This window comes from Triturus cristatus, chromosome 4_2 (assembly GCF_964204655.1).
Source record: "Triturus cristatus chromosome 4_2, aTriCri1.1, whole genome shotgun sequence".
Classification (NCBI taxonomy): Eukaryota; Metazoa; Chordata; class Amphibia; order Caudata; family Salamandridae; genus Triturus; species Triturus cristatus.
In genome coordinates, this window is record NC_140586.1 from 540,745,172 (window position 1) to 540,817,260 (window position 72,089).

Sequence of the window (72,089 nt, forward strand, 5' to 3'; positions counted from 1 at the left end):
CGCTGCCATAGTCATCATTGGTAGTCTGGTGCGCACTGGGCGTCCCAGCATGAGAGTGGCAGGACATTTGCCTGTGGTGGAATGAGGCGTGTTTCGGTACGCTCGCAGTACCTCGTTGAGTGCCATCTGAAGGCTCTTTCCGGTGAGTTCTGCTTGCTGAATGGCTTTCTTGATCGTGGACATGAAGCGTTTGACCATTCCGTTGGCCTGAGGCCATAATGGTGTGATCTTGCGGTGCTTGAAGTTGAGGTGTTGAGCAAAATCAGCAAAGTCATGGCTGTTGAATGGAGGCCCGTTATCTGACTTCACCACTAGGGGAATGCCCCATGCGGCAAAGACCTCCTCTAGTATCGGTATGGTACTCGATGCTTTCGTGGATGAGCACAGTTGTGCGATGGGGAATCTGGAGTACTCGTCCATGATGACCAGGACATATTGGCCCTATTTTATTGGCCCAAAGAAGTCAATGGCAATGTGTTGCCAGACACCCTCCGGTAGTGGAGACATTTGTAGTGGTGCAGGAGGATCCGGACGGCTCACCAGTTGACACTGTGGGCAGTCTTTCAGGGTTGTCTCTACCATCAGGTCTACTGTTGGAAACCAGACTCTTTCACGGAGTGCTCTTTTTGTGGCTACTATGCCCCGGTGCCCTTCATGTGCTAAATTGATGACCCCTTGTCTGAGTTGTCGTGGGATCACTATTCTGGTGTCTCGTAGGACGAGACCATTTGCTGCTATTGACAGTTTGTCGTGGACATGTTTGAATGCCGCCTTTCTTGGTCGTTTTGTTCACTGCTTTGCGTGTGTCTCCAGCTCTTGGTTTGAATTCGACGTTTCACCTCTTGCAGGGTGGCATCTGTTTGCGTCACTTCACAAATGGCTTCCAGTGGAACAGCCGGAGGTCTCGCTTGGTCTACTACGAAGTGAATGTATTCGTCCGCAATTGATTGTTCTGATTTGCTGGATCTGATGGGGTGTTGGGACATGTAGTCTGCGGGGTTTGCAGCTTTTCCTGGCTTGTGAATGATGGTGTAGGTGTATTCCTGGAGCCGGAGGACCCATCGCTCTATTCTTGGTGGCATTTTTGCTCGTGGGTTTCCAAAAATTGTGATCAAGGCTTGATGGTCAGTCGCTAGTGTAAAGTGTTTCCCAAAGATGAAGATGTGGAAGTGTTCACACGCCCAGACAACGGCCAGGCTTTCTTTTTCTGGCTGTGAATACGCTCTCTCCGTGTCTGTTAGACTTCTGCTGGCGTATGCTACTATGTGTCGCTGATCTTCTTCTCTCTCATATTGTGCTAGGATGGCTCCTAGTCCTACGGGGCTGGCGTCCACTGTTATCTCTGTTTTCTTTTTTGGATTGAAGTAAGCTACATTTTTTGCCGTCTCTACAGTTCTTTTGATCTCTCTGAACTCCCCTTCACATTGGGTGGACCACTGAAAAGGTTGTCCTTGCTTGGTGAGCATCCTCAGAGGGTAACTTAACGTGGCGTAGTCAGGTATATATCTGGAACAGTAGCTGACCATGCCTAGGAATGATCGTACATCACCCACGTCATCTGGGCTTGGTGTGTCGTTTAGCGCTGCTACCTTTTCTGGGACTGGTTTCATGCCACTTCCAGAGAATATGTGGCCGAAAAATTTCAGTGTTGGTTTGTGAAATTCACACTTGTCTTGGTTGAGTGTGAGGTTGGCTTCCATGAGTGCATGACAGACCTGATCTAGTGCTTTGTCGTGTTCTTGAGTCGTTTCTCCATATACGAGGATGTCATCGCTTTAGTTTAGGACATGTGGAATGTGATGTATTGTTCTCCTGATTGCCTCTTGGAATATTTCCGCTGCTGATGACACTCCGAAACTTAGTCTTTTATATCTGAATAGCCCGAGGTGTGTCGAGAATGTCGTGATATATCTTGACCTTTCATGCAATTCTAGCTGGTGGTATCCTTTGTTGAGATCTAGTTTTGAAAATATCTTGGCTCCGTTGAGTGAAGTGATCATGTCACTGATGTGAGGGCCTGGATGTCTCTCTCTCTCTATCGCCATAGGCGCCCTCATGTCCACACATAGGCGGACTCGGCTGGTTTCCCCTTTCTTCGGGACTACCACCACCGGGGAGACCCATGGGGTTGGTCCATCTGTTCTTTCTATGATATCTGCTTCCAGTAGATCTTGGAGCTCCTTCTCCACGGCTTCTTGCAGGTGAAACGGGATTTTCCGGTGATGCTGTGCTACCGGTGTGATTTGTTCGTTTATGTGCAGTATTATTTGGCAGTCCTTCATTTTTCCCAGGCCTTGAAAGAGCTTGGGGAACTTTTGGATGATTGCTGGTTTGTCATCCACTCGGTATAAGATGTCAACCAGTTTCAGTCGTTCTGCGGTGGCCAGGCTCAGGAGGCAGTCGGCCTCAGGCCCCTCGATGACATGGATGTAGGCTGATATTGTGCGATTTTGGTACGACAGTTCGGTTGCAGATTTCCCAAGACACGTTAGTGGCTTTTTGGACATCCACGTGTATACTCGTACATGTGTGTTATCCAGCTTGGGAGGTGATTTCATTTGTTGGTATTCCGTTACGGGCAGGTAGTTTAGTGATGCCCCACTGTCTTGCACGAACTTGGTGGGGTGAGCACCAATTCTGATGTACAATCGCGGGTATTCTTTCAGCCGATCAGGGTCGGCTACACAATAAATATATTCCTTTCGGTCTTGAGAGATGGGTGATGTGGATCGGGATTCTCTTGATGATGACCGTCGAGATTGATAGGTCCTGCAAGAGTGGCAGCTGGATTGTGACGACCCAGTGGATGAGTCTCGTCTATCCTGGACTGCTCTGACATGGTGACGACTGCTTGAAGGCTGATGTTGCCGGTACCTTCCCTTTTGATCACCTTTGGGTATCACCCCGCACATGCTTTCAAAGTGGTTGTCTCTACCACACTTCCGCCATTGTTGTCCTAGTGCTGGGCATGCGTCGGCATGTGGGAAGTCGTAGCCGCATCTGTAACATTTGAGTTGTCTGTCTGATCGTTCCTTGGTGTGGGTTCTGCCTTTGTGTCCTTTGCTTGACTGGTGGTGATGTTTCTTGGATCTGGAGGAACGCACCTGTGGTGGGGATCTTCCATGCATTTGCCGAGACTGCATCCTGAATGCTTGTTCCCGTCTCTCACCTTTCCCTGCTTCTATTTTCTTCGCATGTTCATCGGCTTGTTCATCTACTCTCGTCATCTCTTCAATCTCTTCCAGCGAGTAGCTTCTCTTGAGCAATTTCCGTCTCAGTGGTTCAGAGAGGCAACCTTCTATGACTCTCAGCCGAAGGGCGTCTTCAGTGGAAAACTTGTCAAAATCACAGTATCTCGCCAGTCGTCTCAGGCGTGTGACGAACACCCCCACTTGCTCACCTTTCTCTTGCGCGGCCAGATTGAATGTGTACCGCTCGTAGTCAACGTTCCTTTTGTGTAGGAACTTGCGATTTAGTGCTTCGCAGACTTTGTCATAGGCACCAGAGGACTCAGCAGGCAGTTCTTTTATGATTCGTCCAACTTCCTTGCCAATCAGGTTCTTGAGAGCAAACAGTTGTTCTTCAAGGTCCGTCACCTTGGACGCTTTCATGAAGTCCTCGAAATCTTCTATCCATTCTTGCCATCGCGGACCCATGCCCCCACCAGATTCAAGAACGAGGGGCTCGGGGCGGCGCAGGAATGAGGCTCCAAACATGCTTGTGGGAGCTGGGTCGGGCATTGTTCAACTGCTATTGCTGATTGCTTTTACAGACTTTGTTTGCTCTTCGTTACGCTCTGTTGCACTTGCCAATGCTTGTTTGCTACTTCTGTTTCCTTTGCCAATGCTTGTTTGTTACTTCCGTTTCATTTACCAATGTTTGTTTGCTGTTTGGCTCATCTGCCTGACTTAAAGATGGCTGCCGATGGTCCCTGACAGGGGGATTGGGCAAATCTTGCGCCTGACCTCAAAAATGCCCACCGCGAGAATCTCGTGTGCAACGAGATTTTGTCTTTTGAATTACCGGAGACACCGCGATCATCAGCGCTTGATTTCACTCACCGGGGCTCCGCCTTTGGGCACCGCTACCACGCCAGGTGAGGTTATTTTCTTCTTTCTTGAGCACTTTTCACCATTGCCGCCGGGGTGGGCTCCCGGTAGGCTCTTTGGACTTCACGCTCTAGCCTCCACACATGGGGCGAGCTCCGGATTTGTTGCCGCCGGGTTGGACTCCCGGTGGGCACTTCTGTCATCGCGCTCCCAGCCCCACACGCAGGGCGAGCAGCTCCGGGCCAGTCGCCGCCAGGGTGGACTCCCGGTTGGCTCTTTGGACTCCCCGCTCTAGCCTCCACACGCGGGGCGAGCTCCGGATTTGTTGCCGCCGGGTGGACTCCCGGTGGGCACTTCTGTCGTCGCGCAAGCTCGAAGCCCTTCGTCGCCAGTTGTCGATCCCCGTGGAAAGAAGATACACGGACACAGGATTGTTACTGCTCAGCTCCTTTATTCGTTCCTTCCTCGTCCCCGGGCTAACGGCTAACTGCCGTTCCTAGCCCTCCGCTCCTCCCTTTCCGCCCGCCCTGGTCCCCACTCAGGCCGGTCCTAGTGCCTGACCTGTTTGGTCATTGTGCACTGTTACATCGGCACCATTACAACCACGTTGATCACAGTAGAAAAACTGCACATCTTTTAAAGTAGGAACCCCATTATATTTCCTCCATTTATCTGTGCTCGACCTCATCAGGTATCAGCAATCAATCTTTTTTCAAATGGCTAAAGCACGGAAGGGTTAATCACAAGGGGCCCTATTGCACATAAGGCGCACTTTCCGCTGGTGTTATGGTGCACTTTTAAATAGGTGCCCAGGGTGCAAACAGGGAAAGTGCACCCTATTATGGTGAATGCGCATAGCCACAAACTTGTGCTGCCCTGAGTGCAGGCATTCAAGGGAAATATGGAGAGACTCCTTCAAAGACGCTTTGTGTTTCACTGTGCAGGCGGCAAACCACCTATGCCTTCAAGGAGAGAGAGATCCCTTGCAGGCAGGTGCAGTGAGTGACGGCACCAGCCTGCGAAGGATTGTCTGGGGGGTCCATGGGGCCCCCTTTCTCCCCTCCAGAGGGCTGCCTTTAGGAGGCCCACTGAAAGCGCATCACCTTTTTGAGGCGCATTTTCAGTGCACCTCCTAAAGGCATGTTTGTCTCTGTGCCTACATTCATAGTACGACATGGGTACAGAGGCAAAGTGATTTCCGCATTTGCATGAGACTATGCCCCCATGCAAATGAGGGAAAACCTTCCAATGATAGCGCTGGCACTACAGATGCACCAGCGCTAACTGTATTACAAAAGGGGCCGCACAAGTGTCCGCGGCCCCTTCTGAAATTCTCAAGTTCCAGGGGGCACACAAAGCAGGCGCATTAACCCATTGCACCACTGGGGTACTCTCTGTAATATGGTCTCAGGAGTTCAGGGTGTCGAACAGTACAACAGCCTTCACCCTGGCTTGAGAACAGAAGCAAAGTGGCAATAATTTAGACTGAGGGCTGGGTTTTAATGTTTTGATCAGTGAGTTTGTACAAGTCACCTGAACTTTGTGGCAATCCTTATGCCAATGGCTGGCCCTTGATGACTGGACCGGGTCCACTTTTTCTTCTGTGCTAGTGAACAGATCTTCGCACAAGTCAAAGGTGATCTCAAGAAATGGCAGAAGGCTATAGTAGAGATTCAAAAGTTGTGATGGCTGGTAAAAGAAATTGACTAGCCAACAGAGATCTGCAGAAATTTCACTTTAGGACAAAAATTGACTGACTCATTTTGCCGTGTTTGTCCCGTGGTGATTGCTGTTTTTTTGCGTGTTTTTTTTGAGAGGGTGCCCCTGCAACCCTTCCTACCCTGCCCACGGTCATTTTGCCACCTCCCACTGCAGCAATGTTTAATTAGGTGCTGCAGTGCAGGTGGCGAAATGTCAGTCAGCATAAAACGTGCGGCACAAAGTCTGCGTGCCACCCAATGGTAAACTATCCTCAAAAATACAGAGAACATGGATCAAATTCAAATGCATCTTCTTAGAGCTGATGGTTAGCTCAATGGTGATGAGACGTTCCATTGCTCTCAGCAGGTCCTGTTGGTGTCTCAGAATCGATGGTGATTGGACACATTGCATAATGCTGACTGCAGGTTATGTATTCATTGTAAACTGCCCTCAAACAATCAGAGGCGGCGGTTGCATCTGTTCTACCTCAGCTGAGCACAGGCATTGAGTAATGTAAACAGAGCACATCCTAATGGGGCCCTTAGTCTTTAACCCCTTCAGTGCCACGCCCTTTCCCCGCCCTGTGCCGGGCGTTACATTAGCGGGCGGGGTTCATGACGAGATAGTCTCGTCATGGGCACAGCGCAACCGTGCTCCATGACGAGACTATCTCGTCATGGGCACTGAAGAGGTTAAACGTTCAATGAAAGTTGTAGTGAGAGGTACCTGCACTTGGATAGTGGCGAAAGCATGACACAATACTTTCCACATACAAACAAAACTCATAGGTGCATGGTGTCCTATGTTTGATACCTTCAGCTAATCTGGGCTTTTTTCCCAACTGAACCTTATTCGTGGGGGGTTGAGCCCATTGTTACAATTTTAACAGCAAAATGTCAAGTCCCAGAATACATTCTTTTAAAAGGTCAGGACTGACTTAAAGTGAGACATTTGCCGTGGGGACATTGGCAGCTATGAATAGCCACACAATAGCAACTTCACCTTAGTGTAGTCAGGAAAGGAGTGCATAAAAACAGTAGTATGCATGGTTAAAGCATCGAATGTAAGGTGCCATAGAAGGCTGTGCTACAAATGAGTCTGGTGTAAGTCAAAACTGCAAAGGTTTCACAAGGTACTCTGCTGTTGTCAGGGTCACCACCCCGACAATGTCATGTTATTCAGTAAAAAAATAGATGAATTACCCCAAACTGTTCTAGGAATTTGTTTATAAAAAATTTGATAGTAAAACTTTTTATTTTTAAATACATTAACAGTCCAGTAAACCCGGGAGAGTCCCCAGAGAGTGAGTCTGAGAGACAATGGGAAGTGAGAGAGGGTAATGAGCTGTGACTGTGAGTGAGAGTTAGAGTGCAACACACAGACTGTATGTCCTTAAAACCATATGCCTATGGGGCACACTGCCAAGGTAGGAGAGGGAGCAAGTGAGAAAAAAGTAAGATGGGATAGACAAGGACAAAACAATGAGAAAAAGTAAATAAACAAAGAAGATTATGGAGAGAACAGTGTATAACAAAACAAAGGAAAGAACAATTGAGAGAAAGCATGAGAGAGACATAAAACAACGTGAGAGAGACAAGGAAAGATCAAAAAGAAATAGGAGGCAGACAGAGTGAAGCGCAAGAGAAGAAATGGAAAATGAAAGAATATATACAGAAATCCGTTCCGGTCAGTCATCCTCCATACAGTAGGTTTTTCAATGCTTAATAAAATTTAATCCTGACCGAATTAAATATATGGGAAATGTAAAAACAGATTATGTAGGGAAAAGATGTTGGAAAATGTTTCACATTCATATGTTTAAGACTTTTTGTTTTCTTGCTAAAACAACTAAAATACCCCAAGAAAGAATACATTATTTTTCATGATTTTATAATACACTTCTCGCAATAAATTATTAAATGACTTAATGGACAATGCATTAGAAAGAAAACAGACAAATTACAGAGTAATTTCACCGCTGGAAAAAAGCAGTGCAACTCATAGGAAGTAAAACACTCTATTTTGACACACAATGCCTGGAGCAAAAGCAATTAAGGCTGCAAAATATTGCCGGCTGACATGATGTATATGTAAATTTGTCATTCATTGGTAAGAGTTTGTAACAATCACGAGTAATGCTCACAGTAAACCAAACCATGTGGCACAAAATGATTTTCTGCAAAGAGTACCCTAAAAAGGATGGTTATGTATCATTTAGGGATATTATCATAATACATGTGGCATCCACTTAGAGCAAAGGGATACCTCAGCGATATGAGCGGCATGAGCACAGCCCGTTGTTTCGAAACCTTAGCTGTCTTCATAAACACACCACAAAATGCTGGAAGGAACATTTTGTTTTTCTACCGCACATGCATTTATGCAAATTCTACCTGTTTGGTAAATGCTATATTTAATACATGAGGAAGTCATTGCCACTTAAGCATTTTTGTGGCCTTCGGCAAGACATATTTTCAGGTACCCTGTTCAGAAATATTTTGAATTTATTACCAATTTTCAGGTAAATCAAGCTCTCATGATGCCAAACAATACTGAATTACACCTTAATCTTTCAGTACGGAGCCCACAGAAACATTCAACTGCTTAATGTGCCCAATATTTACTAGCCAAATATTTCCTAAGAAAGTTTGAATAATGATGGATAAAGCTGATTGTTTTGGTGCCTGGATTGCATTTTTTGTTGTGTAAACGTACTATTTTACATAGCATTCAGGGGCAGATTTACAAGAAAGTGACACATCTATAGAGATGCGTCACTTTCCCTGCGCCAACATGCCAAATCCTTGCGTCACCATGGATGCGCCGTATTTACAATCTGGCGCACCATGGCGCAAGGATTGACAGATGCGTCAGAAATTCTGATGCATCTGTTCACGGAAAAGTCACGCATTGCTGGAGCCGTGTCGCAGGCACAATACAACTCCAGCAATGCTCAGGGGCGCCCTATGCCTAACATGCTGCGTCACGGGGTTTTGACGCAGCATGGACGTAAAAGTGACTCAGTGAAATCTTGTAGATTTCACTGCGTCACTTTTACGGGGCTTCCTGCGACGGAACGCCCACCCTGCATACATTAAACCTGACGCAGGTTTAATGTGGCGCAGGGCTTCACAACGTGACGCATCTCCCTAGATGCGTCACGTTGTAAATGGTCCGCAACTTTAAGCTGCCGCTCCTTCACAAAAGTGATGCAACAACGGTGCAAAAGTGACGCAGGGGGCTTGTAAATCTGCCCCTTAGTGTCTACCCAGTCTGGTCCTGCCATTGTATGAAAACCCAGGGGCAGATTTACAATAACTGGCGCATCCCTGCATATCAGCAGGGATGCGCAAGTTATTGTGCGTCAGGGTTCCGCCACCATGGATGCGCCGCATTTACAATGCGTTACAACAAACAATTGATGGACGGAATGCTGACAATGCAAACATTCTCCCCCAGTCAAGAGATCTGGGTTAAATCCATCGTTCTTTTGCCCACTACACCACCCCAGTTTAGACATGGCCATATGCAAATCAGTCTTGACCCTGTGCCTCATGGGAACAGTCCAGCCCGAACTGCCAAGCCATGTCTTCCCTGGACCGGAATCAAGCATCCTAGGACCAGTTTCTGGCTATCAGCCGTCATCAGCCAGGATAGCTTGACTCCAGTGGCGTAGTGAGCACGGGTCCCACGTCTGGGAATACCCATCCCACTTAGGGCGAAAAGCGTTACAACAAACAATTGATGGACGGAATGCTGACAATGCAAGCATTCTCCCCCAGTCAAGAGATCTGGGTTAAATCCATCGTTCTTTTGCCCACTACACCACCCCAGTTTAGACATGACCATATGCAAATCAGTCTTGACCCTGTGCCTCATGGGAACAGTCCAGCCCGAACTGCCAAGCCATGTCTTCCCTGGACCGGAATCAAGCATCCTAGGACCGGTTTCTGGCTATCAGCCGTCATCAGCCAGGATAGCTTGACTCCAGTGGCGTAGTGAGCACGGGTCCCACGTCTGGGAATACCCATCCCACTTAGGGCGAAAAGCGTTACAACAAACAATTGATGGACGGAATGCTGACAATGCAAACATTCTCCCCCAGTCAAGAGATCTGGGTTAAATCCATCGTTCTTTTGCCCACTACACCACCCCAGTTTAGACATGGCCATATGCAAATCAGTCTTGACCCTGTGCCTCATGGGAACAGTCCAGCCCGAACTGCCAAGCCATGTCTTCCCTGGACCGGAATCAAGCATCCTAGGACCGGGTTCTGGCTATCAGCCGTCATCAGCCAGGATAGCTTGACTCCAGTGGCGTAGTGAGCACGGGTCCCACGTCTGGGAATACCCATCCCACTTAGGGCGAAAAGCGTTACAACAAACAATTGATGGACGGAATGCTGACAATGCAAACATTCTCCCCCAGTCAAGAGATCTGGGTTAAATCCATCGTTCTTTTGCCCACTACACCACCCCAGTTTAGACATGGCCATATGCAAATCAGTCTTGACCCTGTGCCTCATGGGAACAGTCCAGCCCGAACTGCCAAGCCATGTCTTCCCTGGACCGGAATCAAGCATCCTAGGACCGGTTTCTGGCTATCAGCCGTCATCAGCCAGGATAGCTTCACTCCAGTGGCGTAGTGAGCACGGGTCCCACGTCTGGGAATACCCATCCCACTTAGGGCGAAAAGCGTTACAACAAACAATTGATGGACGGAATGCTGACAATGCAAACATTCTCCCCCAGTCAAGAGATCTGGGTTAAATCCATCGTTCTTTTGCCCACTACACCACCCCAGTTTAGACATGGCCATATGCAAATCAGTCTTGACCCTGTGCCTCATGGGAACAGTCCAGCCCGAACTGCCAAGCCATGTCTTCCCTGGACCGGAATCAAGCATCCTAGGACCGGTTTCTGGCTATCAGCCGTCATCAGCCAGGATAGCTTGACTCCAGTGGCGTAGTGAGCACGGGTCCCACGTCTGGGAATACCCATCCCACTTAGGGCGAAAAGCGTTACAACAAACAATTGATGGACGGAATGCTGACAATGCAAACATTCTCCCCCAGTCAAGAGATCTGGGTTAAATCCATCGTTCTTTTGCCCACTACACCACCCCAGTTTAGACATGGCCATATGCAAATCAGTCTTGACCCTGTGCCTCATGGGAACAGTCCAGCCCGAACTGCCAAGCCATGTCTTCCCTGGACCGGAATCAAGCATCCTAGGACCAGTTTCTGGCTATCAGCCGTCATCAGCCAGGATAGCTTGACTCCAGTGGCGTAGTGAGCACGGGTCCCACGTCTGGGAATACCCATCCCACTTAGGGCGAAAAGCGTTACAACAAACAATTGATGGACGGAATGCTGACAATGCAAACATTCTCCCCCAGTCAAGAGATCTGGGTTAAATCCATCGTTCTTTTGCCCACTACACCACCCCAGTTTAGACATGGCCATATGCAAATCAGTCTTGACCCTGTGCCTCATGGGAACAGTCCAGCCCGAACTGCCAAGCCATGTCTTCCCCGGACCGGAATCAAGCATCCTAGGACCGGTTTCTGGCTATCAGCCGTCATCAGCCAGGATAGCTTGACTCCAGTGGCGTAGTGAGCACGGGTCCCACGTCTGGGAATACCCATCCCACTTAGGGCGAAAAGCGTTACAACAAACAATTGATGGACGGAATGCTGACAATGCAAACATTCTCCCCCAGTCAAGAGATCTGGGTTAAATCCATCGTTCTTTTGCCCACTACACCACCCCAGTTTAGACATGGCCATATGCAAATCAGTCTTGACCCTGTGCCTCATGGGAACAGTCCAGCCCGAACTGCCAAGCCATGTCTTCCCTGGACCGGAATCAAGCATCCTAGGACCGGGTTCTGGCTATCAGCCGTCATCAGCCAGGATAGCTTGACTCCAGTGGCGTAGTGAGCACGGGTCCCACGTCTGGGAATACCCATCCCACTTAGGGCGAAAAGCGTTACAACAAACAATTGATGGACGGAATGCTGACAATGCAAACATTCTCCCCCAGTCAAGAGATCTGGGTTAAATCCATCGTTCTTTTGCCCACTACACCACCCCAGTTTAGACATGGCCATATGCAAATCAGTCTTGACCCTGTGCCTCATGGGAACAGTCCAGCCCGAACTGCCAAGCCATGTCTTCCCTGGACCGGAATCAAGCATCCTAGGACCGGTTTCTGGCTATCAGCCGTCATCAGCCAGGATAGCTTGACTCCAGTGGCGTAGTGAGCACGGGTCCCACGTCTGGGAATACCCATCCCACTTAGGGCGAAAAGCGTTACAACAAACAATTGATGGACGGAATGCTGACAATGCAAACATTCTCCCTCAGTCAAGAGAGCTGGGTTAAATCCATCGTTCTTTTGCCCACTACACCACCCCAGTTTAGACATGGCCATATGCAAATCAGTCTTGACCCTGTGCCTCATGGGAACAGTCCAGCCCGAACTGCCAAGCCATGTCTTCCCTGGACCGGAATCAAGCATCCTAGGACCGGTTTCTGGCTATCAGCCGTCATCAGCCAGGATAGCTTGACTCCAGTGGCGTAGTGAGCACGGGTCCCACGTCTGGGAATACCCATCCACTTAGGGCGAAAAGCGTTACAACAAACAATTGATGGACGGAATGCTGACAATGCAAACATTCTCCCCCAGTCAAGAGATCTGGGTTAAATCCATCGTTCTTTTGCCCACTACACCACCCCAGTTTAGACATGGCCATATGCAAATCAGTCTTGACCCTGTGCCTCATGGGAACAGTCCAGCCCGAACTGCCAAGCCATGTCTTCCCTGGACCGGAATCAAGCATCCTAGGACCAGTTTCTGGCTATCAGCCGTCATCAGCCAGGATAGCTTGACTCCAGTGGCGTAGTGAGCACGGGTCCCACGTCTGGGAATACCCATCCCACTTAGGGCGAAAAGCGTTACAACAAACAATTGATGGACGGAATGCTGACAATGCAAACATTCTCCCCCAGTCAAGAGATCTGGGTTAAATCCATCGTTCTTTTGCCCACTACACCACCCCAGTTTAGACATGGCCATATGCAAATCAGTCTTGACCCTGTGCCTCATGGGAACAGTCCAGCCCGAACTGCCAAGCCATGTCTTCCCTGGACCGGAATCAAGCATCCTAGGACCGGTTTCTGGCTATCAGCCGTCATCAGCCAGGATAGCTTGACTCCAGTGGCGTAGTGAGCACGGGTCCCACGTCTGGGAATACCCATCCCACTTAGGGCGAAAAGCGTTACAACAAACAATTGATGGACGGAATGCTGACAATGCAAACATTCTCCCCCAGTCAAGAGATCTGGGTTAAATCCATCGTTCTTTTGCCCACTACACCACCCCAGTTTAGACATGGCCATATGCAAATCAGTCTTGACCCTGTGCCTCATGGGAACAGTCCAGCCCGAACTGCCAAGCCATGTCTTCCCTGGACCGGAATCAAGCATCCTAGGACCGGTTTCTGGCTATCAGCCGTCATCAGCCAGGATAGCTTGACTCCAGTGGCGTAGTGAGCACGGGTCCCACGTCTGGGAATACCCATCCCACTTAGGGCGAAAAGCGTTACAACAAACAATTGATGGACGGAATGCTGACAATGCAAACATTCTCCCCCAGTCAAGAGATCTGGGTTAAATCCATCGTTCTTTTGCCCACTACACCACCCCAGTTTAGACATGGCCATATGCAAATCAGTCTTGACCCTGTGCCTCATGGGAACAGTCCAGCCCGAACTGCCAAGCCATGTCTTCCCTGGACCGGAATCAAGCATCCTAGGACCGGTTTCTGGCTATCAGCCGTCATCAGCCAGGATAGCTTGACTCCAGTGGCGTAGTGAGCACGGGTCCCACGTCTGGGAATACCCATCCCACTTAGGGCGAAAAGCGTTACAACAAACAATTGATGGACGGAATGCTGACAATGCAAACATTCTCCCCCAGTCAAGAGATCTGGGTTAAATCCATCGTTCTTTTGCCCACTACACCACACCAGTTTAGACATGGCCATATGCAAATCAGTCTTGACCCTGTGCCTCATGGGAACAGTCCAGCCCGAACTGCCAAGCCATGTCTTCCCTGGACCGGAATCAAGCATCCTAGGACCGGTTTCTGGCTATCAGCCGTCATCAGCCAGGATAGCTTGACTCCAGTGGCGTAGTGAGCACGGGTCCCACGTCTGGGAATACCCATCCCACTTAGGGCGAAAAGCGTTACAACAAACAATTGATGGACGGAATGCTGACAATGCAAACATTCTCCCCCAGTCAAGAGATCTGGGTTAAATCCATCGTTCTTTTGCCCACTACACCACCCCAGTTTAGACATGGCCATATGCAAATCAGTCTTGACCCTGTGCCTCATGGGAACAGTCCAGCCCGAACTGCCAAGCCATGTCTTCCCTGGACCGGAATCAAGCATCCTAGGACCGGTTTCTGGCTATCAGCCGTCATCAGCCAGGATAGCTTGACTCCAGTGGCGTAGTGAGCACGGGTCCCACGTCTGGGAATACCCATCCCACTTAGGGCGAAAAGCGTTACAACAAACAATTGATGGACGGAATGCTGACAATGCAAACATTCTCCCCCAGTCAAGAGATCTGGGTTAAATCCATCGTTCTTTTGCCCACTACACCACCCCAGTTTAGACATGGCCATATGCAAATCAGTCTTGACCCTGTGCCTCATGGGAACAGTCCAGCCCGAACTGCCAAGCCATGTCTTCCCTGGACCGGAATCAAGCATCCTAGGACCGGTTTCTGGCTATCAGCCGTCATCACCCAGGATAGCTTGACTCCAGTGGCGTAGTGAGCAAGGGTCCCACGTCTGGGAATACCCATCCCACTTAGGGCGAAAAGCGTTACAACAAACAATTGATGGACGGAATGCTGACAATGCAAACATTCTCCCCCAGTCAAGAGATCTGGGTTAAATCCATCGTTCTTTTGCCCACTACACCACCCCAGTTTAGACATGGCCATATGCAAATCAGTCTTGACCCTGTGCCTCATGGGAACAGTCCAGCCCGAACTGCCAAGCCATGTCTTCCCTGGACCGGAATCAAGCATCCTAGGACCGGTTTCTGGCTATCAGCCGTCATCAGCCAGGATAGCTTGACTCCAGTGGCGTAGTGAGCACAGGTCCCACGTCTGGGAATACCCATCCCACTTAGGGCGAAAAGCGTTACAACAAACAATTGATGGACGGAATGCTGACAATGCAAACATTCTCCCCCAGTCAAGAGATCTGGGTTAAATCCATCGTTCTTTTGCCCACTACACCACCCCAGTTTAGACATGGCCATATGCAAATCAGTCTTGACCCTGTGCCTCATGGGAACAGTCCAGCCCGAACTGCCAAGCCATGTCTTCCCTGGACCGGAATCAAGCATCCTAGGACCGGTTTCTGGCTATCAGCCGTCATCAGCCAGGATAGCTTGACTCCAGTGGCGTAGTGAGCACGGGTCCCACGTCTGGGAATACCCATCCCACTTAGGGCGAAAAGCGTTACAACAAACAATTGATGGACGGAATGCTGACAATGCAAACATTCTCCCCCAGTCAAGAGATCTGGGTTAAATCCATCGTTCTTTTGCCCACTACACCACCCCAGTTTAGACATGCCCATATGCAAATCAGTCTTGACCCTGTGCCTCATGGGAACAGTCCAGCCCGAACTGCCAAGCCATGTCTTCCCTGGACCGGAATCAAGCATCCTAGGACCGGTTTCTGGCTATCAGCCGTCATCAGCCAGGATAGCTTGACTCCAGTGGCGTAGTGAGCACGGGTCCCACGTCTGGGAATACCCATCCCACTTAGGGCGAAAAGCGTTACAACAAACAATTGATGGACGGAATGCTGACAATGCAAACATTCTCCCCCAGTCAAGAGATCTGGGTTAAATCCATCGTTCTTTTGCCCACTACACCACCCCAGTTTAGACATGGCCATATGCAAATCAGTCTTGACCCTGTGCCTCATGGGAACAGTCCAGCCGAACTGCCAAGCCATGTCTTCCCTGGACCGGAATCAAGCATCCTAGGACCGGTTTCTAGCTATCAGCCGTCATCAGCCAGGATAGCTTGACTCCAGTGGCGTAGTGAGCATGGGTCCCACGTCTGGGAATGCCCATCCCACTTAGGGCGAAAAGCGTTACAAAAAACAATTGATGGACGGAATGCTGACAATGCAAACATTCTCCCCCAGTCAAGAGATCTGGGTTAAAGCCATCGTTCTTTTGCCCACTACACCACCCCAGTTTAGACATGGCCATATGCAAATCAGTCTTGACCCTGTGGGACCCGTGCTCACTACGCCACTGGAGTCAAGCTATCCTGGCTGATGACGGCTGATAGCCAGAAACCGGTCCTAGGATGCTTGATTCCGGTCCAGGGAAGACGTGGCTTGGCAGTTCGGGCTGGACTGTTCCCATGAGGCACAGGGTCAAGACTGATTTGCATATGGCCATGTCTGAACTGGGGTGGCGTAGTGGGCAAAAGAACGATGGATTTAACCCAGATCTCTTGACTGGGGGAGAATGTCTGCATTGTCAGCATTCCGTCCATCATTTGTTTGTTGTAAAGCTTTTCGCCCTAAGTGGGATGGGTATTCCCAGACGTGGGACCCGTGCTCACTACGCCACTGGAGTCAAGCTATCCTGGCTGATGACGGCTGATAGCCAGAAACCGGTCCTAGGATGCTTGATTCCGGTCCAGGGAAGACATGGCTTGGCAGTTCGGGCTGGACTGTTCCCATGAGGCACAGGGTCAAGACTGATTTGCATATGGCCATGTCTGAACTGGGGTGGCGTAGTGGGCAAAAGAACGATGGATTTAACCCAGATCTCTTGACTGGGGGAGAATGTCTGCATTGTCAGCATTCCGTCCATCATTTGTTTGTTGTAAAGTTTTTCGCCCTAAGTGGGATGGGTATTCCCAGACGTGGGACCCGTGCTCACTACGCCACTGGAGTCAAGCTATCCTGGCTGATGACGGCTGATAGCCAGAAACCGGTCCTAGGATGCTTGATTCCGGTCCAGGGAAGACATGGCTTGGCAGTTCGGGCTGGACTGTTCCCATGAGGCACAGGGTCAAGACTGATTTGCATATGGCCATGTCTGAACTGGGGTGGCGTAGTGGGCAAAAGAACGATGGATTTAACCCAGATCTCTTGACTGGGGGAGAATGTCTGCATTGTCAGCATTCCGTCCATCATTTGTTTGTTGTAAAGCTTTTCGCCCTAAGTGGGATGGGTATTCCCAGACGTGGGACCCGTGCTCACTACGCCACTGGAGTCAAGCTATCCTGGCTGATGACGGCTGATAGCCAGAAACCGGTCCTAGGATGCTTGATTCCGGTCCAGGGAAGACATGGCTTGGCAGTTCGGGCTGGACTGTTCCCATGAGGCACAGGGTCAAGACTGATTTGCATATGGCCATGTCTGAACTGGGGTGGCGTAGTGGGAAAATGAACGATGGATTTAACCCAGATCTCTTGACTGGGGGAGAATGTCTGCATTGTCAGCATTCCGTCCATCATTTGTTTGTTGTAAAGCATTTACAATGCGGCGCACCATGGGGCAAAATCGGACAGATGCGTGACGCATCTGTGCCGTAAAGGCAGCGCATTGCTGGAGTTGCGTCGCAAGCACGACGCGGCTCCAGCAAGCCTCCGGGGTGCCCTATCTTTGAAATGCTGCGTCAATCCCTACGCCTGCTTCAAGCAGGCGCAGGGTTTTGACGCAGCATGGGCTCAAAAGTGACTGAGTGAAATCTTGTAGATTTCACTTAGCCACTTTTAGGAGGCGTTCCTGCGCCGGAACGCCTACTTGTGGCGCAGGGCTTTACAACGTGACGCATCTCCCAGATGCGTCACGTTGTAAATACCCCGCAGCATGGCGCTGGTTTTGCGCCGCTGCTGCGTCACAAAAGTGACGCAACGGCGGCTTAAAAGAGGCGCAAGGGGCTTGTAAATCTGCCCCCCAGGGTATAGTGACTTTGGGCCTAGCTGCCAAATTTGTGGTTGAGGTGCGATGGCGGTCGGGGACCACAGAAACAAAACGAATTCAGAAAAAGTAGGAGGGGTGAAGACAAAATGTTTCGGGTGACCCTGGAGAGAGGGTCAAGTTCAGCAAAAAGATTTATAAAGAGAGGGGTAGAGAGAGCAATGAGGCACAGAAAGTGAATTGAGATAGAAGAGGAGACACAGAGAATGAGAGATAGGTAGAAGAGTTACTAATAGAAAAAGAGGTAGAGAAGGAGAGATAGAACGGAAGAACTTACGTACAAAGAGACAGAAAGAGAGGGGAGGTGGAGAGGTGAGTTTCGCACAAATGTTGCAGTAAGTTAAGAAATTAGATAGTCAGAGAAATGGCTAGAGAGGGATGAAGTAAAGAGGTTAGGAAATAGAGAGAGAGAGGTGTATAATAGAAGGGTAAGGTAGAAAGAGAGGTGAGGTAGAAAAAGAATAAGATTCAGGGAGAATGTGAAGTCAGGAATGGTGCGATAGAGAAAGAGATAGAGAGAAATGTACAGAAAGGCAGAGAGGTAGGGAGATAGAAGAGGTTGAGAAGTGAGGTAATCAGAGGAGAGGTAGTGAGAACTGAGAAAGAGGGGTAAGCACATAGGATGGAGAGGTAGGCATAAAGATCCCAAATATAATGGCGGTTGGATGAGAGTTTGACCGCCATTGCAGCAGTATTGGGACTGACTGACAAGCAGTCGGCAGTCCCAACCACCAAATTATGACGCGACGGGCGTGTAGGAGGTTGGAATCATAGCTTTTTCCATTGTGGCTTGTGCTGCGGCCCAAACAGGGCTGCAGCACATGCCGCAATGGAAAATCGGATGTTTTTAAACATCCATGTGCCAGGCACGATGTGGTGCCTGGCACACGGGGTATAGATGTTTGGGGGGCACCACAGGTGTGCCCTGTATCTCATAGCAGAGGCCCACTGGGCTAGCGGCCCCTAAAATTCTTTTCCGACATCCTTTCCATGGCGGTCGCAACTTCATGTAAAGGCTGTTGGAAAGGGACATTGCAATCCCTATGTTGGTGCCTGCACAGGCACTGCCCCTATTGTAGGGAATATGATTTGACAGACGGCCCAACAGCCTCCTTTAGCCGTCGTAATCATTGGTTGGTCTCTCCGACTGATGTGGTACGACCGACTGCATCCTAAATGCGGCAGTTGGACCGCTCTTCTGGATGTCCGTCAGACTGCCACTGACGGGCTGTCAGTCGCATCTCAACCGTCATCCTAATGAGGTCGAAAGAGTGGGAAAGAGTGAGGGATAAGGTAGATGAGGTGATGTGAAGTAAGGTGAAAGACAGGAGACAGAAAGGCAGATGGCAGTGAGTGGTAAAATAGAGTTACTAAGAGACAAGGGTAGAAGAGAAGTGAGGTAGAGAGATGGTTGGGGATTTAATAATAGGTTGGGTAGAGAGAGATGAAATACAGAAATATTGAGACATGTCAAGCGAGCTTAAGTAGTTAAAGATAAGGTATAAAGGGTGGGTCTAGGCAAAGAGAAGTAAGTAGACAGAGGAAGGTGAGGTGAAAAGCAAGTTAAACAAAGGTATTTAGAGATGTAGAGAGAGATGTAAACAGTGATGTGTCATTTAAGGAGAAGTGGATGATAGAGTAAGAGATAGGTCAGTGGAGAAAGAGAGCAAGAGATATAAAGATAGAGAAGGGTTAGAGAGATGTAGGTAGAGAGAGGCCAAGTTAGAGGTTGAGGCAGACAGAGAGAGAGAGAGAGAGAGAGAGAGAGAGAGAGAGAGAGAGAGAGAAATAGATATTGGGCTAGAGAAAAAGACTGAAGTGAGAAAGAGAAATATCACTTAATGAGGTAGGGGGCTTAGAAGAAGGGTACACTGTGAATTTGCCCACTTTGCCCATGCCTTCAAAAGGCTCTGGGAGTTATTATAGAGTCAACATACTGTATCTGGAATCAATCTGCAATAGTAGCTCTTCCTAATATTTTGATTTACCTGAAGCATTTTCTAAGGAGTGTTTCTCTCCCATATAAATATGAGTAGACACTTCTTACTCTTGATATAATTTTTTCCAAAGGCTACTAACCGGCTACATGATGTGGTAGTACAACTTCAATTCGTTTACAGGAAATTTATAGCACATCTTTAGACTTATGAGTGTTTGTGTGTGTGCATATGTAGAATGGTTTCTATAACAGCTTAATGAAGTGAGATGTTCTGCCTTCATGACCCTCTTTTCTTCCCTTTTTAAACTATTCCCTTTCTTCCTAAGAGCTGGAGCTTGGGAAATTTGAAGGATGGCATATGAAAGGGCCCATAGTGAGTCACTCTACTCAGAGCCACCTTTTCATTTGCAGCCCTTTAGTTCAGAATTCAAGACAGAAAGTTAGAGTTGTGAGAAATTATTAGGCACCTACCCAAGGAGAATACCCTCTTTTTTCCTGCCTCCTGGTCTTTGACAAAGGTGAGCTAAATTCTTCACTGTTGCTATAATTCTGGCCAGGAACACAGAGAAGTTAAATAGCCTTAACCATGACCTCCAGAAGTCTTTGAAGGCTCTGAGGCCTGTAAGTTCAAACTTTCCTTAAAGTTCAAGGCCTTCTCTTTAATTAGATATTTAGAGTAATCTGGAAGCTGCTCCCGATATGAGGATCAATCTTCATCAGCTGTTAGATATATACCCTGAGCAATGCAGAATCTCTAGTTTTACTGTAGAAGCTCTCTGTCTAGCTACTGACCTCACTTTTCCTCTTTTCAATCTCTCTAGAACACTGACCTGAGAGGTATTATGGAGAGACATTCTCACCCTCTTGGCTGATCCAAGGATAGGTTGACTTAAACTCTTCAATATACAGTACCAATTTGGTCAATCGGTCAGAGGTTGCTGGAAATTCACATGAAAACCACAATTTATGTTCTACCCTTTAAAGTGAATGTATATTTGCCTTCAATCTTTGCTCCCCAACAATTTAATTGTTGGGCAATACACAAAGTAATTGCTCAGATAATATGCATTATGCCACCAAATTTAATCAGCTCAATATTTAGTGGACACACCAATTCTTACAAATATCTGTAAGATCTTACAACCGCTAAATATTCATGATATTCAGAATAAATGTGATCATTTAAATCTAACTATATATTAAATAAATGCATTAAGATAAATAATAGAACAATTTACTAGAGCACATGGGCAAAAAATTGTAATATGGGTTAATTACATGAAATTTAGCCACATTATTGTCCCTGTTCCAAGATTTTTGATTAAATTCAAATTTTCATTTGAAAATAATTATCTCCAGTTATTTTTGTGCTTATTCACAAATCAAAAATACCAAATACAGAATTCCTTTACATTATTGGGTCAAACTTAATGAATATTTTGACCTAGAGGGTTTCATGTAAAAAAAAAAATGACATCTCCCATTACTCATAGACTAAAATAAAAAATTGAACTGCAATGGTAACAAAACTTGAATTTCAGTTGGTCAACTGATATATGAGACAAAATATAGGCAAACACTCATGAAACATAACCAATAGATAGTGGAACTTAAACATTATTTGTAATCTGTAATGGATTGTTGTTTACTCCTCAGTCACTGGCTTAAATAAACTTATTGCAACATTACATTTGCTGGGCTGGTAAACAAAGCTCTGTGGGTCTCAAATATAGGTTGATAACATGCCCACCTATCTATGAATTTCGGACCAAAGTATGGAATCAAATTAAGTTAGTTTTCCAATCCTCAATACAGTGTAGCCCTCTAATATTGTTGCTGCACTTATTTCTTATAAGGTTTGGTGGTATGATATCTATTATAATCACAGGCTCGATCAAGCTTATATTTAACATAAATCACTTGCAATAATGAAAATTAAGAATTAAATAAAATTAAGAAAAGTTTTAATGGGAGACCATAAAGTTTCTCTTTTAATAAAAGGATAACCTTAATGGTATCCCATTACAACTCTTCTTAATAATATCTCGACAACTCATCAGCCATAGAGTAGAGAGGTACAAAAACCCCCTGAAAGAAAATAGGTTTTTATTTTTTACATATAATTATAAAGTATATATGATGTTCTTTAAAATTAACCTCTTCTGTGCCCATGACGAGATAGTCTCGTCATGGAGCACAGTCGCGCTGTGCCCATGACGAGACTATCTTGTCCTGAAACCCACCCGCTAGGGAAACGCCAGGCACAGGAGGGGGAAAGGCCTGGCACCCAAGGGGTTAAATAATTTTTGTTTACATGTTCCACAAGTTATGCATGGGGAATTGGGGCTTCAGTAGCTGCATAAATTTGAGTGAAGTGAGCCTCCCAGATTCCTTTAGCTATTTGGCAGGTTTATCGTGGTAGCTACTTGTCTCAGACATTTCATGTGAGATACAGCCCTCCAGCCTCCAGTAAAGTTTACCAATCTTCATTACTGCTGACAATGCCAAAGTATCCCATTGATGTTGCAGCATTTCCTGTTTTCTCCTGGTAGTAGCCTCCTTATATTCCTTACTTTGGAGTGCCACTTCCAAGGGATTTCTAGGGGTAACTGTAAGTGGTTTAGGCAATTGGTGATTAGCCTCGGAACAGTCATGGCTAAACCATCTGGGCTTGTTAATGGGCATACCTGGCGGATACAATTGCTTGCTACTGATGTTCGAACAGAGCTGGGTAAAAGCGGGGACCACTAAGCATTCAGAGTCATTATCAGTTAATTTCCATACCTTCATGAAATATACATCTGAAAAAGCAGAGTATACATACAGTGGGGGTACTCCTGCTAATACCACAACATAGGGGTAGGAGGCTGGGGGAAGATCGAGTCAGTCTTTATTGGCTGTGTGACAGATTACAGACTGGATATGATCAGTAGCGCTGTTCCCTGGTAAATCGGGTTTTCGCATGATCACATTGGCCGAACACAAAGGCAATGCCCCAGCTGGGCCAGACTGTTATTAACCTTAGATTCCTCCTGGGAACCATCAGCGAGTTTAGTAATTTCTCTAGTGCTAATTCCTGTGATAGTTGAGTCTACAGTTTTACATGTATAAAACTCTATATTAGTTGCTGCAGGGTTAATTAAAGATAAAGGTGGAAACTAAGCGTTCTCAAGGACAGATAGCTTGTGAATAATATTAGTCCCGCTACTTTCAATATGAGCCAGCTGGGCCAAAATCAGTTTCAAATTATCCACTAAAAGGGCACATAGTTTGTTATACAATAAATCAGGATTCGGCTGTGCCATGTAATCACATTCTGAAGTTTTTAGTTGACTGGGTAAGTGGTTGGTTAGGACGCCATAAAGATATTTGGGCTTGTCGGACTGTAGTCTTCCTGTTGTCCTCCATGGGCAGGGTTGGATTAGGAGTACAAATCGGCCAGGGCATGCTACAAAAAAAGTGGCCCACATTTTTATATTGCCATTCTGCAAAACTTCAGCGAAGTCTTATTTTAAAAAAGGGGGGGGAATGCACGTATTAGTTTACACTGGTGAAACACACCTGAAAACAAGTGAGGCCACTTCTGCTCAGGCCCCCTGCCCCCGCTCAATATGCATATATTAATGGGCCAGCCCAGCAAGAGAAAGAGAGTGACACCTCTGCCGTTGATAAAAGGGAGGTAATGGATGCCCATCTACCTCCAGAAAAGCCCTTTATGCACCCACTGGGCAGCTGGCAGTATCCGATCAACGCAGAAACCACCCAAATCGGCCCTGAGACTGCTCAAAAGAGCAGCTCACAGCTGGAACTGGCCACTGGCCCCTCGGCCGTTGCCCAAGTGCCCACATTACCAATCTGACCCTGTCCATGGGTACCTTTGTAGCAGTCTTTTTAGGTCTTGCCTGAGCCAGCGCATGCGCTGGTCTGGCGAGACATTTAGTGAGTGGGCTTTAGAAAGTCTACCACAAGCTTTTGCTGGCCTAGAGTGTGCGTTTACACTCACAGTAACGCGCATTGCTCGCATCACTCGAGCAGGTGCCATCTGGCTTTCCTCTCGCTTGCCACTTCCAGGCGTGCGCGTGCGCACCACTCGCAGGCTCACCTCCTGCTCCCCCTGTCAGTTAATAGTTAACTTTCGCGGCCGCGGGGCAGCGCTTGTGTTTTAACACTTGTTCTTAGTCGTCATGAAAGGATTTCAATGCTTTTTGCATTTGACTCGTGAGGGACATCTAGTAACGACTAGTGGAACTGCAGCTTGATGTAATAATAATTTCAATGCTTTTGCATTTGACTCGTGAGGGTCATCTAGTAACGACTAGTTGAACTGCAGCTCTTTGTAGAATTATTTTGATATTGGACACTATAATATTCACTGCCCACTGCTAATCTCGTCCCATAATGCTTTGCAGGGCCTATGGTTAGAATTGTATTTTTGCCCATAACTGTGCTTGGGTTGGTCCTAGGAGGAAGGGACCACCACTGAATCGTTCACCAGCATGATATGCTCTTTGTGTTCAAGGCATCTGCTTAGTCCTCCCCCTAGGTTAGGGGGGACCCCAAAATCATCACCTCTCTCATTGCCTAATATTTTCATTCACAGTTTACTTTTGAGAATTGGTTATATGCTTTTTAGCATGTAAAATTGTTTTATCAAAGCATTTGTTGGTATTGTTGATATTGCTGCTACACTACGTGTTGTAGCACAGTTTTTGCACTGTGCTACATGCGTAGTAGTGCAAACTACGCATGCTCCGTGAGCGAAGCGTAGTACTATGCCCAGGGTTAAATAATAGTAATTGAAAAATCCTTCTTATATTTAAAATATATCCAGTCATGCTTCAATACATTTAAATTAATTGCATTATACATACTGTAACAGATGTGCCATGTTGATATTTCACTGTTTCTTTTTTCACTGTTTGAATTATAATGTTGAATTGCTATGATTTAATGTGTTTCTAACTCTACAGAATTCTTTATAGATATTGAGGAATCAAAATGGTATTATCTTAAGTCACTTGCTTTCAGGGAATGCACGGACAGGCCTATAGCAATAACATGCCTTTAAATTCAACCAACACTCCCAACTCATAGTGCAGGTGTTATGTATTTTTACAGCAACATTCTTTCATGGAAATGTGAAAATAGCAAATAGTTTACCTTTACTAATTATCAGACAAATGAATATGCTTGCAGGGTATTTAACTCCTTTATGAAGGAGTGAGACCTCTCAGCTGTGAACTTATGTACTAAACTCTTATATGTCTTGGTTAGGTATATGACTGCATCACATACATTCACTAATACTGTAACTTGGTTTGAGTTAGTTATATCTGTCTATATAATGCGTTCAAATTAAATTATCCCATCCTTTTCAAATAATACTTCAATTCAGTGCAGGAGCAGGAACTAGGGGCAGGACTTCCATCCCAGCAGACAATGCGGTATGGAAGCTGCAAGTGAAAACGCCATCTCCTCATGCCCCGAGGCACTCTTTATATTCAGATAGTGGCTCCTGCAGCGCAGGTGAACCCGGTGCAGGAGCAGGAATCAGGGACAGGAATTCTAGCCCCAGCAGACAATGCGGTATGGAAGCTGATAGTGAAAACGCCATCTCCTCGTGCCCGGAGGCCCTCTTTATATTCAGACAGTGGCTCCTGCAGCGCAGGTGAACCCAGTGCAGGAGCAGGAACCAGGGGCAGGACTTCCAGTCCCAGCAGACAACATGGTATTGAAGGTGACAATGCAAACGCCATCTCCTTGCACCCAGAGGTGCCCTTTATATGCAGACCGGGCTCCCGCAGTGTGGGACGTGCCCAGGTGTGGCCCTGGCGAAGACCTGGCCAAGTGTGGGTCCGTCTGCCGCCAGATGAGTCTGGGCTGGGCCCTCTCTCTTTGTGGCCCCGAAGAAACCTACCATGGCATACTGTCATTGCATAGGTGAGCTAAAGTTATTATTGTGATCATGGGAAAACATAAAATTGCAGGGGCGCCTGCGGTTGCTCACCCCATTGTAACAATTGAGAGCATGTTCGGAAGAGCTGCTGGGGTAATCTTGAATTAAATTGTTTTGGCCAAGTGTACTCTTTATTTGGATCTTGGTATTTCTTTAACGTGGCAAGAGGGCGATTTTAACTCTGTTTCCTCCAATGACGTTGCTGTTGCTTCTGGCTCTGTATCCCTCATCCCAAGCCCTGCTACAGATAATAACTGCCTGATTGACACTGTGGGACCTTTGGGTGTACCAATGGGTGTGTCAATCCTAGATAGTGCACAATCTGGTTAAACAAATAACCAGTATAAAATCCAATCAGCACCTAAATGGAGGAAACCAGGGGGGGTGTTCAAAGCATCTACTATAGTATCTACTACTACTAAACATCAGCCTTCTCTCTGTTCTCGTCAAGGTCAGTTATCGCCCTAGGTCAAGCCTCTGTTTGAGACTACATCAACACAGACAAACAACACGAGGAACCACTAAATATTTCCACTTTGAGTGTCCAACTTAGTGCTATTCTCAACCAGAAATTGAGCCCTTTTAAAGTATGCTTGGCCCACACAGAGGGGCTTCAGACTGGATTGATAGATCATTATAAGACTACTAATAAAGGCAATTCTGTGCAAGCCACTAGAACTTCATTCTACACACCTGTTGTCTCAAAGGCTGTCCATTTGACTCCCGCCATAAATACCATTAACCCATCTGAGGATACAGGCAGGCAGAGGAATAGTTTTAACATACTTCATGGGGGTGCCCAGGTGCCTTAACATACTGTGTGTGAAGACATACTGAACTTACCATCCACAGCCTGTCCATATGTGCTGATTCTCACAGACATCCCACCATTGAAGTCAGGTAAAGATGAAATGTGGGTCCAACTAAAGAACAAAACTGTTCACTGGTTAAATAGGCTCAAGTATTTTGATGCCAGGAACATGAGCGAAATCATCCTGGTGCGGAGTGTGGGGTGGGTGGGGCAGGGTGACAAGGACAATACTGGGGTGGTATATTCTCGAAACCCGGCAAGTGTGCATAATATCATGAGAGTTAAAGAACTGCCACATAATACTAACCCCCAAATCATGTCACTACCTCTTGGTTATTTCTATAAGCCGGCAGTATCACCACTTCATACAGCTGTTCTTCCTTAGTAGGCATATCCCCTTAAGTTCAACAATAGGTTTGAAGTTCTCAATAGTTTAGAAGATGTTGAATGACTACGTGAGTAGTTTTCACCCAAATCACCAATATTACGGGCTGTCAAACATATCGCTGTCCTCCCACCCACTGTAAGTACTTCACTAAGAATTCTGAGTTGGAACGTGGCCGGGCTTCATAACAAACTATGCCCACCTGAGTGGCTGTCATTTATTAAAAGAGACATGGGAGGTAGCACCTACTACGATTGATGGGTACCAATGCTATAGTATCGCAGGAGCTAAGGTGCATAGTGGCTGAGCAGAGGGTGGGCTAGCAGTGTGACTAAATATAGCAATAGGTGGCCATATAGAGATCTTGGAGACACCAAGTGTTAGTTTCCAAGTTGTATTATGGAAGAATCACTTCAACCTTTACCTGGTTATTTTTTATAATAAGGATGTTGTCAATATACCAAATCCCAAATTCCTAGAATTATCTAATTATCTTACTGAATTAACTGACAAAGTTGTTATTGAAGGGCATGTAATGTATCTATGTCTATCAGGCAATTTCAAGGCCTGTCTACCATCTGCCCATAATACTGTAGCCTGCCCTACATCTGGAGCTGATCCGAGAAGCCTAGAGCTGTTGTCCTTATTAGCCCCTCTTGACTTGGTTGATGTAATGGAGCTAGTAGGAAGGAATACTATACATCCACCTACATATAGAGGTAGAGGAGCATCGTCAGCAATAGATTATATATTTGTCACAAGGAGTCTGGATGAGGTACGTTCACACAGATCTGTGGTCCTGACTACTCTTAGTGACCATACCCCCTTGAGGCTGTATTTTCAATAGTTCCTAGGAATAAGTATAATAAGTATAATAGAGATATTGGGGCCAGCGACCTACAATGGATAATCTAAGGTTGATATAGCGAATGTGAGATCCTGCCCAAGTATTAGAATCAGTAATTAAGAATAATATGGAAGCTCTGGAGGTTTGCTTGGCTGAGGAGGACCCTTAGCATCGGTTGTTAATGCTTTTAATGGCTCATGTTAAAGCATCCAGAGAGCTCTTTTTAAACCTGTAAGGCCCCTAATAATAAACTAGATCGATGGTTTAATCATGATTGTACCCGGGCTAAACGGGATCTGAGAATAGCTGTTGGGAAGAAGCCCAAAGATCGTGCACTAATTGCCACCCTGAGAAACAATACAAGGATGTTACCTCTAAGCGATGGCAGGATGTAATATCGGATCAGTGGGATTTATTATCTCACGCTGCCCTCCTGAAAAATAGTAGTCAGTTTTGGACTACTGTTTCGGACGTGAGACTAAAAACCAGTTAATGTCTTCATTCTCTTGTAATATTACCAGCGAGTTATGGGGAAATCATTTTAGGAAAGTTTACACTGCACCATCGGCAGAGGATACTTTTGAAATTGAAAGTAGAAGGTTGTTAGAATTCAAGATAACCCTGGCCGAGGTGGAAGAGGCTATTACTCCGAGCACTGGAGGAAAGGCACCTGGGCCAGATGGTGTCTCCATTGACTTATTTAAACACAACACTGATCTTTGGACCCCCATCTTGACTAATGTGTTTAATAATCTTGCAAACTCCAATTTGCCTACCTCATGGCGTACATCAATTATTCTTCACATACATAAGAAGGGCAATAGGGCCGACCCCAGATGCTACGGGTCTATTTCACTGATCGACACTACTGTCAAAATCCTAGGGCAAGTTATCTCTAATAGAATGCAGGAGTGGGTGTTGTAACTAGTGCTTTCCCCCTTGCCTGTACCTCTCCTCTTCTCTTGGTTCGTTTCTTCCCTATTTCCTCTCCTTCTTTACCCCCTCCTCAATGTACCCTCTTGATGAGACCATTCTCTCAGTAGTTATCCCTGCCATTAACAAGGAGGAATGGGAAAAATGTATGAATGAGGAGATTATTCTCACTGATCTGAAAAAAACTATCTGCAAAGGTTGGCCAAAAAGTGTCAAGGACCTGCCAGAGTCCCTTAAATCCTTCTGGGTAGTAAAGGATGAATTGTCAATCAGAAAGGACCACATCTACAGAGGTAATAGGATTGTTCCTCCAGAAAAAATGTACGAATGCATAATACAGACAGCCCAATAAGGTCACCCAGGCAGGAGCATGACAAAAATTAAAATTAGACAAGACTATTGGTTTCCCAATATGGATTCCATGGTAGAAGAGAATGTAAGAGACTGCCTTGCATGTGGAACCAGTGACAAAGCTAAAGTTATTCACAAAACTCCACTCATCCCTGTACCTATCCCTACTAAACCTTGGGACAAATTAGGCCTGGACGTTATTGGTCCATTAAACTTGCTCAACTACTCTCGAAAAATACATGTTTGTACTTATCGATTACCATTCCCACTGGATTTCTACGAAAATGGTCTCCACAATCACCACATCTTCAATAATTGAATTCCTTAAAGATACCTTTTCCAAAGAGTGCATTCCTGGCACATTGATCACAGACAAGGGTGTTCAATTCACTGCCGATGAAATGAAACAATTTATGACCACATTATCCATACCTCATCTCAAATCACCACTCTGCTGTCCAAAAGTTAATGGATTGGTAGAAAGAGCCAACAGAATGATAAAAGACACTATTCAATTAGCTTTGGCATCTCATGAACCTGTGGAAGAAGCCATAAGACAGATGCTATGGTCATATTACATCACACCTAATGCTGTTACCGGTGTTTCTCCTTTTGTTTCCCTTAAAGGGAGAAATCCTGGATCCAAGCTTACACCCAGTTGACTCAATGGGGGGTGTCCAGTTTGGGTAGACAGAAAGTCAGTGCTTGAAAAAGCTGAACATCAACAAGACTACAAATCCAGATACAACAATAAATGGGGTACGGTCAACAAGGATTTGCAGGAAGGCCTATGGGTGGTCATCAAAAGGCCTAATGTACTTCGAGCCAAAGTTTCATCATTTTCCAAACCTATGAGAATAAAACGTGTCAATAACAACTCTTGGAAGACGGGAGCACCTGGAGCATGGACAATGTAGCTCGCTGCTCCAAGGTACTTTCCTCATTGTCCTCCAGTGAAGAAAGTCAAAATGAGCCATCCTCCATCTCACAAGGCTCTAAAGAATCCAGTAGTCGCTGACCTCCAGTCTGGGGGGGCGGATTACAAAATGTAACCTTTCACATTTTCAGGTCTCATTGCATTGTTTTTCTCTTTGTGAATGTTATCACCTTCACCTTGTTTATCTTTAGTTTTCCCTTATTCAAAGGGAGATGTGTTGTACCCAGTGCTTTTCCCCTTGCCTGTACCTCTCCTCTTCTCTTGGATCGTTCATTCCATCCTTCCTCTTGAAGAACCAGAAACCTTATGGGCCTGGCGGCGCAGGGTACGCCTTAATCTCCTGGGTTCTCCTGCTTCAGCTAACAGAGACACGGGGACACTCTGTCAGCGTAAAAGATCAGATTTTATTAGCTGCAGCTAGTAAAGTTGTCCTAGAAGTACACACGGTATGTTCTCAGGAGACTGCCACTTCACTCCGTGGCGCACAATCTTTTATAGTACATAGGTGACATATACATTAACGAAGGACACACCTAAAACATACATGAAAAACCAATAGGAATAGTCTGAAAGTAAGTCAAAGCCAATAGAAAGAATTGGAAAACAAAAGTATCGAGTAACCCGAAGAAGTCTCTCCTCCAACTGTGTTTGCCACCCCTCCCACAGGTTAAGGTATTAACGTGTCTGTAACTGACATGCAGGTGGCGAGATACGTTTGTGTGTTTTGGAGGACAGTTGTGAAACGAGAGAATACGAGCAGAGGACAGCGAAGGCCAGAAGATGAGATAAAGTCAGAAGAGAATAGTGTGAACCAACAGATAGTTAAGACAGGTATTAGAAAAACCAGACAGGGATTAGTGTGCTCGGCCAGTCTCTAACACCAGCTTTGTAAACAGAGGCACAAGGCGTTTTTGACACAATACTGCAGGAAAAGCAGAAAAGACTTCGTTTGTCATGCTGCCTGAGTGAGGGCAACCCAAAATGGCGGCGGAACACAAAATGGAGGCTCAATACGATCGTGATCGAAAATCGAATTTCCTCAGACCCTCCTTTTGCCAGAACTCAGGCAAGATACACAGACTCACGTTAATCTGAGTCGATGTCAATGGCCATGAGGTCATCGAGCTGTTGCTGTAACATCATTCTAATATTCTCTGTTCTTTGTGTCTTAGGTTTTGGAATGCACACAGTAGCACAAAGGTCGCAGATGGCGGGACCACAGTGCATACAAAGACAACAAGAGAAAACGATGGCTAAAACCATACCAAGGAATGTTAGCACTTTCCAACCCCATTTGGACAGTAGTGCCCAAAACCATCCCAATAACGACCAATCTCCTTCGTCCTGATGAATCGACTTGGAGATTATATGTAATTTAGAGATGGCCTGGTATACTGTTGGAGCATCATCAGGTATATAAATACAGCAACTTGATTTGATCAATTTACAGACTCCACCGCGATCTGCAAGAATAACATCTAAGGCACCTCGGTTCTGTAAAGTCATAAGACGATCCGCCTGTAGTTCCGCTGTAATATTACTCAAAGCTCCTACAGTGATGTCTATTGTAGTCTCCACAACACGAACCAGTTGTCTCATATTCCTGCTGTTTGCCATAGGACCCCAAAAAGGAAGAAATCCTTTTAGGAAGTCTCCTCCCTCTTGTCCTGCTGTGTCTTTGGAATCAATAATTCCTCTGCCATATCTGTTTTTATGAAAATTTGAAGAAGCAGTGTATGTAGGGGGAAGAAGAAAAGCTATATAGCAAGTTCCAGAAAAATCAGTCGGCAACCACGTATAGGCTCTATCGTGACAGATGAAATACGTGCCCTGAGATGGCACTAACGGCGGCGAATTCTGAGATGAGTGGATGTACGTATGGGAACAAAAGCTTTTTCTCTGTACGGTGTCAGTAGTCTGGCCATTTATTTGCAAACAGAAATTGCCTTGATGAGGTACAGTCCAAATTGGTGGAGATTTTCCCTGTTTAACCTTATCACTAAGGCTAGTGATATAATGAGTGACGTTCCAATTAGTATATGCTTTTCTCTCATCGACAGAAATTTTACTATTTTCCATGATTTTAGCCATAGCTACCATTCCCTTTATCAATGAACTATGACTGAAATCTGGTCCACCAATATTTGAACTGATAGGTCGTTTAAATCGGCTTCTATAGGCGTTAGAGAAAATTACAAAATAAGCCCAAGCAGAACCTTCATAAGAGAACGGAAGGACTAAATATGGCATCCCTTTTTCTGTGGTATGAGGCATTAGTCCACACACCCAACAATCGGTTGTATTAATTACTAATTGGTGTTGGTGTAATAACTGGATAAATGAATTATTGTAATATTCTATTCTTCTAACGAGTTCATGTTGAGGAAGTGTATGAAATACATGCGGAGAGATAGTAGAATAGGAAGGCACAGTGATAGAAGAAGGGACAACTTTTTGCTGCATAGCATAAACAATCCAACCTATACACGCCAGCAAAATACACAATAATATAAAAACACAGAAAGTTATACCACAACGACTGTATATTATTTTACAATGATTGTCTTTCATTTTGTTCCTTCTCTCTCTTTCACCTAATGTAGTTTCCATCTTCTAAATGGATGCTCACGGCAATCTTCCTTAATCACTTGGTCACGATTGTCTGCCGTCCTATGACACTGCAAGTCCTGCAGGCCTATTGCCACTACTCAGGTCACAACCAAGACTCCTACCGTGACCCTGCAACCGGGATAGAAACTACATAGAAGAGAGAATCTCAAGTTTTCTTCTTCAGTCTGGGTCTTAAATCGTAATGAGCCTTATCAGGTACAGTCTGATCCTGAAACAATGTTCGTGGATTTGTGGTATTCAGACGAAAATGTGGTGATACAGCTTCTTGGAGAATGTCGTTGTTTTCTTTTTCCGACAATGTTCCATTCAAGCGTGCATCGCTAAAAGGTATGAATCGTGGAATCTTCTCGCTTTCAGAGTCACTTATACCCTTGCGGACCCACTGATCAAAGGGTAAAAGCAAAGGAACCTTTTTGCAGTGCACGCCGTGAATCCAGTTCTTCTTTCCTTCAACCTTCACTGCTGTATGAGTGGTCAGGAGAACCTGACGGGATTCTCTCCAGCGAGGCTCCAAATTCTTCGTCCTTTGAAAATTCTTCACACAAACCCAGTCACCTGGTTGGATGGAATGACCTGAGTCTGTGGAGGCCTCTGGCAAAGTGCTCTGAACCTGTTGATGGAGAACACGCAATTTAGTTGTGAGGTCGTGCAAATAATCAATCAACATTGGATATGGCAAGTCTGAATACTTTTTAGGGCGAGGGACTCCCCATACATTAGCTGGGCATCCGAAAACTATCTCATAAGGGCTAAGTCCCAAACGAGAATGCACAGCCGTTCTGGTGGATAGAAGAGCCAAAGGTAGGGCATCGGGCCAACTAAGGGCTGTACTAGCCTGCACTTTCGCAAGCTTAAGCTTTAAAGTACCATTGTAGCATTCCACTAGACCCGCTGACTGTGGATGGTTTGCCGCATGGAACTTCTGTTTTATACCAAGACTTGCACAAACTTTTTGCACGACTTGGCCCACAAATTCGCTCCCATTGTCACTCCAGACAATGCGCGGCAAACCAAATCTAGGGAAAAACTCTTTTAGAAGTACTTTGGCTGTAGATAAAGCAGTATTGTCTTTCAGGGGGTAAGCCTCTATCCATCTGGAAAAGGCACATGCCACCACTAGAACATATTTGAGATTGTTGCATCGTTCCATATGAATGTAATCGATTTGCAACACCTCAAATGGATAGGTCGGAGGAGCAAAATGACCTGCTGGAGTTAGGGTTCCCTTTCCCGGGTTGTACATTAAGCAAATAATGCAATGTTTCACTACATTGTCTGCACACTTCGGGATTCCTTCGTTTTGCCATACTGGAGCCAGAAGCTTGCATATTCCTTTCGCATTTAGGTGGGCTGGACCATGCGCCATAGTAACTACAGGTAGTACATAGGCATCTGGTAGCAGCCAACGTTGGTGCTCGGACAATTCCACCCAACATCCCATCTCGTCTAACATTCCTGTACTTTCTTTCCACCTACTCAATTCTTTCTCTGTAGCATCTTCTTGAATCGATCTCACACTTTCTACTGTATCCTCATACATTCCTCTTTCTCTGACCCAATTTGCAGGGCCCGCAACATACATGCGACTTGTAGCATCTCTGGCTGTCTTTTTCGCTACCTCATGCGCAAATGCATTCCCGCGACCAACATCGTCAGTAATCTTCTTATGCGCACTACACTTCACAATTGCTATCTGGGTAGGCAAAGCAAGTGACTCAAGAAGGTCAGTCACCAACTGACCATGTTGTATCTTAGTGCCGTGGGAAGTAAGGAATCCCCTTTCTTTCCACAAACGTCCAAAATTGAATGCCACATCAAAAGCGTACTGGCTATCGGTATACACGTTCACTCTTTTTCCTTTGGATAACACACACGCTCTGGTTAAGGCTATCAGTTCAGCTGCCTGAGCTGAATTATGTCTGATGCGTGCTGTTTCCACGACTGTATGCAAGGTAGTAACAGCATAGGCTGAAGTTGTTTCTCCATTAGGAAGCTTAAAACAAGAACCATCTACCCATAGCGTTCCATCCGGATTCACTAATGGCGTATCTGTTAAGTCAATTCTACCTTTTGTCTCTTCCTCAGTATGGAAGAAACAATCATGTTGTTCTTGAACACCTTTCTCTTCTGGCAGAGGTAACAAAATAGCTGGATTCAAAGTATTACATCGTTTGATATGCACGTGGGTAGCCAAGAGCGTCAGCTCATATCCAGACAAACGAGCACTCGTAAGATGCTGTGTTTTTGTTCTGTTTAGCAAAGTATCCACTGCATGTGGCACCATAACAATCAGAGTATTATCTAGCACCACTCCAGCTGACTGTCGAATAGAAATTGCTGCTGCTGCTGTCGCTTTAAGACAACTAGGCAATGCTTTGGCTACTGGATCTAACGTAGCCGAAAAATAGGCACATGGTCGCTCTTTATCTCCAAATCGCTGTGTTAAGACTGACAATGCACAACCTTCTCTTTCATGAACATAGAGCGTAAAAGGCTTACTGTAATCAGGAGTACCTAGTACAGGAGCGGAACACAGAGCAGCACAAAAGTCAGTAAAACTCCTCTGACATTCGTCAGTCCATGGAAGGGGCTGAGGCGTATCTTTCAAAGTGAGTGCCAACAAAGGTTTGGCCAACAGAGAGAAGTTAGGGATCCACTGCCTACAATAGGAAGTAATGGCTAGAAAGGCACGTATCTCTCTTTGTGTGGATGGCACAGACATTTGCGCAATTGCTTGGATACGTTCGGGAGTTAATCGTCTTCCCTCCTTTGATAAGAGATGACCCAAGTAGGTAACCTCTCGACAAACATATTGTAGTTTAGAAGGTGAAACCTTATGATTAAGATTGGATAAGTGTCGCAACAATGCAACCGTCACATTCTTACATATGTCCTCTGAATCAGCAGCGATTAACAAATCGTCCATGTACTGAATGAGAGCAGCACCAGACGGCAAAGAAAAAGCATCAAGATGACATTTCAGAGCTTGACTATAAATGGAGGGACTTTCACAATAGCCTTGAGGTGCGCGCTTGAACCGGAAGCTTCGGCCTCCAAGAGAGAAGCCAAAAATATCCCTTCTCTCTTCGGCAATGGGAATACTAAAGAAAGCATTTTTTAGATCGATAACAGAAAACCAAACCGCTGTAGAAGGTATCATTGTCAACAGCGCAGTGATATCTGGGACAACAGGAAACTGTGGTACAACAATTTTGTTTACCTCCTGAAGATCAATTACAAAGCGATAAACAGGAGGCTGAGAAGGATCAGTGCATTTAAGAACAGGAAGAATAGGGCTATTACATATGTTACCTCTCGTTTCCTCAACCACATCCTTCTGAATCAAATCATGAATGATTTCCAAAAGCGCTCTTTCACCTTCAGTGGAAATTCTATATTGAGGAATGCGTGGCAATTCAGCATTGGGTTTGAGAGTAACAACATAAGGTGGAATTTCAAGACAGCCAACATCATTTGGACCCGTAGCCCATAGTGTTGTAGGAAGAGAGAGCAATTCAGGTGGGAATTGATCTTTTGACAAATACATTGGAGAAGTCAGTTTCTGTCCTAAAGTAAGATATACACCAGAGGGAGAGCAATATATCGTTGCATGCAATCTTTTCAATAGATCCAAGCCCAATAGATTCTCGCCGCAACCATTCGTTAAGAAAAGCAGAACTTCTAAATCGTAAGAGCCAATTGAAATAGGCAAAGGGCAAGAAACCGGATTACGAACTGGGGCGCCAGAAAAACCTACAGATACATTGGTTAAGCCAGACAAAGGTGCCCCAGGGAGTTTTGAATGAATGATAGAACTTCTCATCGCACCAGTATCTAAAAGAAATGGCTCTGAAACACCCATTGTAGTGACATTAACATAAGGTCCATTCTGATCTACTGGAATTGACACAACTCCCTTACTTTGTCCATGGCTGTCCTAGTTAGCATGAAGACTTGCATTCTTGCCTTCAACATAACAATCCTCATTGTAATACTGTGTAGACCGAGCGTTTTGCTGATCAAAGTAGTTCACGGAATTAGAAGGAGGAAGGGAACGCTGTTCTTGGGTCAACATACCTCGACCTCTACCTCTGTTTACTGACTGGAGGCCACCACGACCTCGTGGAGCAGATAGTGTTCCATTGCGCTGTAATAAAACCGGACAACTATTCTTAAAATGGCCTTCCTCCCTACAATAGGCACATTGATTAGGACCTAACAAAGGTCGCGGAATATATGGCTCAGGCTTTTGATACACCCTCTGAAACTGTGGAGGCTGTTGAAACTGGGGCTGAGCATAACGAGGTGGATAAGCCTGTTGCAAGAGAACCTTAGTTTTCAATTCTTTAGTCTTTTTCTCTTGCTTATCTTTTTCTTCTTTATCTCTATTTTCATAATATTGAGCAGTAGCCAATATCTGGGCTGAAGAGGAAACAGCCCATGAACTCTCGGAGTCTTTCAGCTTATGCGATAGCTCGGGAAGCAAATTAAATACGAACTTATCTACAAATAATCGCTGTCCACCCTCCGTAGTCATGTCCTGACCACTGTGATCAATGAATGTCTCCTCGAAACGAGTGAAGAAATTGGAAACACTTTCATCTTTCTTCTGTTTACACACGGCTAGTTTATCCCAGTTAACTCTCAAGGCAGGCATCATCGTTTTCATTAATGTAATAACTCTACCAGGGAGTTCTGAAATCAAAGCATCAGGCTTTGCACCACCCACTTGGTCTCTATCTGCGGCAATTATAGCATCCCAGTCTTCACCTCATTCTTGGGCATGATTCTCTTTACGAATCCTAGCCCATAACGCTTGTGGGACCACGTTCCCCATCAACATATTGATATCTGCTAAATTCATGATGCAGGCATCAACAGTCTGTGACAACTCTTTATAATAACCTGCAGGGTTCTTACGAGGATCCGGTAGAGGCTGTTTAAGAGCCAAAACTTCAGATCTTTTCCAGGGGACATGTACCCATATTCGCTGGAAGTGAGCAGGAATAGCTTGATTAGCACCTGATGCTGCAACCTCTTCTCTCCATACTGGAGGAACCTCTCTCATTGGGTAATTTTTCAGTGTCAACCTAACTGAGGGATCGGAATCAAGAAAAGTCTGTGAGGTAAATAAGGTTCTAAAGGTAACAAGTGTCTTTACAGCGTCCTCAACCTTAGAACCCACAATGAGTCCCTTATCAAAATTAGCCTGAATATCTAACAGACCCTGAGGAACCGAACCCAAGTCCATATCCTACCAACCTTTAACTAGAGTATCACAAATAACATTGAAAACATATCTCTGCGTAGGCGCATTCCACTGTGAGAAGGTAGGCATAATGTCAGGTACACTATACCGAGGACCCTTCTCAATCCATTTGCGAGCGAGAGTCCAACCTTTCTCGTTCTTCGGAAGCTGGGAACTGACTACGAGACTGTCTTCGAGTAAATGCCAGACACACATTTAACGCCTCAAAGATAGGAGATAAAAGACCAGAGACCGTATCTGTAAGTCGTTTACGCATAGACGGAGAATTGGACATAAGGATAGGGGACAAGGTATTAGGCGAACTAACTAAAGAGGAATCAGTAATTACTGGGGGAGCAGAGGGCAAAGAAGATGAAGGTAAAGGAGTCGAAGGCAAAGCTGGCAGAGGCGGCAATACTTGAGGGGGCAAATGTGGAAGAGCCGGAGAAAGCGGAGGCGCAACTGTCGGCTGAACAGGCTGTAACAACGGGGGTGCATTAGCACCTTGTACATAGGGTGGAGGCAATCTCAATAGGTGAGACATCAAGGGATCTTCCTCTAAATCTTTTCTTTTATCAGAAGGGGAAGCTGGCAACATCGGATAGCATTTATCTATCGCCATACGATGCTGTCTCTCTGAAATTTCCATCGCATTGTTAACTTCATCATCTTTAAGTTGCTGAGCAGCCTGTATAATTGTCATACCCTGTGCTTTCCTATCTCATTTCTCTTGCTTAATTTTTCTCTGTTTGGCTTCCTTACGCCAAAGGCCGGGCTTTTCTTTTAAATAAAATAGTTTCCAAATTATCTAGAATGTCAGGCTAAAAACTACAATTTTCTGGCCATTTTAAAACACCATCATTCTTCGTGTATCGGATCCATGTCTCGTTAAAGGCAATGGGGCCAACACCATGTTTAGAATAGAGCTCATAAGTGGGAGTTCCAACCGAAGGAATCGGACAAGAGTCCTCCAGCCGGGAATCCCCATTACAACCAAAGCAACAAAGTTTCTTAAACTTAGTCAGACCAGGCATCGTTATGTCACTGGACTGTTCACAAACATCAAGGGGGTTAAATCAATTAACACAGCACAAATATACTTACCCCTCGGCTTCGGTTATTGCAATACCCGAATCAAAGACCCAAAGAACCTAAGAACCAGAGAACCAAAGAACCAAAGAACCAAAGGACCAAAGAACCAAAGAACCAAATGTGGGAGCGACCCACCAATACTTAACTAAGATGTCTTCTTACACCAACAGAGGCCCGTCTATCATCTCGCTTTACCATACATCACCAAAAAGAGGGCCAAGGTAGGGCGGCAGTCAGGGCAGCAGTCATCAGTAGCCGTCAGGAAGGAGTAACCACGCTGCAAAAGACCTTCGGACCACTTTCGACATACAGGGGTCGCTTGACGTGGTTCGCGATTCCTCCAGAATTTTCCTGCGGGGTTCCTCACGACCTTCAGGCAGAACCACTACCTCTGAAGCCGCCCCACGTTGGCCGCCAGAACCAGAAACCTTATGGGCCTGGCGGCGCAGGGTACGCCTTAATCTCCTGGGTTCTCTTGCTTCAGCTAACAGAGACAAGGGGACACTGTCAGCGTAAAAGATCAGATTTTATTAGCTGCAGCTAGTACAGTTGTCCTTGAAGTACACACGGTATGTTCTCAGGAAACTGCCACTTCACTCCGTGGCGCACAATGTTTTATAGTACATAGGTGACATATACATTAACGAAGGACACAACTAAAACATACATGAAAAACCAATAGGAATAGTCTGAAAGTAAGTCAAAGCCAATAGAAAGAATTGGAAAACAAAAGTATCGAGTAACCCGAAGAAGTCTTTCCTCCAACTGTGTTTGCCACCCCTCCCACAGGTTAAGGTATTAACGTGTGTGTAACTGACTTGCAGGTGGTGAGATACGTTTGTGTGTTTTGGAAGACAGTTGTGAAACGAGAGAATACGAGCAGAGGACAGCGAAGGCCAGAAGATGAGATAAAGTCAGAAGAGAATAGTGTGAACCAACAGATAGTTAAGACAGGGATTAGAAAAACCAGACAGGGATTAGTGTACTCGGCCAGTCTCTAACACCAGCTTTGTAAACAGAGGCACAAGGCTATTTTGACACAATACTGCAGGAAAAGCAGAAAAAATTTCGTTCGTCGTGCTGCCTGAGTGAGGGCAACACAAAATGGCGGCGGAACACAAAATGGAGGCTCAATACGATCGTGATCGAAAATCGAATTTCCTCACTCTCATCCTTTCCCCCTCCTCCTTTCCTCCCAGTAGTACATTCCATTCTAGTAGAATGTTGGTGTGAAGCTCACCTTAGAAGGTTGGTGACTTCACTTGTCTGCTGGTGCGTGAGGCTCTAGACTGAATAAACGTCCTTCTTCTCTTCAATCTGTGTGGAGGCGTTTTCTTGACAGTGGGCCCAAACAGAGTCCATCTTGCATCCATCACAATATGGATTTTGAAACAAGAGTGGGAAAATCGAGCAATGTGTGAATTTGAACTTGGTGCTAGGTAAATATACTGTGGCAAAGTGAACACCCCGTACCTGGCTTTCATGCATGTATCTGTCCCTTTTGATTGTATTAGCCATCCTAAATTATGGCAGATGTTATTATTAAGAGGACTGGATGCTGTTCTTGTGCACTTTCTTGCATATTTCCACACAAACATGAGAGCCAGAGTTAGAAATAATGATAACAGAGAAGTGACCAACGATATAGAGATTTGCAGGGTTATTACCCAAGGGTATATGTTGGACCGTCTTTTATTTATTTTTTACATCAATGAATTGCATCTGTTTTTAACAGGTATCACCAGTGACGTCCTGAAAATTAAGGGTGAACTCTTATCCACACTTTTATATGCAAATGACGCTGTGCTTATAGTCCGTACACCAAAAGCACTGCGCTCATTAATATTTACTTTTGTTGAGTTTATGGCCAGCCGTGACCTGCGTACTAATTTTTCAAAATCACATAAATGGCATGCGAGCCATGATGTACCCAACTTTCTACCATGTCAATTGGTCTAAACCGGCTGACAAGCGTTATCAGCTTCCCATATTTGGGGGTTACTTTTGCTGCTTCTGGTGCATGGTCTCCTAGGATTGCACAGCAATGAATGAAGTTGTCTAAGGCAATCAGCTCTCTTTTTAGCTTTCCCCAACCTGAGGGTGGGGGTCAACTGATTCCTCTACAACAGCTATAAAAATCCCAATGTGTTACCCTTGCAACATACGGAGCCAAACTATGGGGGATCGCAAATTGCGAAGCCCTAGAACTTGAAAAAATAGGTTTTGTAGATGGCTCCTGGCAGTTCCAATTTCTGCCTCTCATTTTATTTGCCATAGTGAACCAAGGGGCATATCTACAAGGCCAGGCAATAATTATCGCTCAGCGCTCTTAGCGCGAGGATGATTATCGCCGGCCAACGCTGAATTTTATCGTGGAGATAGGGTGCTATCAGTAACGCTTATCTCCAAAGCGATAAAATTAAACGTGCAAGCTGCCAACTGTGCGATTATTGCTGGAAATCCAGCGATAATCGCACAACATTTGGCGAAAGCTTGCTGACAGGGCAAGGAAGACTTAGCCATGATATCCACCTTCCATAGGATATCATGGCTAAGTCAGTTGAAAAGCAGGCGTAAGGAAAGTAGTGATAACCATGGTTAGCGCTACTTTTCTTATCGCTATGCTTGTTAGCGATTCCCTTGATAATTGGAGAAATGTCGGTTAGCAACATTTCTCCAGTTATTTCAGGAAGGAACGCCCACTTTGCATCTCATCAGAGATGCGAAGCTGGGTGTTCAGAACACAGGCGCTAAGGCAAGGATTCACACGATAGCGTGACCTTGCTGATATAGCGATAAAATTATCGACGCTTTTCGGGCGAAAGTGGCCGCAAAAGCGGCGATATTTTTTTATCGCCGCCTTGTAGATATGCCCCTTAGTTTGCGCTACATAATTAGGATATTAGACCTAGTCCGTTAATATTTTGGTTGTCGATCTGGAAGCGATGCTAACTAGAGACATTATACATGACTGCCTCTCTTGCGATAATGGCAATCAAAACCCGTGGCTGGCATATGTAAAAAAAGAATTGAATAATATTGCCATGCAGAAGACTTTTGCCGAGCCAGACTCATGTCTTAGCCTCAATAAGAAAGAATTAGCATCTGCTTTCTATGACTCTGAAAGAGAACGTCGTTTATATAAAATGAAAGAGAAAACTCAGGTTATGTTTTATCTATCTATGAGAGCTCCCAATGGCCTACCTACTTACCTTTGGGAACCACGGGGCCTCTGGGAACGCTCTTTATTATTTCATTTTAGACTTGACACTGCTAAATATTTGCTGTGTTTTGGTTTTGGTTTCCAGTCAAACCTGGCTGCTGTTCCTTGTCCATGTGATGGTAGACCAGGCAAAACGATGATGCACTTTATGCTTTTTGTCAATTTTATGAAATGTATACTTGGCTGTTTTTAATCACATTATTAAAAAAGAAGTGCAAAAATATAAGACAGTCTAGAACAGCTTTTACATATGTTCTGAAACTGAATGACGTCAAAATGAGTTTACATGTAGCTTCTTTTCTGAGACATGCTGTACGGGCATGAGTCACTAGGTTGTTTTAACTTATGCTGCTAGCTCTGTTTGAACTTTCTAATTGTTTTTGGCAATATTTTGTATTAATGTTTAATTCCTTTTATGGGTGAAATGACCATTGAATAAAGTCATTTTGAATTGAATTCAATACTTCAATTCATTAGCTATAATTTCAATAAGCTTTGAATATTTTTCACATCCTCAGGACATTTTTACTATTTATTTAAAATTGTTGTATTCTATTGGGCATCAGCCTAAATCAAACGTCATCTTCTGCAAAATGTAACCATTTCTCTTGTTCTGGTCGATTCAGAAACAAGTCCACTGTGGCTTATCAAATGCCTTGATTTCTCTACAGCGTTCACTCTCCTCAACCATGCTATACTATCTGCTGACTTCTCTGTCAGTATCCCACAAGAAAAGTGTACACCTTCTTCTAGTGCTGTAGGAGGTGATGGTCTTGTTGGTGCACAATCCAACCTGTGAAAAACAACCCCCACCTCTCACCTCTATAATGTCTCATCACAGGACAGGATAGTGATATGAATCCAGGCAAGGATTATGGAGAGCTGGGAACATCCCCTTGAGCTAACACTGGAACAGTCATTTACATGCTAGAAACTTTACCCTGGAATAACATGTATACTGACCTTTCAGACTTCTGTCCCACATTCTCTTCTCAAACTGTCACTTCCTCACAAATCTTTGCTGTAAGGCTTTTCACTTCAAACATTTCTTGGATTACATCAAAAAATGCCTCAGATCGTACTGTCCATGGGCCATTCTCACCATGTGTTCACACAAACACATACACAGAGCAGTCACAAAGCCTACAAACCTGTAAAATGTTTTCACCCACATTAAAGAGAGATAAATGCTGAAAAAATACCTTGACCAAGAAAACAATAAAGTACAATTATCAGTTGCAATCGTGGTTCCTTCAGGCAAGTTCTATCTTTACATGCACAACTGAAATCAATTGCGTCCTAGATGACCATTTAAGGAGGGTTAGAAACCTACTTTGGCATGCTTGAGTTCAGCGTCCTGGTGATTGTCTTATGTGTGCAGTTTGCATGGTACTTTGTGAGTTAGCCCCGCCCTAACAGAGGAAATCGTTTTGATTACCAAAATGTATATCACCCATTTGCTTGAGACATCTCAGTTGTTTGTTTAATTGTCACTGGTAATAATCTTCTGAGAAGTCTGCCTAGAGTGTGGACCTTCACAAATTGGCTGATAACTGCATACTGTGCTTGTGGAGCAGACTACAGGTTTAATGCCACTCAGGCTAAGGGAGATACTAAAAAGTGAAATGTAATGTGACATCCACCAACATTTGACAGAAATCCTGTCTGCCCCAATTTGATTTTCATACTGCAGGTCTAATTTAAGGTGACATGGTGGGACTGGGATGCGGCCTGAGTAATTACCAGTGACTGCGATTAATTGAACCATACCAACAATCACTTTTTGTTTGCTACTGTGTGACTCCCTATGTACAATGGGGTTTGCCTAGATGTGGGTCTCATACCCACTGTGCCACTGGAACCACGTTGCACTTAACTGCAGAGGCTCGAATAAGCCAAACCTAGTCTTGGGTTGCTTGTTTTCTGTTTCAGAGAAGACTTGGCTTGGCAGTTCAGGCTGGACTCTTCCTATTGAAGCAGGACCAAGGCTGATTTCCATGTGGCTGGATCTAACCTCAGGTGGTGTGGTAGGCATAATAACGATGAACTGGCATGAGGCTCTGGCTAAAACTGATTTAAGATTTCCACCCATCACATTTTTGTTTAATTCATTATGTTAAAGGAATGATATTTAAGACAGTTGGTTTGCTGGACAGAGATTTTGAATGGCAGAAACCAGTCGGTTCTTCCACCTCTAAACGAGTCAGGAGAACTGAGGAGGTGATAGATAGGATATCTGAAGATGTTTTGCTGGCTGTCCTGGATCCCCTGCTCCATAAATGACACTTTTGGAAAATGGCCCTCTCTGAGGGTCACCCCAAACCTTTTACCTTTCACCACTTTTTCCGTGCTTGTTTTTATTGGCCTTACAACTCTGTCTACTTTACAACTGCAAACCAGTGCTAAAGAGCATGTGCTTCTCCCCTAAACATGGTGTCATTTGTATATACCTGATTGGAATATTTCACTTACTTTAAGTCCTGTGTAAAGTGGTATACCATACACTCAGGACCTGTAATCTAAATGCTACTAGTGGGCCTGCAGAGCTGATTATGCCACCCTCGTTGCCTTTCAAGCCTGTCTCAGGCATGCCATTGCAAGGCCCATGTGTACAATTTACTACCATTTAACTTGGCTTTTAAAACCACATGCCTAGGCTTAAACTATCCTTTTATTACACATACGTCACCCCTGAGGTAGGCCCTAGGTTGCCCGATGGGCAGGATGCTGTGTAAGTAAAAGGTTGGACATGCATTTTAAGTTATACATGTCCTAGAGGTTACTAACAGCTAAATTTGTTTTCACTACTGTGAGGCCTACTCCTCTCATAGACTAGCACTGGGAATTCCTTAAAACACTTTTAAGCTGTAATTCCTCATTAAAAAGGAGTAGCTACATCATATTTCATATCTTTGTAATGTTAATGATAAATCCTCTTTAATGATAAAGTGGGATTTAACAATACTTTTTTAGAAATGCCACTTTGAGAAAGTGAACATTTCTCTGTTCTTACTGCTGTATGTGCCTTGCATACTGTCTTCAATCCACATCTGGGCTGGGCGACAGCTACATTTTGTGCATTCCCTCTAGACAACTACAAACACTGGAAGGGTGTGTGTGAAAGAGGACTCATCCACATTCTGTTAGCCATCCTGGCAGTAAGTGGAGAGAAGGAGCTGGCACTTACATCTGAATAGGCTGTGTCCTGTCTCAACACAAATGGCTAATTACAATGCCACATATTGCCTGGCAGAGTGGGCTGGGATGAAAGGGAACCTGTGCCCTTCAAGGAGCAGCTTTGAAGTCACCCCTACTTCAACAGCATATGTGGATATAAGTACTGGGGCTCTGACCCCACTAAAATCAGTATATTACACGACACTTCTGAAGAACTCTGCTAGGAGTGAGGACTGCTGTGCTACAAGGTTTGCCACTATCCTTGACTGACTCTTCTAAAGAACAGCTTCACTGCAGTGCTGAGCTGCCCTGCTGCCTGCAGATCTCTGCCCTGCTGTGGACAAGGACTTGGCCCATCTCATTTGAACCCATAGTGACTCCTTGGGCTTTCTAGCTAGCTTCTTGTTATCAGAAGTCTCAGGTTCATAAAATAATTCTTGCAACTCTGCTGGTGCTGCTGGACTCTGCCATCTGTGAGTCCAACCTTTTCTTGATTTGTCCCCTCCATTCTTGGGCCTCAAATGTGGGTTCTGCAGCTGTTTTGCTACAAAATCAACACATCATCACCACTGCGTCGATTGAAACTGACACTGGCAGGTTTTCCTCATGCTCATCCTTTGACAAACCATCCTATTTAAGAGACTGCCATTACGCAACAATAGTAAAATAGCTGACATGGTAAAACTATCAGGTTGCCCACTTAGTTTTCCAAGATGCAGATCTACCTCCACCAAAAAGGTAGTAGATCAGCACACATCAAACATTTCTAAAATACTTCTTAAACAAACCATATGCAGTAACATTCAATTGTAGTCATACAGAATTAAACGGTCTTAATAGGTGCTATTTGTTTTATCGTATGCAACTAAAATAGAGTATCTTATTCACTCAACTGGAACAATCTCAATAAATGCATTTAGGGTCTAGTTCAATTTGGAAATGTTTTGAGGTAATGGGAAAACATTCATCTGTTCCATGGTAAAAATGTAGTAAAGTGAATAAAATACATCTTCCGTAATCATAAGTAAAAGCCTGATAGTAATTCTATTTATATTTCTGACTTTATAAAGCCCATGGTTGTCCCAGCGGGCTTCCCAGCACTAGCATAAGCAGAACAGAGCTAGATCGGCCGGATTAAAGTAGTCCTGTCTTCAAATGGTTCCGAAAATTCTCCATAGAAGTGCAGAGTCTTAGTCTTACACCAGATGCGCTCCAGGCACTTACAGATCTTCTCCTGTACTAAGTGCTCCTGATTAAACCATGGGGCTGGTAGGAGTGCCTCACCTTTTGAGGCCAAAGCCTTTGGTGAGAGTACGTCTAGAATTGTTGTAACTCAGTTATCCACTTGCCTCTCACAGTTGTCAGTGGAACCTTCCGGCCCGTGAGCCCTTCTCAAAAGAAGGTTGCAAAAGGCAGTAGAGTTAAGCTTAGACCATGCCCAACTAATGTGCCAGAGGCCTTACTCGGCACAGCTGCAGCTGCAGCTGAGCCAGACACTTTTGCTAAAATGGCAAAATGGTCTCTCCATGGTAAAGGAAGGGGAGGATCAACAGAAAGAGAGGGCAAGTTTGAGAAAATAAGGTCTAAAATATGACCTGCAGAATGCGTGGGAGATCTTACTTATATTACTAATACAAGAGTGTTCAAGTCTTTAGAGATATGAGGCAGCTGCACTATTGGGGTCTTCAAAATAAATATTAAAATTACACAAAATATTAAAGTTTGCATATTGTAAAACAAATGGACAAAGTGCATCTGCTAACACAGATCTACACCTATTGACAGTGCTGGACGGGTGATATGTGAAGCAGACAAAAAATGCAATATTGTTAGAGATGCTAATCAAGGAAATAACAGCTTCACAGTCAGGGATAGAAAGATTCTCAATAAGACAAGTAAACTAGGATTCATGAATAATCTCTTACAGCAGCGGTTTCTCCACAAGAGGCGGGGGAGCGTCACACCCCGCCCACTGCGAGCCACACTTAGAAAAATAAAATGGCAATAAAATTATTTCATTGCCAATTTATTTTCAACCGATGTGTGCACCGCTGTGTCTCCGAGCCATGAGACATGTGGGGTGTGTCCTCTGCTCCCGACTGGCAGCATGGAGTGTTGTGTAGTTCCTATATAACCTACACAGGATCTGCGCATTTGAATAAAATAAACTGTGGGATTGGTGGCAGACTGACTCTGTGCAACTCCCCCCCCCCCGGATATGTTAGCCTGTCTGTATCAGCTAGCTCACAGTGCCACTAGAATCTCCTCTTAATGGGGAGAGAATAGTTCTTGGCAACCTCAGAACATGACAACCCTGATCCCTCAGAATCGTGGAAACATTATACTACATTTCACTCAGTCACTCATGCTCACATAGTTTGGCTCAGAGAGATGCACAGAATAAACAGGCTGGGTGTTTTCAATAAGAATTTATTGAACAGTTGTTATTCTAGTGTAGAATAGATGAGCTGCAACAACCATTAGACAGTAGCATAGATATATGATTAGAAGTACTATGAAAGTAAAGGAATGGTAGAGTTCTACCATCTTACAGTAATCATTAATATATACAAGTACATAAAACACATGATAAAAAGTGCGTACTCCTACGATGTCTCCCTAACTAGATATACCTAAATGTACCTAGCATCTGTGTAGGTGTTATGCCAAGAATCCCTCTAGGATCTAGTCAACCCCATTACCTGAGAATATGGGAGCCCGTCCTGGTCTTCAGTTGGACACCCCGCAAGGGATGTTGCACCACTGCGAGCTGGAGCGTCTGCATACAGGAATCTCAGCGGCTCTGGTCAGTGTGTCAGCCGGGAAGTCTCGGTCTCCTCTGTCCTTCTAAGCAAAATTTGATGTATATATACCCATTGGTATCCCCAGGGGTCCTACCTTGCTGTGTTACTGGGTCGGCCTAAAGGATGACATTGGGCCTTAACATTATACAGAGATATTATACAGGAGATGTTATTCCTGCTGTTGGTCCTGCTGTGCTTCCAAGAAGCATCATGCATAATGTCTGAGATTCGAACTAGGGAAAAACCTGCGTTCTGAATGCAGTGTTGTATCTAGGTAAAAGGTCGGTCCCTAAGAACCATTATGTATGTATGTAGGGAAGAATATAGGTGAAAGGTTGCAATGTTACCGGTGCCTATATGGGGTACCTATATGGAATATAACACCCACTCCTCTTCAGACTGGCCGACATATGTAACTTATTACCGTACTACAAGCCTAACTAGATATTGGTACGCACAAAGATTATAAAAACATTGGTTCTGCTAAAATGTTTAAAACTTCTAAAAAAATTCTAAAAAACGTACAAGTATTTTTATAAAAAATAATTCTGCAGGCCATAGCTCTAAAGTGTCGATTATTATAGTCTAAATCACTCTAAGCATTAGAAAGCCATGTATGCCCAATAAATGAAAGGAATGTCAATTTTTTTTTTGGACTTCCAAATTTGAGCTTTTTTAAAAAAGGGGAATTTTCTTCCAGCACACAATGAGCCAAATTAGTCAAATGTTTATGTGTCCTGGCTGGTAGACGCAATATTTTCGTTGCTTGCTTCCGCAGTAGACTGCCCCTGTAGCACCTCGCAGAGTATGTCAATTGAGCACAGATGATGTTCCACACTGTCCGCAGCTGGTGCTGGGGCAGCCTGTGCGCCGTCCAAAGCCTGGGTGTCAGAGGAGGAGCCGGTGTAAATACCAACAGGTTCTATTACTACCTGTGGGGGCTCAAGGAATGCCACCATCAACATCGGAATACGCTGAGGACACTGCAGAACTTTGGCCGTTATCCGGTCCAGTAAAACATTCACTGTCAGTTGTGCACATGATGGGAGTGTCAAACAAAGGTCTAACACACATTCTTCTCTGCAAAACAGGCATTGGAGGACAGGTAAGATGCAGTCCATCCAGACTGTTCGAAATGACAAGAACCAAGATACACTTAGTTCTCTTAGGCGAGGCATGCCTAGATGTTGTACCACGCGGTCACTGTATTTACGCTCCAGGAGTGCTTTTTCCACCTCCTTGGTGACTGAGACGTTCATTGCATAGCAGATGGAAAACAATCAGGATACCTGCCACGAGAAACAGGATTAGTGGAAGTCCTCCAAAGATGCTTCCGAATACAGAGTGTATGAAGTTTGGTATAACTCCAAGTACCGTCTGAAAGGTGCCCAGAAGTCCAGGACCTATGTTCTTAAATAGGTGGACAATGCCTGTCGTATCAGACATGTTAAAGATACGATTTACCATTTCTGCAAAATGGAAAGGGCAGTTTGTATGAATAAGCGCCTGTATCTCTGCCGAAGACCTTGCGATCTGGAGATCAAAAGTCTCTCTTGTGCAGGTTAAGGGTACAGACTTCTGTAAAAGCATGGCTTTCATTCTGCTTGGAGCATCAAACCGTAGTAAAGAAACATTCAGTGAAGGCCATAACGGTGCCTCCCTGACTGTATGAGTCGGTGGAAACAATACTTGCATACCACAAGTAGCCCTGGAGCTCATGGTTACCAGATATGCAATGCCCGGGAGCATTCCGCAGCAGCCTTGACTGTTCAGCATCAAGTAACTCTCATTCGAAAGTAGCCTGAATGCTGGAGTAATCACTGCAGCTGGGGCACAAATCAAATGGCAGGACAGGTCTGCTACAGAACCATTACAAGCCCCGTGCAGCATTATATCCTGGCATATGAGTGATCCACTTCAAGCGTTCTCACAGTTAGTACCGCTTAGAAACACTTCTCGATCCCCACTCCGGCATCGATATCTGTATGGTAATACCCATGATTCCTTAATGTATTCCTGAACCATTTCTTCATATGTGCCTACCTGCTTTTGTTCAAGCCAATACTGAAACTGAAAAGTAGTGATTGGTAGAGTTATGTGGACATGGATTAGCCAATCTGTGGACGGTAATTCTGCCACTCTAAATGCTAATCTATCCAGTTTTTCGATACGCAGCATTGTATATTTTGCTCCCCTTTGTGCCATTTCTATCTGCTTATCTGTTAGATTGTATTTAGAGAACAATGGTGTGCTGTTAATATAACGCCAAAGCACATAGCCTGCACGCAAAGATTGCAGCATCCAGTTTAACAACATAATAGAAAGTAATTGAGATTGCCTGTGTTGTAATAAGGGCAAATCTTGTTCTTGTATGTCTATCGCAAAATATACAATGTTGCTTAAGAAATATATCCTGGAGGTCAATGTAGTTAACCCATTGTCTACCTCTGCTAGCGATTTTTCTAGATTTATACGGTCTATTTCACGTAATCTCTCTACGGCCTCTTGTTGGGATATTTTCCATATTTCATTGTAGACAACATAAATTAAATGTTTCTGACGTGGTTTCCTGGGACCTACGAAACAATCCCTGACATCCACATCCTGCAACAGTAAGGATAAGTGTTGTTTTACCTTTGTGAGTGTTGAGGTTTTTAGCCAATCAAGGCACATCTTACCAACACTATAGGATGTCACTACCCCTGGATGTTCTCTCTATACATAACGTGGATCTGGCCTATGGATAGCGAACCCTTCGGTTTTACCCATGAATCTCGCCTGACAACTATTGGTCTCTGTGGGCCAAATCAACCATTTTTTCCAATCGGGGTCTGATCTGTTGTGTTGTATAATGTCATTCAACATAATCTCTTTCTGTGATCTTATTTTGCCCTCGGTGTGTGATGGAGATGGCAGCCGAGGTGTGTTCAAGTCTTTGTTCTTGGCTAGTCCAAGGAAAGACATCTGTTGCACTGTCTCGTTCAAAAACATGATCTTCCATTAACAAGCATGCTAAAAACTATTACTAAGCCTAAACAGAAAAGAAAGAAAAGTATCCCAGTAATTACCCATAGTTCTACCCACGGTGATACCAGGTAAGTCTTTTTAAGACAGTTCAGAAAGTCTTTAACTTGCTGGTTGCATGATTTTTGAAAACCATTACAAAACTGGGGTAACCCAAAAGTCAAGGACCTGGGTATAGTTATGATACAAGAAACAATGGTCCTATACCTTAATTTTACAAAATGGACTGTAAGTCCTTACTCAGTGATATCATTCACTTAGTATGAGCTAAATGAATTTAGGTAGCTCGCAGTATTGAATACATTGTTCAACATAAAACCAAGCATGCAACAAATCAAATACAAAAATCACCAAACGTTTATTCTCTTATAGTCTTTACTTTAGACAGTTATTATCATCAAGGTTGCTCCAAGGGGAACGTGCAAATAGTAAGTGTGCTTGAGTATGAAAAAGTGAAAGAAAGAGAAAAGAATTCAAAAGGTTGTGACATACAAAACTTTAACAGAATTAAATAATGGACTGGTTGTCAATCACCGTCCTATGAAACCTGGTCTTGATTTCAAAATATGTAGACTGAGTTACACAAATATAATTTGGACTAGAAGACAATTCTAGTGTAGCACGTAGGAAAATTGACGTGTCCCAGGCTAATGTGCAGGGGGCGTCGACGTTTGATGTATCACTTAGTGGATATATATGATCAATGGCTTAAGTGATGAGTCCGAATCCACTTATGGTCATGTTTGTTTAAATAACAGCTGGAATGTATGCCACGCTGTGACCGCTATGATCCGGCATCCATAAGTGTCTCGCTTAGCTGGTGACAGAGTGACAGAGTGTCACCAGCTAAGCGAGACACGTGGAAATAGGAAACTATTTACCCATCCCATATGCATCTTTACTAAGAGATCCCGCTCCACGAACGACAGCAGGCTCACGAACAAGGCTAGCACCCATCCAGGTTGCCCCTCCAGTCCTGATGAAGATCCGCAAGGCCAAGGTTCAAACTCCCTTTAAGGCCACATAGACGGATCGAAACGTCGACGCCCCCTGCACATTAGCCTGGGACACGTCAATTTTCCTACGTGCTACACTAGAATTGTCTTCTAGTCCAAATTATATTTGTGTAACTCAGTCTACATATTTTGAAATCGTGACCAGGTTTCATAGGACGGTGATTTACAACCAGTCCATTATTTAATTCTATTAAAGTTTTGTATGTCACAACCTTTTGAATTCTTTTCTCTTTCTTTCACTTTTTCATACTCAAGCACACTTACTATTTGCACGTTCCCCTTGGAGCAACCTTGATGATAATAACTGTCTAAAGTAAAGACTATAAGAGAATAAACGTTTGGTGATTTTTGTATTTGATTTGTTGCATGCTTGGTTTTATGTTGAACAATGTATTCATTACTGCGAGCTACCTAAATTCATTTAGCTCATACTAAGTGAATGATATCACTGAGTAAGGACTTACAGTCCATTTTGCATAATTTTTGGCCTGGCATCGTTTCAGGTTCACTTGGGTGCAAAGAAAACGTATCAAAGTTTATGAAGTAGCCAGAAGCAGTTCGATCAATTGTTGGTATTGCATCAGAATTTTTGGAGTTTGCTCTTGTTGAGGCATGATGATGTAGACATCTATATTGGGTTGAATTGAAATTTGTCTTTCATTTTGATCCTGAATTTGAACTTCAGGTTCAAGGGGAACGATTTCCATAGCATTATTGCATAGTCCATCACTCCGTGTAGGAGACTCTTCAAACGTGATGAGTCTTTCCGTTTGAACTTCTTTAATTGTAGAAAGATGAGGGCATCTGCTACTTTGGAGTCCACATGGCCTACTACTCAGTATTGGCCACATAGTGTGGTTTGATTAGGTCAAGTGAGACAAATCTTTTCTCCTTTTTTCCGGCAAGAGGCGGTAGAAGTACAGGTCTTGTTCCTTCAACTGCTAGGACCTGTACAGGCTTTCTGTACGATAGCCCAAATTCTTTCTTGTCCGCTATCTTCTCCCTGACCAGATCCCTGACATTTAGGATCCAGACAAGTCTTGCAATGACTGATTTGTCTTCCCCAGTGGCGATCTGCTTCAGATGGACATTACTTTGCTGTGTCCTGGATTCATTTAGATCCTGTAAAACAGCCAAACGATCATGGATGTCAAAAGGCTTTTCATCTGCCACTGTGCCTTTACAATCAAGATCAGGTACCCACATTCTTGTCCCAAATAGGACCTCATATGAAGTGGCCCCCGCAGAGAACTTCTTGGCATGTTATTCAATGCTCGCTGCACTCCATACAGATGTTTTACCCAACTCTCACACGTGCCTAATACTCTAGCTTTTAAAGACTGCTTTAAGTCTCAGTTTTTCCTCATCACCACAACCAAATTTCCCTCTGGATGGTATGGTGAGGAGTACCGCAATGCTACACCCAATCCTCGCATGGCCTCCTTGTAAGCCCAAGAGCTAAACGCAGGGCCCTGGTCAGAATGTAATGTGCCAATGGTGTATGTCCCTATAAAGACTCAATAATCTTTTATAACAGTTCGAGTGTCAGCCGAGCATTGGGGCCACACCAATAAGAATCTTGAGCAGGAATCCACTGCAACTATGATATACCTGTAAGCCCCATCACTTTGTGAGGGGCTGCGGTGGTCCAAGTACACACACACTAGTGGTTTGTCTGATATTAATAATGGTGTATGTGCTGGACATGTTACAGTGGAACTTTTCATCTGCTGGCAGATGTCGCATTTCAAAACATAGTCTTTAGTTTGCTTTGTTAACCCAGGCCACCAATAGCATTTTTTCAATAAAGAAACAGTCGCCGTAACTCCTGCCTGTGCAGAACCTATTCCTTTGTGTGCTGCTAGAATTAAACCTAACCTGCAATCCATGTTTGGAATAATATCCCCCACTCCAGGAATCTGAGCAAATGGAATGTTATTGGCATCTAACTTATAGGAGTACTTGAGTGGAAACCTTTTTGCTAATGCTTTGATGTTTTTGCGTGAAGCAATGACAGCCATCATAATCTCACGGTCCATTCTCGTTTTAGAACGAGTGATTGCAGCTATGGAAGCCGTGCATACAGCCCCCTTTGCGGCTTCATCAGCCAATGAATTCCCTTCAACGTGAACGCAATCACGCTGATGACTCAGTGTATGTATCACGTGAGTTCTCGGTAGTTTGGTTTTCAACTCCACTTCCTGTTCCCATAGCATGTTATGCTTAATTGTACCACCTTTTGCATCTTTGAACCCGTTTTGAACCCAGTGCTGCAAATATTCATTATATGACTGTACGCAGCAAAATGAATCGCGCACAATTCGTGTGGGGAATTCTCGATCCGTATTTACCAGTGCCAGTATCAAGACTTTTAACTATGCCAGCTGTGCCGTGCAGTCTCCTACAGATTGCGTTTTTGTGCAACTTGGGTGGAAATTTCCATCCCGCATGCGACCTTTAACGATTGCGCATGCCACGCTATATTGTTTCTTACTTTCTATGGCCGGTTGAGCAGATCTGTCAGTGTAAATTATATGTTCATACTGATCTAGAGGGATTATTTCGTTTGGTAGACGATATTCTTGTTCGTATTGCAGAAATGCTTGCGTCTTTAGATTTAGGTCGTACCTGTATTCTACATCTGTTGCAGTAAGAGAATTAGTCCATTGTATCCATTTCGGATGTAAGGCTTTAGCATTAGGAACGCTTGCTTTTGTTGCAGCCTCTACGGCTGGAACTGGAGTCACTACTATTATTAGTTTCCCATGTGCCAGTGCTCTTTCTCTTACTACAGCAGTTTGTACTGCTGTCAGAATCTTTTCTGTAGATGCGAAGCGCATCCCAGCAATTGTGTACAAATGTGACTTGTATGCAATTGGTACTTTTTCACCTTCATTATATGTTAGATAGGTGTACCCAGGTTGACCCGCAACTATACGGATCACTAGGTTGTGTACGTTCACACGTGTCTGTAAGTGTTTGGAAGCTATCATGTCAGCTTGTAGGGAACAAAGTGTATCTGTGTGTTCCTGTGTCCATTGTCTTACTGAAAAATCCAGTTTTATTAAATCGTAGAAAGGTTTTACTCTTTCTGCGTAATCCAAATGTATGTTCTACCAAAATTTTGGAATCCCAGGATTAATTGTACATTTTTTAATGATTCCTTCACTTGAAAGCTCATATCCTAAAAACAGGACACTGAGGTGGGCAATTTTTGATTTTGTAAAGTTGAATTTGTAGCCCTCAGATGCAAATCCCCAAAATATGCTATTCACTCTGTTCAAATGCTCCTCTAGGTCATCGTCCGTTAGATAAATATCAACCACATAGGACAATGCCTCTTCATCCAAATTTTGAAGTAACTCAGTTACTCTGGCTGAAAACAACCACGGCTGTTCTCATACCCTTGGGGGAGTCGACAAAATTGCCTCTGAGACCCTCGCCTTGAGAATGATGTTAGATACCTGCATTCAGGCGCTATATTTTGGCAGAAAAATTAATTTGAGATATCAAGTGTTTTTTTATCTTTTGTCCGCACAATGTTATTCATTAATGCGGCACTGTGTGCATTTTGGAGAGCAAATGTCTTCGTGCAAGTGTTTATATGTCTATAATCTAAAACTAAACAATATGAATTGTCAGGTTTCATGACCGGAAACAAAGTATTATTCATCGAAGAGGTGCAATTTTCAATTATCCCTTGGTATTCAAGTTGATCTAAGATCTCCCTGTCCTTTTTTTTAGCTTCTTGCTTTATTGGATACAGTCTTTGTGCAGTTGGAGTATTTTTTAATGGAATTATGTGGTGGGTTGAAGCCTCATCCCATCCAACATGGTTTTTGTATAATGCAGGGGCTTGGGCCACTGCCCACTCCTGCACATATGTGTGTTTCAGGTACCTGTGAATATGGTCTGAGAATGCCGGTAAAGTTACTGTTTCCTCTTTAGGGCAATCCATGACGAATGCTGGCGGCCAATCTTGTTCAGCTAACAAAATGTCATAGCCAAACAACAGGTTCTCCTAAAAGAGACCTCTAACTGTCCTACATTTGTCCCCCTACATCTGGAATGTTATTTCAGAGATTTATGTGGGACACTTACCCTAGTATCAGGTGTTTCTACCGTGATATAATAATTCAAGTCTGCTGTCACCAGACATTCCATCAGGTTCTGGCGAGCTATTGTTACTTCTGCCGCACTGTCAAGCATCGTCAGAGCCCATTCCAGTTCAGTAGTAGAGTCCTCAGAATTCTGGGCATGTCTGATCTTTAGACCTGCAAATTTCTTTTTTTTTAACTGTGGCTTTTGCTTTGGTTTCTCTTCTTTTTTAGAAGTGTAATCTTGAGCGTGCTGCTTGTCTCTGGACTTTGTACGCTCTTCTTGTCCGCCTGACCGTCCTTTCATCTCGGAGTTTTTCGATGAACCCTGAAAGGAACGAAAGGAACGTGTATCAGTTTCCTGATACCTGTCAGGTTTCCTAAAATGATTCCTATTCCTAAGGTTATCACCGGCGTAGCTAGAGCTTGTGGCGCCTGGGGCTATCCCTTAGATTGCCGCCCCTGGGGGGAAGGTTGCTGGGGAAAAAGGACGGCAAGCACTTGAAAGAGGACCGAGAGACACGTAGTATCGCCGCTAATAGTTACCTCGATCATGCAAGTTACATGCACATACCTGACACGGTCCAAGGATACACAGTTGAATACACCAGTGACTGGCAGTACACAAGAGAACACACAGACTGCATGATCTATCTGGGGAATCAGAAAAACCGCATGTGACATCCATCAGAGAGCTGTGTGAACAATTACCTGATAATTAACCTTCAAGGTTAACTCCATTAGGGTACACTTGCTTGTGCTAAGACATCAAGCCTTCTAATGTCTAGTGGGGCCTTGTAAGGTCTAGCATGGGAATATGCTCCCTCAGTACAGTAGTCTGGTGGACTGGTCATGAAGGCTGAACCCTGTTCCCCAGTTCCAAATTTGACAGCTCTGGCCATAGTGCCACATCCTCTCCCCCCACTGAACACCATACTGTCCCACTGAGAGAAACTCGCACTGCCTTCAGCTACAACCCAACTGTGGCCCGCTATAAACACTTGGATGTGGCTCAATTCAAATTATGCACTTGATAAGAGTAATATAAGTGAAAGCAAACACTCATAGGGAATGCAAGATTAAGTAAAGCATGTGAAATGTAAGCAGAAACAACATGGTTACCTTAACGATCTCTCACTCACTATTCAGAAATCAGCGAGTGGTTTTACCTGAAAAGTTAAGGACATGACTACAGGGCCCTGAAGGGAACCGTTTCAATGTCCATTGCTTATATCCTTAATAAACGTAAGCAGTATGGTTTCAAAAGATCACATCCATAAACAGAGCCATGGTACACATTTTGTTTTCCAATCCATCCATCAACCAGGTATTGCAGTACCTCCAGGAATGGTACACTTTCCCACCTGGGGACAACAATGCTGTTCAAAGAAAGTCAGAAAACAAAAGTAGCGCTTCACTGCAAAGTCTTTAAAGTGAGGCTGATGTGTTTGGATGTGAATAAAACCAATCTGGCCACTTTGCAACCACTCTGTCTTGCTTTATTCAGTTATGTATTTATTTTTCTTATTTAAAACCTTCTATTTCTCTCCATCCCGCTGTACTTTGGAATAGAAAAATGTCAGAAAAAGGGCATTTCCCGCAAGAGTGTTTTTCTTTTTTGGATCCATTTCACAGGGAAGCAACTAAATGAAAGAAGGAAAGAGGTTGTGAACCTTTTCTTCAAGTTACGGTTTTCAGTAAGTGAGGAGCAAGACAGAAAGAGAGGCAATAATAGGAAGAGAGGGGGGGGGACAGTTGCCAGCACAAAAAAAGAAGAGGACATTGCCCGAGTCCTATTCCTTCTCTGCCCGTCCCCGAACATCCACGAAAGCAAGCCGAGCCTTATCTGAATGCCTTTGTCTGCCCCCAAAATAGTGCTGCCTGGGGTGCACCACCCCCACCGCAGCCCCCCCCCCAGCTACGCCACTGAAGGTTATACCTCTTTTTGGAGGGCTCCTGTGGAGGAGATCTACCTCTGGATTGAGATCTGTTCCCTTTAAAGTTTTGTTGTTTCTTATTGTCCCACTTCTGTTTTGTTGAAGCAGGTGTCTGCTTGGAAGTGTCCTTTTCAGGACTGCCCATCAGTTGTGGTGTGAAAGCTTTCCACTCCCAAACTGTCTCTGCCTAATTCTGCATATGCAGTTTCAATTATTTTAGTGGTTCAAATTCCTGTTCTAAAGGACTGAACTCCCTTAGGCATTGGCAGATAGCCACTGAAGCTGCTTCCCCTTTAATATTAGCTAATATTATGGTTGATACCTGGGCATAGTTACCTAGTAACTTCATCCCTAAGTTCAGGGCAGGCTGTGCTCCATACTCATTTTGTATTTGTCTCAATACGTCTGGTACTACTGCCAATGACGGGATACCATGAGTTCTGGTATAATTGGCAGCAAAGACTATACCCCAAGTGGTACAATCCTCTATTTGTGGTGTTATCCCCATGGGCAAGCAGATTGTTAGCATTCTGTGTTTTTCATACGGGGTAGTAGTCAGGAATACTGCCTCTAGCTGTGTTATTTTCTGAGCTACCCAGACTGGCATTTTTTCACGTTTTGTGGGCATTTTACCCAACGCTGCATGTAATGTTTTTGGCGTGATTTTAGTTGCTGTACTCTGAGCTTGAGTTCCATTTGTTGCAACCATTGCCGGTTGGACTGTAAGTGTCCTCATGAGGAATTGAGTCCAGTTTCTGTAGATTTTTATCAATTCTTTGTTTTGTGTGAGTAAGTCTCCTGGTGGCATTGTTTCAATGTCAGCATGTGGTATGTAGGCTGCTAATATTGGCCATGTTGCCCATTCTCTTCTGAGCAGGCCGAGTCTCACTCCTCTTCTTATGTGGACTAGGGTGCCTTTAAACCAATATAAGTGTTCCTAGTATGTGAGCGAAATCTCAATGTCCTCAAACAGATAATATTCCGCTGGTGCACCTCCTTCTGTGTAGGCATGAAATATTTTTGCTCTTGCATTTGCTGCTGGGAATGTAACACACAAATAAAATACCTCTGTTCTGTATGCTTCGTGTGCCTCAATCACAAAGGATGCAATGCCACCCTGGCTATTACACCATGCACAAGTAGTTTCAGGGTGATAGTATTTCTAAAATGTTCTACAATTGCATCTGCATTATCTTCTTCATTTGAGAGGTGCAAACTATGCACAACTCCTACCGCATTTACTACGTCTTCAGTCATTTTATTTTTTAATTTTTTTAGAGGAAGAATGTTTTCAAGGAAACTAATATAAGGTATTTTTGCACAATTTTTGGAACACTGTGTCCTTCAAGCTTGATTAACCAACAGCCAATAAATAGGATTTTTTAGCCTACTCACCTGTGGCGAAGTTTGTGCCCACCCACTCCGTTTCTGGTGTTTTGTGATAAGGGGTCTCTGAGAATAGCACGACTGAACTACTCAGATTCTACTGTTAAATAGGTACCCAACCAACGTTGGTGGCGCCATGTTGTGTAGTTCCTATATAACCTATACAGGATCTGCGCGTTTGGATAACATAAACTGTGGCATTGGTGGCAGACTGATTCTGTGCACCCCCACCGGTACGTTAGCCTGTCTGTATCAGCTAGCTCATAGTGCCACTAGAATCTCCTCTTATCGGGGAGAGAATAGTTCTTGGCAACCTCAGAACATAACAACCCTGATCCCTCAGAATCGTGGAAACAATATACTACCTTTCGCTCAGTCACTCGTGCTCACTTAGTTTGTCTCAGAGAGATACACAGAATAAACAGACTGGGCGTTTTCAATAAGAATTTATTGAACAGTTGTTATTCTAGTGTAGAATAGATGACCTGCAACAACCATTAGACAGTAGCAGAGATATATGATTAGAAGTACTATGAAAGTAAAGGGATGGTAAAATTCTACCATCTTGCAGTAATCATGAATATATACAAGTACATAAAACAAATGCTAAAAAGTGCGTAGTACTACGATGCCTCCCTAAATAGATGTATCTAAATGTAACTAGCATCTGTGTAGGTTTTATGTCAAGAATCCCTCTAGGATCTAGTCAACCCATTACCTGAGAATGAGAGAATATGGGACCCCGTCCTGGTCTCGAGTTGGACACCTCGCGAGGGATGTTAGACCACTGCGAGCTGGAGCATCTGCATACAGGAACCTCAACGCACCTCGTCAGTGTGTCAGCCGGGAAGTCTTGGTCTCCTCTGTCCTTCTAAGCAAGATGTGATGTATATATACCCATCGGTCTCCCCAGGGGTCCTACCTTGCTGTGTTATTGTGTTGGCGTAAAGGATGACATCAGGCCTGAACTTTATACAGAGATATTATACAGGAGATGTAAGTCCTGCTGTGCTTCCAAGAAGCCTCATGCATAATTTATGAGATTCGAACTATGGAAAACCCCGCGTTCAGAATGCAGTGTTGTATCTAGGTAAAAGGTCAGTCCCTAAGAACTGTTATGTTTGTAATGTAGGGAAGTGAAAGGTTGAAATGTTACCGGTGCCTAGATGGGGTACCTATATGGAATATAACAGGAGGACTGGAGCAGTGGCTGGTCGGATGGTCCAAAGTGTGCATGTCAGTTTGGCTAGCTGTCTTGTGACGGCCAGCCTGATATGTGCACTTTGAAGCTTTCCACCCAAGCTGTCTTAGACAGCTGGGTGGAGATCAAGCGCAGGCCTCCAGGGCCTGAAGAATCATCGGCCCAACCCGCTCCATCCAATCCTGGCACTTCTCTATTGCTGTTTAATAGCATGAGAGCAGCATTTGGAATGGTTAGGAGCCTCCACAGCAGACTGCAGATTCAGAACACCAAGGAGGACGTGCATTAGTGGATAAGTACCATTTTTTATTTGTTTTAAATGTTAGTGTAGGTATTTTGTTTTGGGCTTTTGGGGGAGGGAATGTTTTATTATGGGGTTTTGCAGGGAGGGGAAAGTTTTATGTTTGGCTTTTGGAGGGAGGAGTGCTTTATGTTTCACAATTCTTCATTAGGAAATCAGCACAAAACAGTAGCAGAGGGAGGGACTGGGAACATAAAATACAATTTGCTAAACAGTAGTACAACACAAACAAATACAGTGCAAAATGAGACAGAATATCAGCAACAGGACAAGCGGAATACCTACAAAACAGGGACCCTAAGTGGGTGAGGAGGGTCAGGCTCAAGGAGGGTTCTCAGGTCCACGTTTGCATACAGGGTAACCAGAGGGACGGGGCGATCAAAGAAAAGCAAAACATGGCAAATAAGGATGTATGGGGTGATTTAATTTGGGCTTTTGAAGGAGGGTGTTTTATTATGTTTTTAGCAGCAGTAAGGCAGTTTGCTCACCTTACCACTTTCAAAGGTTATCAGCTGCCACTGATCTCTTACCCCCCTCCATTTTTATCCCATTGATCACAGTTACCTATACCAAAGCCGTCAGGAGAGCCATGGCTATGTCAGGTTTTGAACACTCATTATGCCACGTTTCCATTAAAAAGATGGCGTCAAGTCTATTGTTGACTTTGAGATTGAATGGTTCCAAATTATGTTTAGCAAATGAACGACAGTTCAAGCTAATAAATGGGAATAGACCTTGCCTAAGTGCCATAGATTGAGTGAGATCCCAGACCACAAAACAACAGGGGCAGGAGGCCAGATGTCACCACAAAATAAAAGATAAAAACCAAAAACACCAGTCACCAACTATAACACTTCCCAATAAAACCACAGCACACAGAAAAAATATATAAAAATGCTCTGAAACATAGACGTTAAAATCAGTGTAAATTATTATGCTGCGTCTGTGCATTGCATCCATTATTATTGGGGATATGACTATTGCAAAGAGGAAAAGCCATGAAGACTAGAGCGTAGCTCTAAGATAGAGCTTCTAGAATGGCACCCCCAAATGGCTGAATCGCCAATCCCGACCGCAAAACAACAAGGGACAGGAGGTTGGGTGTTGCTACGAAATAAAAGGTGAAACCCAAAAACAGAGTCACAAACTACAATACTCCCCAATATCCCCCCACCCAGCATATATCTAACAATGCTCAGAATAGTATTAGTTAAAAGCAGTGTAAACTGTTAGGCTAATTATTCTAGATTCCTTTGTACAAAAATACTGTGGTAGAGTTACCAGATATTATAATTACTTTTTGCATGGAAATTGCCAGCACCCTCCTTTATTGCTTGCCTGTGAAACAGAGATCTAGGTGCCGATTAGGATCCTGGAAAAATTTTCCCCGTACGACTCGTATCCGGTCTTTTTACCGTACGAATCGTACAAGTGCCGTACAAACTGCCAAGTACGATTCGCATGGGAAAAACTCCATACGAGTCGCATTGGGAATAATTCCCCACACGTCCTCGGGTCGGAAAATGTGTCTGACACATCCCCGGACAATTTACCGTACAAACGTGAAAAGTGATGTCCGACCGTGCAAGTACGATCCATCCCGTGCGTCCGATGTCACAACCGTATGGAAAAAACACCGTCCGCACCGAACTCCCATTGCAACCGTGGAGACATGTGCCCACATACGTGCCGAACCACCACCCCAGCCCCCGTATGTACGCGCCGAACCACCCCCCCAGCCCCCGTATGTACGCGCCTAACCACCCCCCCAGCCCCCGTATGTACGCGCCTAACCACCCCCCCAGCCCCCATGAGTATGCGCCGAACCCCACCCATGTATGTACACCCGTGTACGTGACGAACCCCCCGTGTATGTACACCCGTGTACGTTTGAGTCATACCCCCACCCGTGTATGTACACCCGTGTACGTGTCGAACCCCCCGTGTATATACACCCGTGTACATGTCGAACCCCCGTGTATGTACACCCGTGTACGTGTCGAACCCCCCCGTGTATGTACACCCGTGTACGTTCGAGTCGTACCCCCACCCGTGTATGTACAGTGCATACCCCCAGCGCTACGCGGGGGGGTTCGACACGTACACGGGTGTACATACACGGGGGGTTCGACACGTACACGGGTGTACATACAGGGTGGGGGTACGACTCGAACGTACACGGGTGTACATACACGGGGGGTTCGACACGTACACGGGTGTACATACACGGGGGTTCGGCGCGTACTCACGGGGGCTGGGGGGGTACGGCACGTACCGGGCCCCCTATTCCGGTCATTTCACGGCGTACTTCGCTTTTCCGGCACTTTTTGGGTGCCGTGAAAATATTGCCGTCCGGACTGCTGTCGGTTCGAATCGTACTTCCTGGGTCGTGAAACGCTGCCTGACAGCGTCCCAACGTCACGTCGGTGCATTCCCGGATCACATTCGTATGTATATTTTCGTCGGACGGTGTTTTTTCCGAATTGTACGGAAATGGTGTTTCCGTGCGAATCGTACTTCCATGTTTGTAAAGTTTTACCACCGGGTACGAGTCGGACGGAGAAAACGCTCCGACCGACGGTTCGTACCCGGTTTTTCCAGGATCGTAATCGGCACCCTAGTGCTCAGCAGTGATTCAGGGGTTTGTGGCAAACACTGGGGAATGACCTGCAGTAATGAAGTTAGCACCAGTAAACTCAGAATCTTTTTTGTATGTTTTTACGCTGGCATTCAACTGGTATTGAACATTGCTGTTAAAAACCGTGACTTGTCACAGAAATCACTGTCAATGCTTAATTAAAGCAACATGGCAAGAAAATTACCGCTAGTCTGATTATTGGACTTTGTTTTCAACATTCCTGTAAAACATCAAATGTGAGCTTACATTAGAAGATAAACCCCAGGGCAAACATTCTTTCCACTATCATGTTTACCTTCTTATTACCATGATGTCATGAGCACCATACTGTTCTGCTGCCTCTCAGCATCAGAAGGATTCACTCCTTCAGCTCTGTAATCCAATATACCCCCTTGTATATTTCTAAACTGTTGCAATCACATCGCGAGCATTGATTGTGATGACGCTAGATATTTCAAAATTTATTTCATGACACATTTACTGATTTTAGACAGAGAAACATGAATGTGCACATTGCACGTGTTAAATGAAGTGATACAGCAGTTGAGACAAGGGAAGTAACAGCACTGTAAAAGCATGCTTGAAAGCACTAGAAAAAAGAAAGATTCACTGTTAACTGATTATAATGGTTACTAATAAGTTTCCACAACAAAAATACTTATGAAAATGATGTTTTATGATTCATTTACTGTTTAAACTAATGTATCTAATGGTGTGGCTTATCATTTCTATTGCTTTACATTGAAATGCATCATAAATAGATTGTGGTGCAATTGTGAGATAAAATTAGTTAGTAAGCTAAAATTTACAAATGTGATAGTAGAGACTATAATGGTTATAGAAAACAAGGAAAACATTTAGTAAAATGATTTTTAAGAATAATTTACATGTATGGATGTCAACAATTGTCGCATTAGGTCATAGTTAACGTTAATCAATTTTGTGTATTCAAACATTGGTGAATCTTTGCTTGTTATGAAATGATAATTTAATGAATTGTATTGATTCTAATTGTGTTTAAATACATTTACAGATGACATATGCATTTTAAGGCCTGTTAAAGGTGTTCTTTCCTAAATCTGTATTTTTCCCTTAGACCAGTACAATGGTTACTAGACAATGTTAAAAATGTTTCCTTATTTGTTCTGTACATGGATCATCTTATGCTTAAAAGATGTTCTTTTAGAGTTCACTGAGAAATAGTCTGGTGAGAATGTGGACCATATCTTGATGTCATGGATGGATACAATGTAAACTTATTACCCTTGACATAAGTGTGAGGCACACAAAGCAAGTACTTTTTTATTGACCAGCATGGAAAAGTATGCAGGAATAACTAAATAGTATTTAGTGTTTCATACTTAAACTAGTCATGCAATGAACTGACTAGTTGAGTGATACTACATCACTAAAGCATCATAAAGACTTTAAAAAAGAAAGCCCAAATGAGGGGAAACGCCATACCTTTTCTTTCTATGAGTGAGATGCCATTATTTTGTCTTTCTATGGAAGACGTACTATATGCCATGTTTTTATTTTCTATGTGAGCGGGCTGACTGTACTTCTTATGACTTACAATCCGTCCTTGATCTCTTATTTTGGACTGCCTTTTTGCTGACACTGCTGCCTTAAGCAGTGAGCTGGAATCCTTCTATGCCAAACTGTGTGATTTTGCATTATATCTCCTTTTTTGCTCTTGCTTATGGTTTCACCTTTAGTGGAGTTTAATTTGATTCCTTTTTGCTTTAGAATCTTTGGCTGCTGTTACAGAAATGAACCATCTCTGTCCCTTTAATGGTGGTAGGAATCTGTAACCTTGTATCTGATGACTGTTTTAAACCATCCTCTTTGGACTCACATCTCTGACTAAATGAGTAGTCTTGCACTACATGCTGTTATATTTTTGACTGAAATGCTTAAGATATTGCTATCTGTATTGATTTTGAATCATTAGTACGATAATCAAGCTATCTTAAATTGTCTGACTCTATTATTGTGTCCTGATCTTCTTTCATTGAACTGTGCCATTTTCCATTTTAATATAATTGTGTTGTAGGGAGAATCTTTTCAAAATATCAAACTTTTCTTCTTTTGTTCTGTGATGTAGTAGCAGAGCTCCAAATGTGCATAATTTTTGTTAGACTTAACTTCTGTAGGAGGTTGGGTTTTCCCATTGTGTTACTTTATTTCTGTAGCATAGTCCTGAAAGTGGTGTATTCAAACCTAATTTCGAACTCGTGAGTTGATCACCAATTAATGGTCCTCATTGGGTGGCTAAAGTTGTGCTTTGGACACCTTAATTCCTACCCCTCCTATCAGCGGAGAAAAATCCATCAGTGAACCATTTGCTTCTGTGGTAAGGGGAATGCTGACATTCGTCTATCTGTAGAGGGCGTAGTATGGTTAGATGGATAAATGAGTAAGCAGCGGGAGTAAGAAATAAAATTTAAAAACTATTATAACGCTGCTGCTGGATAAAATCTTTGGTAGCAGAGCTATGGTTTTGACTAGGGAAGTGAGGTTTTAGCATGCCAGAAACAGTTTTCTTGTCCAAGTCCAAAGAGCCCAAAATGTTTCTTAGGCAAGAAGAAGGATTGATGGAGTATTGATGGAGCTCTGTTCCAGATGAAGTCAAAGTGTAGCAATAAAGGAGTGTGAGTATTAATAGGGGTGCAAGTTGCTGTTGCTTATGCTAAGATTACAGATTTTTAAATGACTGTGTGTTGTTGAGCGGAGTGAAATGGTTAACATCCATATGGTTAAAGTCCATGTGTGATTGTAGCGCTAGATGCAAAGAAGTTGACGTTGTAAATGGGTCTGTCATGGCCTAAGATCTTGAGACTGCTGGAGAGAATAAGATAAATGTTACAGTGTGTCACGCTGTGATTGATTGGTTGGTGTAAAGTCGCACTGGCATTGGTTGACTAAGTCATAAGAGTCGCGTTGTTATCAGTTGAGATAGCTGAACAAAATAATTGTGGGAGAAATTCATTTCCTGGATTTTACAGCAACATTTGTGAATATAAATTTGAAATATATTTGAATTATTGACAACTGAAGGAGAAGAATGCACTATATGAAATCACCACCTAGACCTACCGTAATGAAAGCATTAAATGCATGGGAACACATGGCTCATTAGAAAGAGGGAAACGTGTATTAAGGGATATACAGGAGAACTATGGATCATTATGCAGGAGCTAGATGGGATGCACAACAGAAAACAAGGAGAGCAGTTATTGTACATGGCACAAGATTATATCCTGTGTTAGAAGTCAAAGGAGAAGATAAGGGAAAAAGAAAAGAGAAAAAGAAACATATAGCGACTGAAAAGAATGATACAGGGGAAGAAGGAGAATAGAGTGACATAGATGACAAACTTTTAAATGATTTATTGATGAATCATCCACCACCTTTCAGTGAGACTCAGAGTGAGGGTTTGATAAACACTGGTATGGCTTAGGTTCCGAATATACCTAAAGGGCATACACTTGTTACTCCTGTAAAAGGGAGGACAGAATTACCAGCTCAAATGAACCCAATTGATTTGAATGCACCAGAAGCTTTAACGGTTCCAGTTACTATTGGACCTGTTGTACATCTTTACAAGTCTGGGTTACAGGTAAATACTGTTCATAAGTTGGCTGTACCTACTGGAATAAATACAGCACAAGATGATTCATAAGAATTGACAACGAGATCATTACTTCAGATGCCTATGGTTCCAACTTGAAGCAATACTGCTATCGATGCTAGAAATGTAAGGTATATTCCAAATCAGACTCAATTTGACCCAACAAATAGAAGGTTTCAGAAGTGTCCGTCTATTTATTGCCTCAGACTGAGTGGAACTCTTGGAATTACTTATCATGATTCTGACATGACCGTACTAATGGAAAATGCAGTTCTAGATACATCTGCATTAAATATGCAACCTGGAACAAATGCAGATTTGATAATGAAGCATTTAATTTAAATACTTCATGAGAGCAATCAGAATTTACTCCTCAAGAATTTGAAGATTGGCTTAAAGGATATACTACTCTGATTAGTAATCAGAATGCTGAAAACATTTCTGTATCAGCTACAGTCCCAAATTTAGAACCAGTTCTAGTACAAGGTTCAATTTTTTTTGCTGCTCCAGCTTTGATTTCAGTTCCAAGTTCAAGTTTGTTCCAAAATCCAGTTCAGGAAAATAGAAAGCTGATTGATATGAATAGGTTAAAAGTGAAGTTGGAAGAAATGATTTTGGGAACAAATTGTCTCACACGACTAGATGCATACCAGGAGGAGTAGCTACTGTTTCTCTGTAAAGACATTAGTTGAAGAGCAAGATTGACACATGAGAAATAGACTGAATTTGCACAAAAATATGATATAGATATTAAAAAATCTAAAGTTTTACAAACGTCACACAGATTAGAGTTTAGTGACAAAGGTATTATGAATTTGAGAGCTCCTGGAATGAAATTGCATATTAAAGCACTGATGACATTGATCAAGAAATGGAGTGAGAGAGACAAATGGGAACGTAGATTGTCAATAAAAAGGAGATAAAAAAGAGTTAGGGTGCAGTCATCAACTGATGCCTTGGATGGAAGTGTAGGAGAAATACAGATGCTCCCAATGAGAAAAGCACCTGGTGGAGATTATGTTCCGTGGACTAGACCTGATATTTGGTCATTTACAAATGATTTCCTGAAATTGAGAGAAAATTCAGTGGAATGGTACAGTTAGATTGAAAGATTTATGAAGATTTCAAAGGTTTTGTGTTTTAATTTGAATGCTCTCTTTGACATTTTGGTTCAAGGAGATTTATGGGGCGAATGTAAAGTTACTATGGATTGGACTGACACAGAACTAGTTAGGGACCCTAGAACATGAGCACCATCTCCAGTGGTATTGTAGTACCACCAGCAGGTAAAAAACCACCTGAAGACTAAGATCTCCCTTAAAGAGATTGATTAGATACAGATTGAGAGAACAACCCAGGAACTGAAGGAGACAGTATATGCTTATTATGACAGATTGGTACAGGCTTTCTAACAATATACTGGATTGGATAATGTTGCTAATAAAGATATGGGACATTTTGTCTACAGATTCGTGCATGGTTTGAGACCTAAGATATATAACGGGATTAAAACAGCAATTTGTTCGTTGGCAAAGCAAACCATTGGATGAGATTTTGCGGTATGCAAAATATTGTGGGGATGAGGTTGAAATGAAACACAAGAAGCTTAAGGAAATGTTGATGGTTGCCCAGATAACAGTGACGCAGAAAGGTCAGAATCCGATGTGTTTTGAGAACACAACTCCCGTACAGGGAGGATATAATTAAGTTCTGATGATGCTGGGGGTAAGTGGTTTACAGCAACATAATTTTCTCTCACATGGTAGAGGTTGTGGTAATCCAGTAGATGCAAGAACTGGTGTTGATTTGTCACTTTTGAAGAAAATGAATCCATGTCATGCTTGTGGAAATTGTTTTGCGCATTGGAAACGTGAGTGTAAATCAATTATGAATAATACAGGGAATCAGATGCAGAATGTGGAATATGCACAGTCTCAAGGAAATGACATGACACAGACTCAGCAGGCACAAGGTCAGAGAATGCAAAATACTAATGTATCTCAGTCACTGCAAATGCCCCAAGCGTGATGCCTCAACAAGATGCGCAGGTACAAAGGTACAATGTAAACCAGAATCAGCAGTCACACAGAAATTCTTTTCAGCACCAGAATGTAGTACAACAGTATTTGATTCAGTTAGACGATTTTGACCAGTACCAATCAGCCTGATGGTGCATGAGATGGGAGGAGGACAGCATATTTGGTGCAGTCTTAGAGGTGGACCAAAGTGGTTCCTATGTGGATGGAGAAGTGGATGAGATCACGTCTCATTCCTTGTCAACATTGGTGCTACCTGCTCTACTGTGAGAACACACAGCAAAGGTTCCTAACCTACCTCTCTTGGGACAAAGTATCCAAGTTGTAGGAGTTACGAACGAAAAGCTGCCCATCCCAATTTCAGAACCTGTCACATTAAAATAGGATCCTTTGAGTATCGACATTGATGTGTTGCGGTTGATACAAGTCCAGTGAATCTTATTGGACTTGACTTACTGTGTAAGTTAAATTGCTCCATTTACTGCACACCAAGATTTATTGAGTTTCACACAAATGATGAGGACATTGTATTTAAACTTGCCCGACAGAAATCCGATGCGGGAATGTATCCTAGTCTGATGAGTGAGGATTTGCCCATTCAATTGAGAAACACTGGGATGACTGGTCGCTATCTAGAGGTAAAGACCAGTCCTGCTCTAGAACAGTACTGGGACCTGATTACAAAACCCGGAGGCAGGAAGCTCTATTTCCAGCTCAGTTCCTTACCACTCAAGTCTCTTACAGGTAGATGGTCTAGTTCCCGTGAAGAAATGTGCCCCGCTTGTGGGTTACAAGCAGAATCCATTGCCCATTTCTTGTTTGTCTGCCCAGCATTAGTCATCCCAAGGAGAGTGTGGTTGTCTCCTATGTGTAGAACTTTAGGTACTAGGAGATGTGCTGTTGCTTTAAGAATCATATGCACTAGCACTTTACAAATTATTTCTATATCAATAGCCAAATTCTTAGGTTGGGCATGGACCTTAAGGGCTAAAGCCTCTGGTAAACACTCGAAGCATCCCTACTAACTTGTCTAACTGACATAACATGGTGTGTACCTAATTATTGACTCTCTCTAATTTTGTTGTTGATGTGAGTGTTTTAATTACACTATTTTAATCTCGTTGTCATCTTGAAGTTTTTAATGTTTTTTTATTATCTTTTAAGTATTTATTGATGAATTACAAATAATTTTATTGGATTTTACATGTCATGTTTGTTATATGTTTGTGTCTTTCATGATTTTAAATCGAATAAAGACTGATGATGATGATGAGAAACACTGTGTTGCCTAAAGTCTGGGACTTTACAGGTAAAGATATCAGACTAATCAAAAATGCTGAACCAGTCTGAATCACTGTTAAACCAAATGCAGAATTCCTGAGAATCCCACAATACAATTTGACTCTAGACACTATTGCCACAAATACCCCTGTGATCGACTCAATGATTGAGCAAGGGATCTTAAAGGAGATAATGGGAAGTCCATGTAGCTCTCCCACTATGGGCTTATGGAAGATGAATGGTAAATATCGTATTGTGCAGGATTTACGTAGGTTTAACTCAATTGTTGCTCCATCATGTCCTGTGGTACCAAATCTAGCTGTGATATAGTGCCAAATTCTATGTGAAGCCGAATGGTTTTCCGTTATCGAATTATGTCAGGCTTTTTTTGTCTCAATTCCATTCAATACATTTTTGCTTTCAGTTTCGGCAGTCATGCTTTAGCTTGGTGCCAAATCCCACAAGGGTATGCGGAGAGCCCCTCAATTTTTAACCAGATACTTAAAAAGAAATCTTGAGACTTTAGAAATGCCAAAGCATTCAGTGTTAGTGCAGTACGTTGACAACCTACTGGTGGCATATAATACGAAAGAAGCTTGCAGGATTGATACTTTAGCACTACTGAATCACTTGGCAGAGAATCGACAGAAAGTATACACAACTAATTTGCAGTTTTGTAAAACAGAAGTCTTGTACTTAGGACATCACATTGAGAAAGGAGCAAGGAAAGAGTCACAGGAAAGAATCTCAGCAGTTCTTAACATGAACCCTCCAACAAGTCTGCATGGTGGGCTACTGTAGGCAATGGATTCCGAGGGGCAGATCTACAAGAAAGTGACTCAGTGCAATCCATCGCGCTGATTCACTTTAAAAGCACAGGGATGCAACATATTTACAACAATATGTCGCATCTATGTGCTTCACCCTGCACTGGTGCACAAACTGCTGCCATGCGCAGGCACCCTTGCACCATGGTGCTAGGGAGCCTGTGTCATGGGGAGATTGTTTTTGTTCAGTAGGGGTTCCCTTACAGCACAAAAACAATCTGAACTTCCGTTTTTCAACTTCTCTGTGTGCTGCATCAGTGTTTCAATGATTGTTTATGTGCAGGAAGGATAGAATGCAGCATGCATAGAAAGAGGAAAAGAAAATGAGGAGAAATGGATACATTTCTCCTTGTTGCGCCTCACAACGCCTCCCCTGCGGAGACGTAGCATTCACACGAATTTTCATAGTTACGATTCCACGCAAATCTGGAAATGTATCTGGTTCCATGGGTGTTATGTGGGAACACCACAGCAACACCCATGGAACACCCCTGTCATGCAAAGTGCTGCGTACGAAGGGGCCATATTTACAAGGACAGGAAAAGTCACGCAGGGTGGCTTTTCCTGTCCTTGTAAATATGGAGCAGTAA